Source organism: Arachis hypogaea, chromosome 12 (genome assembly GCF_003086295.3).
Source record: "Arachis hypogaea cultivar Tifrunner chromosome 12, arahy.Tifrunner.gnm2.J5K5, whole genome shotgun sequence".
Lineage (NCBI taxonomy): Eukaryota > Viridiplantae > Streptophyta > Magnoliopsida > Fabales > Fabaceae > Arachis > Arachis hypogaea.
The window spans coordinates 37,110,927-37,183,015 of record NC_092047.1 but is presented as its reverse complement, the minus strand read 5'-3'; the positions used below and the strand labels follow the sequence as shown (position 1 = coordinate 37,183,015).

The following is a 72,089-nucleotide window of genomic DNA, read 5'->3' as shown; positions in this document are numbered from 1 at the left end:
ATTAGAGGCACTAGAATGACATAAAAGATGAAGTATGTGATGTGGTTAGAGAGTTCTTTACAAACAAATCTTTACCTGATGAAATTAGTGAAACAACGGTAGTCCTTGTTCCCAAGGTAAAACAACCAGAAAGCCTGAACCACTTTAGACCTATCAGCTATTGTAACTTCATCTATAAGATTATTTCAAAGATTCTAGTAATGAGGCTGAGAAAGATTCTAGACAAAGTGGTGTCTCCAACTCAGAGTGCCTTTGTAGGAGAGAGGTTAATTCAGGATAATATAGTGATAGTTTAAGAAGCACTACATAGCCTTAGAAGGAAAGGAAGGAGGGGATCAGAAAACCTAGCTATCAAGTTGGACATGAATAAAGCATATGATAAAGTGGAATGGAATTTCTTAGAAAAAGTGTTAATAGCTTTCAGGTTCACTGAGGATTGGGTGTAGCTAGTAACGAAGTGCGTCAGAAGTGCGAGCTACAAGTTCAAGGTGAATGGGGAGTTGTCACAGAAGGTGATACCCCAAAGAGGTCTGGGGCAAGAGGATCCTTTATCTCCTTATTTGTTTATAATAGCAGTCGAGGTTTTTACGATTCATATGAATGAGGCTCACACAAATGGGGTTATATCTGGTTTCAAAGTCACACCCACTGCCCCTACCGTCACTCACCTCCTATTTGCAGATGACTGTATTATTTTAGTTGAGGCAAAGGAAGAGGAGATATACCAAATCATTTTGATTCTAAATGAATACATTGAAGCATCAGGTCAACGCATTAATCTTGAGAAATCAGGTATAATTTTTGGAGAGGAGGTGTCGATACAAGTAAGAGTGAATATTGAAGAAATACTTGGTATAGCTGCGTGGGATAATCCGGGGAAGTATCTTGGCTTACCAACTCAATGAGGGAGATCCAAGAATAGTAGAGCATTAGAATGGATAGAGGAATGGGTAATGAGTAAGTTGGAAGGATGAAAAGAGAAGTTATTAAACCAAGCAAGGAAGGAGGTATTGATTAAAATAGTAGTTTAAGCAATTCCAACATACATGATGAATGCGGTTAAATTTTCTAAGAATTTTTGTTAGAGATTAAGCACTAAAGTGGCAAAGTTTTGGTGGGCGACACCGGGCAAAGAACACGGAATACATTGGAAGAGTTAGGATAAGATAACTATGAGTAAAAAAGATGGAGGTTTGGATTTCAAAGATTTCCATGTTCAGAATTTAGCTCACTTAGCCAAGCAAGCATAGAGGATTATAGAGAACCCGGAGTCTCCGTGGGTTAAATTTATGAAAGAAATATACTTCCCAGATTGCTCTTTTTGGGAGGCCCAAAGGAACGCAAAAGCATCCTGGATGTGGAGTAGTATTTTAGAGGGGAAGGACTTTCTGAGGAGGAACGGTAGATAGAATATTGGGAATGGGAGGAAAGTAAAGGTGTGGGAAGATAACTGGATTATAGGTTCCAAGAAAATTCAGGATGAACAACACAGGAAGGTGCAATTTGTTAGTGAACTGATTGAACCAAGGGAGGGGTGAGATTCTAGGAAGATCAAATCTATCTTCAAGTCAGAGTTAAAAGATAAGATTATTAAAACTCCTATTAGCTTATTAGATAGGGAGGACTGATTGGTGTGGCCATATACTTTAGATGGATCCCACTCTATTAAGTCAGGCTATTATGTGGCAAAGAAGGAACAAATGAAATTAAAGGGGTGGAGAAGCGTCCACAAGCAGTGACATAAAGGAGTTATGGGCAGAAATTTGGAAAGTTAAAGCTCTTCAGAAAATAAAAACATTTGTGTGAAAAGCTGCACATAATATTTATTCTAGTGAATGAAAACCTGTTCAAGAGGAGAATTGCTAAGAGTCCTTTGTGTCAAATTTGTAACTCAGAAATTGAAAGCACAGAGCATGCTATTCTGTTGTGTCGCTGGACGAGAGTTGCCTGGTTTGGCGCCCAATGCCAGAAATGCCCAATTACGTATACAGTTTCATCATATGGAAGGTGGGTTCTAGAATGTATAAAGGAAATCAGACGAAGCATAAAAATAGGGCAAGATGTTTCGATTAGCAGGATAGCCTATCTTATCTGGGAAATATGGAAGACTAGAAACTAACAAGTGTTTTAGAAAATAGGGATCAATCCAGCCAGCACAATTCACAGAGCAAAAATGGCAGAGATACATTTCATAGAAGCAACACAGGATAGGCAGATAGAGAATTAACAACTAGTAAAAAGAAGAGGTAAAACTATTACTTGGAGACCTCCTCCAGAGCCTTGGGTAAAGGCTAATGTTGATGTATCCTTTAAAACAACAATGGGGACAAGAGCCACTGTAGTGACAATCAGAGATAGCAATGGAAATCTTGTAATTGGGGCAACAACAAAAATTATGGCATGTTCTAGTTTAGCAGCAAAAGCTTTAGCAATCAGGCATGCCATTTTTCTATCAAAAAACATGGAGATGAAGAAGGTATTAATAGAATCAGATAATGTAATGCTAGTGAAGATGTTAAAATAAAAAAGCAGAATAGGTGAAATTGATCCTAATAAGGCAGATAAAAATGCAGCAGGCACTGTAAAATCTATGAATCTTCAATAAATTTTATATTTATATAGACAAATATTTCATGTCTAACTATATATAATATAGTTGTCATATTTTGTTAGTTATGTTGTATCTATGTTCCTAATTGTATAGCTAAAATATTAGGAAAACTAAACATAGTAGTGGCTGCACGTATATCCTTGAGTGTGTGTACTTAGCTGCACCTCAACGCTGCATTTAGAAATGACAAACACTCTAGCATTCAGTTTTGAAATATGAACAAAAACAAGAGTATGCAATAGAAGATAAAGCTTTGACCTTCAAAGATGAATACATATTATACAAGAAATCAAAGAAAGACTTGATTTCTCTTCTCCCCTCATTTCTTAAATTCTTGACTTTAAATGCTTGAACAACAAGCTCATCAACCTGTCAAATGAAAACAAAGGAAAAAAGTTTAGTTTATGTTACATGTCAGAATGTCCAAGAAAGAGCAACAAATGTAGGAATTCATGTGTTGGATAAAATGCTGTGAATCATGTAACAATTAAAATTTATTCACTAACAAAAAAGCTGTCTGGATACAAAATAATGCACTAATGACTTGTTGCAAATGACTTCTACAAGAAATTTAGGTCTCAACTAGCATTTTCAAATTGAGATATCTATCATAGTGGCTAATGAATAAAAAGAGAGTAAGAAGCTACAATGCAATATTTATTAAGGACATTCCATAGGGAGGAGATTTGGAATAAACGACCAAAATTGATCACAAGCTAAACTGTCTAATGACATCATTAAGACTAAGACAGAGGCCTCCACAAGTAACAATTGCAGCCTTTACTTCTTTTGGTTTATAATATATCTTTTCCTGCAGCCTAGCTCGATGAACCCTAAAATGAGTTCAATATTTCTCAGCATATATGCTAATCTTATAAAACAAGATGAATTACAACAAGACTTAAAAAGATATTGAAACCAAAAAACAGATGTAAGCAACTATTTAGTAAAAGAAATTTATCCAAATCTAGTGAAAGCAACACAAAGCCCCAATCATGATGAATAAAAATAGTAAAAAAATTGGCAACAAGGCAGTATTTATTTTAAGTATGAATATAGAGTGTAAAAAGCCAATTACTCTTTTTTAAAATTAAAAGACAAAAATTATATATGTATTCCATAGTGATAGCATGATTGCTTCCTTACCAAAATTTTAATTCAAATAAAAACTTAGCCTGACAAAGAACATGAAAAACATAATACCTTCTTCTTTTTACTTTTGGTTTGAGCTGGTTGATTAATTTTAACAATTTCTTCTACAATTTCAAAACATTATAGACTTAAATACAATAGCATCAACACATAATGAACAATAATATCTTGAGAGTTATAAAATAATGAAGAAGTTTACCAGTTTGATGCTCATTAAAACTGGAGGAAAAATAATCGGAAGTAAAATTATACCCAGAAGATGCTCCTCCATTTAAACAACTTGACTTAGAAAATGAGCAGCAGTTACTCCCTTTAGAGCAACACTGGTGCAACAATACATGCATTTTCACAAACACATAGAGAGCAACAACAATAACGAGGAAAGATGAATACCTTGAGTTCTTTGGATCCTAAGCTGAAATAAGCACAATCAGCCATACCAAGCCATCATTTTTGAAGTTAGTTCTCCATCCCTGCAATGATCAAGAAAAATAATTAAATTAAATTAAAAACAAATAATGTCCTCCTTAAATTAGATAAGGCCGTTTCAGAAGACAATACACATTTAGAAACAATACACATTAAGAAGCTAAAACCCCCAAATTAAAAACCCTAAAATCGGAACCCTAAACCTCCCAAATTCATAGACAATGATTACCTGATGAGTGCACAGACGACAATGATGAGCAGCGATGGTGAGCACACAGACGAAGATGGTAAGTGGTGACGCTGAGCGCACGAGATGATGATGGTGAGAAGTGATGGTGAGCGGTGAGCGAAGGTGAAGAAGATGAGGAGTAGAGACGGTGAGTGGTGAGCGAATGTGAAGACGAAGGAGAACGGCGATGGTGAGTGAAGGTGAAGAAGAAGGGTGAAAGCGGCGAAGAAGAAGGTAAACTCTAATCTCTTAACGAAGGAGAAGGGCGCGGGTTTCTGAAAAGAAAAAAAATGAAGTGTTATAGTGCGCTTACATTAGGAAACATTTTTTAAGCATACCCAAAATATAAAGAATAGATGGTAGTTTCGAATGGCTTTAAAATAAAGTACTTTTATTCAATTTTCAACCTATTTTGATATATCTTTTTAAAAAAGTATTTTTATTAAAAAAGTAAATTATTTGCTTTTTCTAAAAGCTAAAGTACATCAAGGTTTTGAAAATCGGATTGGTCATCGAACTATTCTAGTTACTAGTTCACTGGTCCAACTGGTTCAACCGTAGTTTAATAAAAAAAACTATTTATAATAAAATAATAAATAAAATATAAATAAACACATTTTTAACAAGATTTTAAGTATAATTTTTTTAAATATTTAATAAAAATTAACAAGGTTAAGCAATTAAATAAATCAACAAAACCAGCACAATTTAAACAAGGATCAACCAATGAACTAAAAAATTAACTAATCATTTAATGATTCAATCAATCAACAAAAAAATAGAATACAATATAGCACATAAACACAGGAACAAAGCTAATCATTCAATGATTCAAATTTGAAAAACAATGAAGAACAGAAAAAACGAAGACCAAAATCCCAAAAAAATCAATATAAACATTTTTAACAAAATTTTCAACATAATTCTAAATTAAAAGATTACAAGGTTAACCAATGAACTAAACCAACTAAATCAATACAATTTTAACAAAAATTAACCAGTGAACTAAAAAAATCAACTAATCATTCAATGAATAATCAATCAAAAACAAGAAAATAGAGTACAATACAGCACAAGAACGTAGCTAATCATTCATTGATTCAAATTTAAAATCAATGAAGAATAGAGAACAGAGAAAAACGACGACCAAAATCCAAAAAAAAATCAATATGAATAGAAAGCTTTCTTCTTTTAAGATAGTGCAAAACGACGTCGTTTCAACAAAATCGACAAGGTCACGGTTTGGTTCGACCAGCTGGTTCAACAGCTTCTCAGCGGTTTTGTAATTCATGGTTTTAATTGTTTAACCAAATTGTAAAGGGAGTCAGTTCACAGTCAGACCGGTCCGACTAGCCTATCCATTACTTCATGATATACATTACTTTAAAAAAAAAGCAAAAGCAAAAGACATTTTTAATACTTGAAAACTTTTTTTAAAAAGCCTATCCAAATGTGAAATAGCTTTTATCCATTAAAAAAAGATCTTTTTAAAAAGATAAAAAATAAGCACCTTTTTCAAAAGTCAATCCAAACTGACCCTAAGTTACTCTTCAAAAGCGTTCTTTTTTGTTAGAAAAGTATATCCATAAATATTAAGATAAGGCTATTCTTTTTAAAGGGGTAACATAGAGAAAAGCGTAGCCTATTCATTTTAAATGTATCTTAAAAAAAGTGTTGTTGAATGGGTGATTTTCTTGTAGTTGCTTTTTTCAGGGGTTGGTCGGATTTCAAGTCGAGTCCACAAAATAAAAAAAATGTACTAGCTTATTTAAAAAAAAAAAGCATCTGTTTAGCCTGGGAGTCGGCCAGCTTAATTCGCTATTTTTTCTGGTTAATCAAGCCAAGTCATTTAGGTTTGCACAGTTTGATTTTAGAGTCAAATACGCACGACTTTGGGACTTTAATTATTCTCTCGTTTAAAATAACTTTGGGACTTTACATTAGCGTGGTTGACAAATTTGCTTTAAACTTTTCATGAATTTCCATGGATTTATGTAGAGGTTAGGGATTAGTAGCAACATAAAATAAGGACAGAATAAGGACTAACGTTTTACCTCACAAATTAGTAGGAACATGAAATAAGCGAGGAAAGTCTATCAGTTGTTAAGCAGTCACTAATTTTTCACTAAATAAGCTTTTGATTAGTGACTCAATTGAAACCAATTGCTTCTAAAAATTTTTCAATTAGCTTTGGCTTTGTTATAACTCTAAGACGGATTTCCAACGAGATTAGCGAGTAATTTGCTACAAAATAGGTAGGATAAAGCTTTTCTTTGCGACAAGATTGCAGTTGCCAAGTCGCTAACTAAATTAAAATTGCAAAAACTTAGTGACAAATGTATTACGCTCACTAATTAGTGACTTAAAATGAGCGAACAAAGTGTGTCAGTTGTTAAAGGGTCGCAAATTTCTCGATACTGAGGTCCTAGGCACTCAACATCCATATTTCCACTTTAGCGACTAATTAGCAAGGAATGTTTTCCTAGATAAATGAATTATCCATTGCAATGAGTTAGTAATGACTATTTTCCGTCGCTAACCTAATTTGAATTTTACAATATTATGTGACAAATTGGCGATAAACTAGTTGCTTGCTAAAAATAAAAACATTGGTGACAAATTAGATAGGAAATTGTCCATAACAAAATGCATTTCAAGTCTTTGTGACAGATTATCTAGGAATATTGTTCCTCACAAATTAGCCTTTTTACGCAAATTTTATTTAGCGATGAACTAGTGTGTGAATTGTTTCTCGCTAATTGTGTATCAAACACATGCGACGAAATAGTGATGACAATATCCCTTACTACTTTATTTTTATTCGATTGAACCCCTAGGTGACTGATTTGCTAGACTATTGTCACTCGCTAACTAATTTAAGACAAATTAGCAAGAAAATTTTCCTTGCTCTTTTTTTTAGCTACAAAACTCAATTTGTGAGAAACAAACTTACTCGTGAATCTCTCGCTAATAAGTTGCTTGTTTTAAGTTCGGATATTTTGTGACCATTCATTAATTTTGTCGTTAGTGTGCCAGTAATTTCTCGCTAGTTAGTGACAGATTAGTGACAAAAAATATATCTCGCAAAAGTTCGTCGCTAAAGGTAGAAGTCGTTGAACAGAAACGACGAAAGCTTAGCCACGAAAGGGTAGAAGTCGTTGAAGAGCAAGTCCGAGCATTTTGGAAGCCGGATTCATAAAGGAGGTAAAATACCCATTATGGCTTGCTAATGTGGTACTCGTGAAGAAACAAAACAGAAAGTGGAGGATGTACGTTGATTACATCGACCTCAACAAAGCTTGTCCTAAGGACCCATATCCGCTTTCCAGCATCGACGCTCTGGTAGATTTGGCCTCAAGCTACGAATACTTGTCCTTTATGGATGCATATTCGGGATACAATCAAACCCCGATGTACAAGACAGATCAAGAGAAGACATCTTTTATAACTCCTAGGACAAACTACTGCTATGTGGTAATTCACTTTGCGTTGATAAATGTTGGAGCCACTTATCAAAAATTTATGAATAAAGTGTTCTCGTCCTACCTCAGAAAATTGATGCAAGTCTATGTAGACGATATGCTTCTAAAGTTCAAGGAAGAAACTAGTCTGATGTTTGACCTCACAGAAGTATTCACGATAAGGTAGCACGGGATGTGATTAAATCCCGTAAAGTGTACCTTTGCAGTGGAAGCTGGCAAGTTCTTGGGATTCATGCTTACTCATGAAAAGCCCAACTTGCTTAAAAGAGGTCCAACAACTAAACGGCAGGCTAGCAACCTTGCCTAGATTCTTGGCCGGGTCAGCCTTGAAATCTCTATCTATGTTCACCATCCTCAAGAAAGGACACCAGTTTTAGTGGACTCAAGAATGCGAGCAAGCCTTCCAAGATTATAAAAATTCTTGAGCTAACCACAAATTCTAACCTACCCTGAAGACGGAGAAAAACTCGTACTGTACTTAGCCATTGCAGACATAGCCTTATCCCTTATCCGAGAGGATACGGAGGGGCAATGACCTGTTTACTTTACGAGCATTAGGGGTGAACGCGGATCGGATCGGATCGGATATGGCCAAAATTTCGATCCGATCCGCACTAAAATCATCGGATCGGATCAGATCCAGTATCCGCAGTTTTTAAGGTTGGATTCGATCGGCACATTTGCAGATCAGATCGGATCGGATATCGGATATATCCGCAAAACACAAAAATATTTTAAAAGCTTATTTTTATTAAAAACATATCAATAAAATTTATTTTTTTTATTCTTTTAAATATATTTACTCTTAAAATAATATTAAACATACTTTTCTTAAATAATAAATTAAAATAATACATCATATATGATAATTATTAGTTGAAATAAAATATAAAAAGAATATTTATTTATTTATTTCTTTATTTTTGCGGATACGCGGATATGTAGATATGTGGATACCATCACAAAATCCGCAATCCAATCCAATTAGTGTGCAGATCTGATCCGATCCGATCCGAAAGCCTTGCGGATCGGATCCACATCTGCAATTTTTGGATCGGATTTGGATCAACACTGCGGATATGCAGATCGGATCCGATCCACCCCTAACGAGCAAGGCGTTACAGGGGGAAGAACTGAATTACCAAAAAATTGAAAAATTTGCCTATGCCCTCATCCTAGCCTCCAGAAGACTCCGACCTTACTTCTAAGCCGACATTATCAACATTTGAACTAACCAGCCTATGAAGCATATCCTCCAAAAAATGGACGTCATAGGCCGAATGCTACAATGGGCTGTTCAATTGTCCGAGTTCGACCTTAAATGTGAAATTTGGATAGCAATCAAATCTCAGTATCTAGCCGACTTCTTGGCCAAATACACACGTGAACTGTAAACCCACATAATTAATGAATAATTAGTCAATAAATTAATTATTAATAAAAAATTTTATTAAATTAAATTTTATTAAAATTTCAACAACAATTTTAAAGAATTTAGCCTAAGATTGGGCCAAACGGGCCAAACCAAGTAAACCAGGACCTGTATTAAGACCCAAGGCCCAACCCAATGACTCTTTAATGAAGGCAACAACCTTCCCTTCTACCAGTTAAACATAACACACGCTGAAGGGAAGGGGAGCTCGAAAACCCTTGCCCCAAATTCAATCAAAGTTTCATTTTATCGTAACTTTTAATTCGGAGCTCCAATCGCCGCACAGTTAGCGGCTATGCGACCACAGCATCGAGATCTACAAAGCCCAGCCCTTGATTAGATATGAATCCACTTTTCAGTTTCAGTTCTCTCCTCCCCAAATTTCAAAATTTAATGTGTAATTATGTTAAATTTTGCTTAATTTTGGTGTTTAGGTTCTAATTAACTTGCGAGTATTGTCAGGTTTAGCTCCCTTGAGCTATGGGTAAGGTAAGCACCCTCAAACCCTTGGTATATATGTTGAAATAGTGAACTATATATTCATTATGGTGATAAATGTGATGTTAGATTGAAATTGGTTATTGATTGGAGTCAAAGTGAGAATTTGGAAGCTTAAGATCAAGTTTTTGGAGTTTGGGTTTTTTGGTGAGAGGCCGAAGTTAAGGAGCTTGTGGTACGGTGAATGCTTGAGGTGTTCCGGGATTAACAAGAAATTGGCCAAGGTATGGTTTTGGTTTCTTGTAACTAAAATATAATGGGTTGTGAAAACTTAGGCTAGATGACCTAGGATAGGTTGAACCATGTATTGTTGTATATTGTGTTGAATTGAATGTGGAATGGTTGAGTTGATTATTATTTGGCATCAGAAAGTTGATGGTGTTGATTATATATATACATTTATGCATTGTTGATATGGATTATGTTGTTGTTGGAAATGAATTATTTTGTGGCAGTGATTATATTTGTGAAATTGGTGAAATTGGTGTGATATGGAGTAGAATTGGTGTATTGGGGAATGTTGGGACTTAATTTGATGTGGTTTGGTAACTTTTAAAAAGGGTTAGAATTGTTATGTTGTGAAAATTGAGGTTTAGAATTCTTGTGAAAATTTTGTGAAAGGTTAACTTTTGTCCGAACTTTGGCGAGCCAAAAATCGGCTTCCGAACTTCCAATTTTTGCCAAACCTGTCTTGAAAAAAATTTGGATCCGAGAAGTTTATGTCATTCAAAGAATGGATGAAAATGTTTTAAAACAAAGAAGTTATGCGTGTCGAAAGTTTAGTGTGTAAAATTAAAATTCTACAGCACTTAGCCATTTTTTTGCCACCCTACAGAATTTGTGTACATGACCACCTGCATGCGACGCGGCCATTCCTTTTGGGTTTGGTGTCTCGCATAAGTGAGCAGGGTATGCGTACGTGAGAACTGGGATTTTGAGGGGTTGCGTACGCGACCACCTGCACGGGACGCGGCCATTCCTTTTGAGTTTAGTGCCTCGCGATAAATCGAGTTTGTGATTGAGTTAGTGCCTGGGGCAGGACCAATATCGATTCGCCATACAGAATGTCTCCTTTGGAGTTATATGAACTTAAATCTCAACTTGAAGAACTAATGAGCAAGAACTTTATTCGCCCACGTGTTTCACTGTGGGGGGCATCGGTATTACTGGTGAAAAAGAAGGATGGAAGTATGCGTCTATATGTGGACTATAGGCAACTGAACAAGGTCACGGTAAAGAACAAATATCCAATGCCGAGAATCGATGATCTAATGGATCAGTTACAAGGAGCCGGGGTTTTCTCTAAGATTGACTTGCGATCCAGTTATAACCAGATAAAGGTGAGAGATAAAGACATCCCTAAGACTGCTTTCAGAACTCTTTATGGTCATTACGAGTACACTGTAATGTCTTTTGGCTTAACGAACGCTCTTGCTATGTTCATGGACTACATGAACAGAATTTTTCGTCCGTTTTTGGATAAATTTGTTGTCTTCTTCATTGATGACATACTGATTTATTCTAAGACTGATGAAGAGCATGCTGAACACTTTAGAATTATGTTGCAAATACCTGAAGGAAAGGAAACTTTATGCTAAACTGTCCAAGTGTGAGTTCTGAAAAAATGAGGTGAAGTTTCTGGGCCATGTAGTAAGCAAACAAGGGATAGCAGTAGATCCTTCTAAGGTAGAAGCAGTAATGGATTTGGGGCGACCGACATCAGTGACTAAAATAAGGAGTTTCTTGGGTTTGCTGGTTATTATCGAAGGTTCATCAAAGGTTTCTCACAAATATCTTTGCCGATGACAAAGTTAACCCGCAAAGATGTGCCGTTCGTTTGGACGCCTGAGTGCCAAGAAAGCTTTGAAGCTTTGAAGCAAAAGTTTACTACAGCTCTTGTGCTCGTGTTACCTGAACCGAATGAATCATTTGAAGTGTATTGCGACGCTTCATTGAATGGTCTAGGGTGTGTGCTGATGCAACATCAGAATATCGTGGTGTATGCCTCACGACAATTAAGACCTCATGAAGTTAATTATCTGATGCATGACCTGGAGCTTGCTGCGGTTGTGTTTGTGCTGAAGGTGTGGAAGCACTACCTTTATGAGGTTATGTTCCAAGTTTTCTCTGATCATAAGAGTTTGAAATATCTCTTTGATCAGAAAGAGCTTAATATACGAAAGAGGAGGTGGATAGAGTTACTGAAGGACTACGACTTTTAGCTGAGTTACCATCCGGGAAAAGTGAACGTAGTGGTGGATTCCTTAGGTAAAAAACCATTGTGTGTTGTATTTATGATGCTTAAAGAAGAGCAAATGTTGAAGAAATTTGAAAATCTGAGCTTAGGAGTTAAAGAAGTAACTAGGGGTGTATGTCTGAATCAATTACAAATCTCGAGTACCTTTAAGGATAAAATTGAGAAAGCACAACAAAATGATTAAGTGTTACAAGAGGCATTACCAACAATTGAAACAGGGAAGCAATGGAGAGTCTCATGGGATAGAGACGGAATTTGAAGGTACAAGGGGAGAATTTGTGTACCAAATATTGGGAATTTGCAGCAAGACATCCTGAAAGAAGCCCATCAAAGTAAGTTCTCGATTCATCCCGTAAGCACAAAGATGTATCACGATCTAAAGTCGATATTTTGGTGGCCTGGTATGAAAAACGACTTAGCGACACTGGTTTCAAAATGATTAAGTTGTCAAAAGGTAAAGATTGAACACCAGAGACTATCGGGAACCCTTCAACTTTTAGAAGTTCCGCAATGGAAGTGGAAAAGCATAGCAATGGACTTCGTATCTAGTTTGCCGAGGACAAGAACTAGATTTGATGCAGTATTGGTAATTGTGGACCGACTGACTAAATCTGTGCACTTTTTGCCTATTCGAATGTAATGTACCTTAGAGGAGCTAGCATGTTTATACATAAAGGAGATTATGAGACTGTATGGTGTGCCTACCACCATAATTTCTGATCTAGATCCCCGTTTCACTTTAAGATTCTAGGGGGCGTTTCAGAGAGCCTTTGGAACTCAGTTGAGCTTAAGTACAACTTACCATCCTTAAACAGATGGTCAATTTGAGAGGACAATACAAACCCTGGAAGATATGTTGAGGACTTGTGTACTGGACCAACCGGCGGGTTGGGATCAGTATATACCGCTAGTGGAGTTTGCTTATAACAATAGCAACCTTGTGAGCATTGGAATGGATCCGTATGAGGCTCTATATGGTAGAAAATGTCAATCTCTGCTATGCTAGTATGAGGCCGGGGAATCAAGCTTGTTAGGGCCTGAATTCATAGCTGAAATCACTAAATAGATCAAGAAAATCCAAAACAGGATGGTCACTGCCCAGAGTCGTCAGAAGAGCTAGGCCGATCAGAGACGGAAACCCTTAGAGCTAGGCCGCACATGCCTTCATTAAAATAGCACGTGACTCGCAATTTTGGTGGTTTGGAGGCCCATTTCTGAAGTCATTTAGCTCATAATGAAGGGAGAATGAAGAGGAAACCATAGCATAATATTAGGGTAGCTTAGGAGTAGTGGTAGGAAGCTATAGTATAGTTTTTCTTTATGTTTTTCATCATCTCTATTAGGATTTATACTAGGGTTTTACATTCAAGTGCCATTTCCATTTTTGATCTTGGATTTTTCTAGCTTCCATTGTAAGTATCTCTTTGTTACTACTCTTTATAGCTACTTTGTTCTTACTCTTGCCTATATTTCAAGTTATAGTTCAATTTTACTTCTCTTTTGCAATTTTAATTTCTTGTTGATGAATTTGATGATTAATGATTGCTACATGCTTTCTTGAGTTGTTATTGTTGATTGAGATCATTTGTTGCTTTTGGTTTCAAGCATTTTCTCATTTTTCCCATGTTTAGAGTTTTTGCCCACCAAGTATTTGACAAAATGTCAATTATGATTTTGGGCGCCCTCTCTATCTCTTGGCTTGGGAAAAGTGAGCAATTGGGTTCCTAGAGTTGGAATGTCCAACATTTAGTGTCAATTCTTAGATTGTTAATTGTTCTTGTTCCTACTAACGCTAATTTGTTGCTAAGGCAATTAGCAAGCAATTTAGGATTTGTGGGTTAAGAACACTTATGCTCATTTAACTTACTCTCCGATGTGAGGGTTGATCAAGTAGGATTAATCCATTCTAATTGTCATAGTTGTGGTTCCAACAAGGAAATGACCCTTAGCTCATTCCAAGCCAAGATACCTTTTATGCTTTAAATCTTACATACACACTTACACAAATTCCTTTCATACCTTACTTGTCTATATTGCATAGTTAGTTCATTAATTCCTTTATTAGTTCGTTTATCATAATTTTGCATGTACTTTTATTGCTTTATATGTTTATTCCTTCATTGAAAATCCCATGAGCTTCACAACCGAAATTGTACACTCATTGGTCTCAAGTGTCCTTTGGAGATAACCCGGGAATTGAAAACTCCCGGAATTGAGCTGGTTTTGGATAGTGACATCTTTGAATTCAAACTTTGACTATGAGCATTACTTGTTGGTTTAGTCTATTGGTGCACGAAAATTACTTCACACTATGTAATTCCGCACAACTAACCAGCAAGTGCACTGGGTCGTCCAAGTAATACCTTACGTGAGTAAGGGTCGATCCCACGGAGATTGTTGGTTTGAAGCAAGCTATGGTTATCTTGCAACTCTTAGTGAGGATATTAATTTGTGGTTATCAATTGACTTGCAAATTAACAAGAGAGCATGAATTAAAGGTTACTTGTTATGTAGTAAATGAGAATATGTTGGAATTTTGGAGATGCTTTGTCTTTTGAATCTTTGCTTTCTCCCTATCTTCTTCTTCACGCACGCACGTCCCTCCTATGGCAAGCTGTGTGTTGGCGGATCACCGTTGTCAATAGCTACCATCCTTCCTCTCAGTGAAAATGGTCTAGGTGCGCTGTCACCGCACGGCTAATCAACTGTAGGTTCTCGATCATACCGAAATAGGATTTACTATCCTTTTTCGTTTGTCACTACGCCCAGCACTCGCGAGTTTAAAGCTCGTCACAGTCATCCAATCCCAGAATCCTACTCGGAATATCACAGACAAGGTTTAGACTTTCCAGATTCTCAAGGATGCTGCCAATGGATTCTAGCTTATACCACGGAGATTCAGATTAAGGAATCTAAGAGATACTCATTCAATCTGATGTAGAACAGAGGTGGTTGTCAGATACACGTTCATGGATTGAGGAAGGTGATGAGTGTCACGGATCATCACCTTCTCTATAATTAAGCACAAATGAATATCTTAGATAGGAACACACATGTTTGAATGGAAAATAGAAATAGTTGCATTAATTCATCAAAACACAGCTGAGCTCCTCACCCCCAACAATGGAGTTTAGAGACTCATGCCATCAGAGATGACAAAGTTCAGATCTAAAAATGTCATGAGATACAAAATAAATCTCTAAAAGTTGTTTAAATACTAAACTAGTAACCTAGGTTTAGAGAAAATGAGTAAACTATGATAGATAGTGCAGAAATCCACTTCTGGGGCCCACTTGGTATGTGCTGGGGCTGAGACTAAAGCTTCTCACGTTCCTGGGCTGTTTTGGGTGTTCAACGCCAGGCTGTAACCTGTTTCTGGCGTTGAACTCCAACTTGTAACATGTTTCTGGCACTGGACGCCAGACTGCAACATGGAACTGGCGTTGAACGCCAGTTTATGCCATCTATCCTTGAGAAAAGCATGGACTATTATATATTGCTAGAAAGCCCTGAATGTCTACTTTCCAACGCAATTGGAAGCGCGTCAATTGGACTCTGGTAGTTCCAGAAATTCTATTCCGAGTGCAGAGAGGTCAGGATCCAACAGCATCAGCAGTCCTTTTTCAGCCTGAATCAGATTTTTGCTCAGCTCCCTCAATTTCAGCCAGAAAATACCTAAAATTACAAAAAAATACACAAACTCATAGTAAAGTCCAGAAATATGAATTTTGCCTAGAAACTAATGAAAATAAACTAAAAACTAACTAAAACATACTAAAAACTATATGAAATTAACCCCAAAAAGCGTATAAAATATCCGCTCATCACAACACCAAACTTGAATTGTTGCTTGTCCCCAAGCAACTAGACAAATAAAATAGAATACAAATGAGTCAAGAAACAATAATATCTCAGATTTTTTGAGTGAAGCTCAGATTCTAATTAAATGAGCGGGGCTAGTAGCTTTTTGCTTCTGAACAGTTTTGGCATCTCACTTTATCCATTGAAGCTCAGAATGATTGGCATCTATAGGAACTTAGAATTCAGATAGTGTTGTTGATTCTCCTAGTTCAGTATGTTGATTCTTGAACACAACTACTTTTATGAGTCTTGGCCGTGGCCCTAAGCATTTTGTTTTCCAGTATTACCACCGGATACATAAATGCCACAGACACATAATTGGGTGAACCTTTTCAGATTGTGACTCAGCTTTGCTAAAGTCCCCAATTAGAGGTGTCCAGGGTTCTTAAGAACACTCTTCTTTTTGCTTTGGACCTTGACTTTAACCGCTCAGTCTCAAGTTTTCACTTGACACCTTCACGCCACAAGCACATGGTTAGGGACAGCTTGGTTTAGCCGCTTAGACCAGGATTTGATTCCCTTAGGCCCTCCTATCCACTGATGCTCAAAGCCTTGGATCCTTTTTATTACCCTTGGTTTTAAGGGTTATTGGCTTTTTCTGCTTGCTTTGCTTCTTTTTTTTTTTGCAAGCTTTGTATTCACTGCTTTTTCTTGCTTCAAGAATCATTTTTATGATTTTTCAGATTACCAATAACATGTCTCATGTTTATCATTCTTTCAAGAGCCAACATATTTAACATTCAAGAACATCAAATTCCAAAGACATATGCACTGATCAAGCATTCATTCAGAAGGCAGAAAGCATTGCCACCACATGTAATTAATCAGAATTTCTTGTATTAAAAACTCGAAAAATATTGCCTCCTTATCCTAAAGGAAATCTTCTATTTTATTCATGTTTAATGATGATGAGAAAAATAAATTATGGCTTAATTGGAGATAAAATAACTACTAATTACTACTATAACTACTAAGGTAGAATTCAAATAAGAACAATTATCACAGAGTTAAGGCTAAAATTAGGGCTCAACAACCTTGAGTTTGGGATGTGGATGTTCCTCTAGTCTGTGGAGTGCTTGGTCCCTCAAGAGACAACTTCTAACGCTTCAGTTCCTTTAAGTCACGCCCTTGCTCTTCTTGTTCCCTGAGCAGTTTGCAGATCATACTGTTTTGATTTTGCTGTTCTTCCTTTATTTGGTCTATAGATTCTTGCAACTTGGTAACAGATGCTTCAAGCTGTTCCCAATATTCAAATTGAGGGACTTCTGGGAGGAATTCTTGCGCCCTCCTCTTGGTGGGGTCATCCTGCATTTGTTGTTTTTCCATTGTGATTTTAGTGATTGGTTGCTCCACTGAGATATACTCTGTTATTCCCATCTTTACTCCAGCATCTTTGCAGAGCATAGAGATTAAGCTTGGATAAGCCAACCTGGCATCCTTGGAATTCTTGTTAGCAAGTATGTAAAATTCAAATGGGATCAGTTGATGAACTTCTACTTCTTTTCCCAACATAATGCAATGGATCATCACTGCTCTTTTAACAGTGACTTCAGAACGGTTGCTTGTGGGCAATATAGAACGCCCAATGAAGTCCAGCCAACCTCTGGCGACTGGTTTGAGATCTTTTCTCTTGAGTTAATTTGGGACATCCTTGCTGCTGGTGGTCCACCTGGCTCCAGGGATGCATATATCCTCTAGAATCTTATCCATGCCCTTGTTTGTTCTCATCATTCTCCTATTGAAGGAGTCTGGGTCATCTTTCAGCTGAGGTAGCTTAAAGATCTCCCTGATTTTGTCAGGGTGGATGTGAACAATCTTTCCTTTGACCATAGTTTGATAGTCATAGAGGGCAGTTCCAGATATTCTCTGCCTGTCTGTTTGCCACAGATTAGCGTAGAACTCCTGAACCATATTCCTTCCCACTTTTGTTTCAGGATTAGCTAGGAATTCCCAGTTCCTGTTTCGAATCTGCTCTTGGATCTCCAGATATTCAACTTCTTTCAGATCGAACTTGACTTCCGGGATCACTGATCTTAGACCCATTATTTTGTAGTAATGGTCTGAATGTTCTTTGGTTAAGAACTTCCCTTGATTCCAAAGTGGTTTTGGAATACTCTCTTTCTTTCCTCTTGGAGTGGGTTATTTTCCTTTGAGAGCCATGATCTTAGTGGGTATAATTTAGTGATCACGGATAAACACACCAAACTTAGAGGTTTGCTTGTCCTCAAGCAAAAGAAGAGAAAGGAGAGGGATAAAAGGAGAGCTAGTGTCGAATGGTGGATGAGAGGAGGGAGGCCGAATGTGGATTTAAAAGGGAGGGGGGTGGGTTTTTCGAAAATTTAAAAAAAAAGATAAGATAGAAGATATGATTTATAAAGAATAAGTATGATCTGAAAAGATGTGATTTAAAATTGAAAAGATATGAAAGATATTTGAAAAAGATAAATTTGGATTTTGAAAAAGATAATGTGGAGATTTGAAAAAGATATTGATGTGTTGAAAAGATTTTAGAGGGAAAAGAGATAGATTTGTTTTGGAAAATTTAAAAAAGAGTTGGATTAGATTGAAAAAGAATTTGTGTTTATGGATTAAGATACATTTGATATTTTTAAAGTAGGGTTTTTAGAAATTAGGATTTTTAGAAATTAGGGTTTGTAACATGTTTATGCAAGAAATCATGAATTGAAACATGAAAATTTAAAATTAAAATAAAAAATGTGAAAAAAAATGAATTTACCTCCTCCCCATCATCCTGGCGTTAAACGCCCAAACACTGCATGTTTTGGGCGTTTAACGCCCAATTACTGCTTCTCCTGGGCGTTTAACGCCCAGCTGCTGCTTCTTTCTGGCGTTGAATGCCAAGAACTCCTTTATCACTGGGCGTTTTTCTAAACGCCCAGGACGCTATAAATCTGGCATTAAATGCCCAGATAGCTATCCTTACTGGCGTTCAACGCCCAGTGGATGCTTCTTTTGGGCGTTGAACGCCCAATTGTGCCTCTTACTGGCGTTTTCTTGCCAGTGACCTCTTTTTCTCTGTTTTGTGTGCTGAATCTTTCTGTAACCCTGTAAACTTATGCAATTGATTCTTTACCTTAGTATCAATGAACTTTATATAAACAAATAAAATCAATAATAAGGCAAAATGCTAGAGGAAGTGATGCCAATGGCTGGGTTGCCTCCCAGCAAGCACTTCTTTATTGTCTTTAGCTGGACCTTGCTGAGCTTTTTAATCTAGCCTCAGCCTTGAGCATTCTTGCTCAACATTACCTTCAAGATAATGCTTGATTCTCTGTCCATTAACAATGAACTTCCTATCAGAGTCAATGTCTTGAAGCTCTACATAACCATATGGTGATACACTTGTAATCACATATGGTCCCCGCCACCGGGACTTCAGTTTCCCGGGGAATAGCCTGAGCCTAGAGTTAAACAATAGAACCTTTTGTCCTGGTTCAAAGATTCTAGAAGATAGCTTTCTGTCATGCCATCTTTTTTATTTCTCTTTATAAAGCTTGGCATTTTCGAAAGTAGTGAATCTGAATTCCTCTAGCTCATTCAGCTGGAGCAATCTTTTTTCTCCAGCTAGTTTGGCATCAAAGTTTAGGAATCTGGTTGCCCAGTAGGCCTTATGTTCCAGTTCCACGGGCAGGTGACAAGCCTTACCATACACAAGTTGGTACGGAGAGGTCCCTATAGGAGTCGTGAATGCTGTTCTGTAAGCCCACAGAGCATCATCCAAACTTTGTGCCCAATCCTTTCTACGGGTACTTATAGTCCGTTCCAGGATTCTTTTTAGTTCTCTGTTAGAACCTTCAGCTTGCCCATTTGTCTGTAGATGATATGGAGTCGCCACCCTGTGGCGAATCCCATACCGGACCATGGCGGAGTAAAGCTGTTTGTTGCAGAAGTGAGTGCCCCCATCACTGATTAGTACCCTAGGGACACCAAATCTGCTGAATATATGTTTCTGGAGGAACTTCAGTACTGTTTTAGTATCATTGGTGGGTGTGGCAATGGCCTCTACTCATTTTGATACATAGTCAACTGCCACTAGAATATAAGTGTTTGAGTATGATGGTGGGAAAGGCCCCATGAAATCAATTCCCTATACATCAAACAACTCAATCTCCAAGATTCCTTGTTGAGGCATGGCGTAACTATGAGGCAAATTACCAGCTCTCTGGCAACAGTCACAGTTACGTACAAACTCTCAGGAATCTCTGTAGAGTGTAGGCCAGTAGAAACCACATTGGAGGACCTTGGTGGCTGTTCGCTCACTGGTGCACGAAATTGTGATCATCAACAATGGCGCCAAAGACTTGGAGAGGAGAGGACTTGTCCAAAGGAGAGGACTTGTCCGCCACCTTGTAAAGTTCTTGGGATATAACCTCATGAACTTCCAATTCCTCTCCAATTATGATGCTATGTATCATGATAGCCCGGTCTATAGTAGCTTCGGACCGGTTGCTAGTGGAAATGATTGAGCGTTGGATGAACTCCAACCATCCCCTAGCCACGGGCTTGAGGTCATGCCTTTTTAGTTGAACCGGCTTCCCTCTTGAATCTCTCTTCCATTGAGCGCCCTCTTCACATATGTCCATGAGGACTTGGTCCAACCTTTGATCAAAGTTGACCCTTCTTGTGTATGGGTGTGCATCTTCTTGCATCATAGGCAAGTTGAATGCCAACCTTACATTTTCCGAACTAAAATCTAAGTAATTCCCCCGAACCATTGTAAGCCAATTCTTAGGGTCTGGGTTCACACTTTGATCATGGTTCTTGGTGATCCATGCATTGGCATAGAACTCTTGAACCATTAAGATTCCGATTTGTTGAATGGGGTTGGTGAGAACTTCCCAACCTCTTCTTCGGATCTCATGTCGGACCTCCGGATATTCGCCCTTTTTGAGCTTAAAAGGGACCTCGGGGATCACCTTCTTCTTGGCCACAACTTCATAGAAGTGGTCTTGATGCACCCTTGAGAGGAATCTCTCCATCTCTCATGACTCGGAGGTGGAAGCTTTTGCCTTCCCTTTCCTCTTTCTAGGGGTTTCTCCGGTCTTTGGTGCCATAAATGGTTATAGAAAGACAAAAAGCTTTAGCTTTTACCACAACAAACTTAGAAGGTTGCTCGTCCTCGAGTAAAAGAAGAAAGAAGAGAGTAGAAGAAGAAGAAATAGAGGAGATGGAGTGGGCTTTGTGTTTCAGCCAAGGGGGAGAAGTGGTGTTTAGGTTGTGTGAAAATGAAGGAGTGAAGATGGGTTTATATAGGAGTGGAGAGGGGTGTGTATGGTTCGGCCATTATGGGTGGGTTTGGGAGGGAAAGTGGTTTGAATTTGGATGGAGAGGTAGGTGGGGTTTTATGAAGGATGGATGTGAGTGGTGAAGAGAATGGTAGGATTTGATAGGTTTGGGGTTTTTGGGGAAGAGGTATTGAGGTGATTGGTGAATGAGTGAAGAAAAGAGAGAGAGGTGGGGTAGGTGGGGATCCTGTGGGTTCCACAGATCCTGAGGTGTCAAGAATTTCTCATCCCTACACCATGTGGCGTGTAAAATGCCCCTTGCTGCCAATCCTGGTGTTAAACGCTAGGCTACTGCCCATTTCTGGCGTTTAACGCCAGCTTCTTGCCCATTCCTGGCGTTAAACGCCAGTCTGGTGCCCATTTCTGGCGTTAAACGCCCAGAATGGTGCCAGATTGGGCGTTTAACGCCCATTCTGCTACCCTTACTGGCGTTTGAACGCTAGTAACTGTCTCTTCCAGGGTGTTCTATTTTTCATTCTATTTTTCACTTTGTTTTTGCTTTTTTAATTGTTTTTGTGACTTCACATGATCATCAACCTACAGAAAACATAAAATAACAATAGAAAATAGAAAATTATCATAGAATAGTAACGATTGGGTTGCCTCCCAACAAGCGCTTCTTTAATGTCAATAGCTTGACAGTGGGCTCTCATGGAGCCTCACAGATGTTCAGAGCAGTGTTGGAACCTCCCAACACCAAACTTAGAGTTTGAATGTGGGGGTTCAACACCAAACTTAAAGTTTGGTTGTGGCCTCCCAACACCAAACTTAGAGTTTGACTGTGGGGGCTCTGTTTGACTCTGTAATGAGAGAAGCTCTTCATGCTTCCTCTCCATGGTTATAGAGGGATATCCTTGAGCTTTAAACACAAGGGAGTCTTCATTCACCTGAATGATCAATTCTCCTCTGTCAACATCAATCACAGCCTTTGCTGTGGCTAGGAAGGGTCTGCCAAGGATGATGGATTCATCCATACACTTCCCAGTTTCTAGGATTATGAAATCAGTAGGGATGTAATGGTCTTCAACCTTTACCAAGACATCCTCTACAAGTCCATAAGCCTGTTTCTTTGAATTGTCTGCCATCTCCAGTGAGATTCTTGCAGTTTGTACCTTAATGATCCCTAGCTTCTCCATTACAGAGAGAGGCATGAGGTTTATGCTTGACCCTAAGTCACACAGAGCCTTCTCAAAGGTCATGGTGCCTATGGTACAAGGGATTGAGAACTTTCCAGGGTCCTGTCTCTTTTGAGGTAATCTCTGCCTAGTCAAGTCATCCAGTTCTTTGATGAGCAATGAAGGTTCATCCTCCCAAGTCTCATTACCAAACAACTTGGCATTTAGCTTCATGATTGCTCCAAGGTACTTAGCAACTTGCTCTTCAGTAACATCTTCATCCTCTTCAGAGGAAGAATACTCATCAGAGCTCATGAATGGCAAAAGTAAATTCAATGGAATCTCTATGGTCTCAGTGTGAGCCTCAGATCCCCATGGTTCCTCATTAAGGAACTCTATGGAGGTTAGTGGGCGTCCATTGAGGTCTTCCTCAGTGGAGATCACTGCCTCTTCCTCCTCTCCAGGTTCGGCCATGTGAGACATGTTTATGGCCTTGCACTCTCTCTTTGGATTCTCTTCTGTATTGCTTGGGAGAGTACTAGGAGGTAGTTCAGTAATTTTCTTACTCAGCTGACCCACTTGTGCCTCCAAATTTCTAATGGAGGACCTTGTTTCAGTCATGAAACTTTGAGTGGTTTTGATTAGATCAGAGACAATGGTTGTTAAGTCAAAGGGGCTCTGCTTAGAATTCTCTGTCTGTTGTTGAGAAGATGATGGAAAAGGCTTGCCATTACTAAACCTGTTTCTTCCACCATTGTTGTTGTTGAAACCTTGTTGAGGTCTCTATTGATCCTTCCATGAGAGATTTAGATGATTTCTCCATGAAGGATTATAGGTGTTTCCATAGGGTTCTCCCATGTAATTTACCTCTTCCATTGCTGGGTTCTCAGGATCATAAGCTTCTTCTTCAGAGGAAGCTTCCTTAGTACTGCCTGTTGCTGCTTGCATTCCAGACAGATTCAGAGAAATCATATCGACTTTCTGAGTCAATATTTTATTCTGAGCCAATATGGCATTCAGAGTATCAATTTCAAGAACTCCTTTCTTCTGATTTGTCCCATTATTCACAGGATTCCTTTCAGAAGTGTACATGAATTGGTTATTTGCAACTATTTCAATGAGTTCCTGAGCTTCTGCAGGCGTCTTCTTCAGATGAAGAGATCCTCCAGCAGAGCTATCCAATGACATCTTGGATAGTTCAGACAAACCATCATAGAAGATTCCTATGATGCTCCATTCTGAAAGCATGTCAGAAGGGCACCTTCTGATCAATTGCTTGTATCTCTCCCAAGCTTCATAGAGGGACTCACCATCCTTCTGTCTAAAGGTTTGGACTTCCACTCTAAGCTTACTCAATTTTTGAGGTGGAAAGAACTTTGCTAAGAAGGCATTGACTAGCTTTTCCCAAGAATTCAGGCTTTCCTTAGGTTGTGAATCCAACCATGTTCTAGCTCTGTCTCTTACAGCAAAAGGAAAGAGCATAAGTCTGTAGACTTCAGGGTCAACCCCATTGGTCTTGATAGTGTGACATATTTACAAGAACTCAGCTAAGAACTAAAGAGGATCTTCCAATGGAAGTCCATGAAACTTGCAATTCTGTTACATTAGAGAAACTAATTGAGGCTTAAGCTCAAAGTTGTTTGCTCCAATGGCAGGGATAGAGTCGCTTCTCCCATAGAAATCAGGAGTAGGTGCAGTAAAGTCACCAAGCACCTTCCTTGCATTGTTGGCATTGTTGTTTTCAGCTGCCATGGTTTCTTCTTCTTTGAAGAGTTCTGTTAGGCCCTCTAAAGAGAATTATTCTTTAGCTTCTCTTAGCTTTCTCTTCAAGGTCCTTTCAGGTTCAGGATCAGCTTGAACAAGTATGCCTTTATCTTTGTTCCTGCTCATATGAAAGAGAAGAGAAGAAGAAAGTAGAAAATCCTCTATGTCACAGTATAGAGATTCCTTGAGGTGTCAGAGGAAAAGAAGAATAGAAGGAGGCGGTAGATGGAGGAGAATTCGAACATATAAAGAATGAGGGAGTTCGAATTATTCCTTAAGGAGGAGCGTTAGTCCTTTAAATAGAAGGATGTGAGAAGAGGGGAAGAATTTTCGAAATTAAAGTGAAAGATTTTGAAAGAATTTTGAAAAATTGATTGAGATTTTCGAAAACTAAGATTGGGAAAGAAATAAAGTGATTTTTTGAAAAATATTTTGAAATTAGAAAAAGATATGATTGAAAAAAAATTAATTTTGAAAAAGATGTGATTGAAAAGATATGTTTGAAAAGATATGATTGAAAATCAATTTAGAAAATAAAATTTTAAAATTAAAGTTGATTACTTGACTATCAAGAAATTAAAAGATATGATTTTAAAATTTAAAGTTTGATCCTTTCTTAATAGGCAAGTAACAACTTGAAAATTTTGAAGTAAATCTTTAATTGAAGCAAGGATTTTTGAAAATAGTAAAAATAAATATAAAATGGAAAGAAATTGATTTTGAAAGAGATATGATTGAAAAGATATGATTTGAAAAAGATTTGATTTTGAAAAATTATGAAAACTTGAAAAAAATGTGAATTAAAAACAAAATCTTCCCTCTAGTGTCATCCTAGCGTTAAACGCCCAGAATGGTGCCCATTCTGGCATTTAACGCCCAAAACTCTACCTTTTTGGGCGTTAAACGCCCAGCCAGGTACCCTGGCTGGCGTTTAAATGCCAGTTTTCCTTCTTCACTGGGCGTTTTGAACGCCCAGCTTTTTCTGTTTGATTCCTCTGCTGAATGTTCTGAATCTTCAATTTTCTGTATTATTGACTTCAAAAGACATAGTTTTAAAAATATTTTTTGAATTTTTGATGATGAGAAAAAAATGCAACTAAGATCAGATAAACAATGCATGCAAGACACCAAACTTAAAAATTTGTATACTAAGGACTATAACAACATAAAAATACATATGAAAAACAACAAAACACACTAAATAAGAGAATTTAAAGATCAGAGCAAGGAAATCATCAAGAACAACTTGAAGATTAATGAAGAACATATTGCATGTTTTCGAAAAATGCAAGAAGAATGAAATTGACACCAAACTTAAAAATTGATACTAGACTCAAACAAGAAACATAAAATATTTTTTATTTTTATGGTTTTATAAATTTTTTTTGTGATTTTCGAAACTTATATAGAAAAGAAAATAAAGAGAATCAAAACTTTTAATGAGAATTCCAGGAATCATGCAATGTTAGTCTAAAGCTTCAGTCTAAAAAGATTAGACATGTTTGGCCAAGCTTCAGTAGGACATTACATTCAATAGCTAAATTGCTGAGAATAAATCAGCTTTTGTGATAGTGGGAACATCACCTTGAAACTCTAGAATTCATTCTTAAAAATTTTGAAGAAAAGATACCTAATCTAAGCAACAAGATGAACCGTCAGTTGTCCAAACTCGAACAATCCCCGGCAACGGCGCCAAAAACTTGGTGCACGAAATTGTGATCATCAACAATGGCGCCAAAGACTTGGAGCTCTCAAACGTGAATCACACTTAGTCCCAATTCCGCACAACTAACCAGCAAGTGCACTGGGTCGTCCAAGTAATAAACCTTACGTGAGTAAGGGTCGATCCCACGGAGATTGTCGGCTTGAAGCAAGCTATGGTCATCTTGTAAATCTCAGTCAGGCGGATTCAAATGGTTATGGAGTTTAAGGTAATGAAAATAAACATAAAATAAAGATAGAGGTACTTATGTAATTCATTGGTGGATTTCAGATAAGCGTATGAAGATGCTTTGTTCCCCTTGAACCTCTGCTTTCCTATTGCCTTCTTCCAATCATTCATACTCCTTTCCATGGCAAGCTTTATGTTGGACATCACTGTTGTCAATGGATACATCCCGTCCTCTCAGTGAAAATGGTCCTGATGCTCTGTCACAACATCGGCTAATCAGTTGTCGGTTCTCGATCATGTCGGAATAGGATCCATTGATCCTTTTACGTCTGTCACATGCCCCACAATCGCGAGTTTGAAGCTCGTCACAGTCATCCCTTCCCAGATCCTACTCAGAATACCACAGACAAGGTTTAGACGTTCTGGATCTTAGGAATGGCCGCCAATAATTCTAGCCTATACCACGAAGGTTCCAATCTTAGATTAGAAACCCAAGAGATACGCATTCAAGCCATTGCTAGTAGAACAGAGGTGGTTGTCAGGCACATGTTCATAGGTGATAATGATGATGAGTGTCACGGATCATCACATTCATCAAGTTGAAGAACGAATGAATATCTTGGAGAAGAAATAGACTTGAGTTGAATAGAAAAATAATAGTACTTTGTATTAATTCATGAAGAATAGCAGAGCTCCACACCTTAATCTATGGTGTGTAGAAACTCCACCGTTGAGAATACATAAGAACAAGGTCTAGGCATGGCCATGAGGCCAGCCCCAAACGTGAAAAGTATGAGTAAAAGATCGATAGTATGAAAAGTGTGAAAATACAATAGCAAAAGGTCCTATTTATAGAGAACTAGTAACCTAGGGTTTACAGAAATCAGTAATTAATGCAGAAATCTTCTTCCGGGCCCATTTGGTGTGTGCTTGGGTTGAGAATTGAAGCTTCCATGTGTAGAGACTTTTCTTAGAGTTAAACGCCAGCTTTTGTGCCAGTTTGGGCGTTTAACTCCAGCTTTTGTGCCAGTTTTGGAGTTAAACGCCAGAATTCTTGAGCTAACTTGGAACGCCTATTTGGGCCATCAAATCTTGAGCAAAGTATAGACTATTATATATTTCTGGAAAGCCCAGGATGTCTACCTTCCAACGCAATTAAGAGCGCACCAATTGGGCTTCTGTAGCTCCAGAAAATCCACTTTGAGTGCAGGGAGGTCAGAATCCAACAGCATCTGCAGTCCTTTTTCAGCCTCTGAATCAGATTTTTGCTCAGGTCCCTCAATTTCAGCCAGAAAATACCTGAAATCACAGAAAAATACACAAACTCATAGTAAAGTCCAGAAGAGTGATTTTTATTTAAAAACTAATAAAAATATAATAAAAACTAATTAAAATATACTAAAAACATACTAAAAACAATGCCAAAAAGCGTATAAATTATCCGCTCATCACTCACCTCCGAAATGGCCTCCATATTATGATCCATGGCAATGCCATAGGATCCTCTGTGCTTCTTCTCTAGGCACACACCTACAGATTATTCCGTCTGCACATCTCTTAAAGAGATAGGGTTCATCTCACAAGTAGTACTTTGCATCAGAAATTAATTTTTTCTTTTGTTGCCTGCTGTACGCCTTGGGTATGAACCTTGCAGATTTATAGTTTGCAATGTCTGAAAACCATGGTGTTTCCTGAATGGCGAACAAATGCTCATCCGGAAAGGTTTCAGAGATTTCAATAGAGGGAAAGGGCGCCCCTTCTACTGGCTCTATTCGGGACAGATGATCAGCCACTTAGTTTTCTGTCCCTTTTCTGTCACTTATTTCTATATCAAACTCTTGCAGAAGCAATACCCATCTTATAAGCCTGGGTTTTGAATCCTGCTTTGTAAGTAGATATTTAAGAGCAGCATGGTCAGTGTACACAATCACTTTTGATCCTACTAAGTATGATCTAAACTTGTCAATGGCATAGACCACTGCAAGCAATTCCTTTTCTGTGGTTGTGTAATTTTTCTAGGCATCATTTAAAACACGGCTAGCATAATAAATGACATGCAGAAGTTTGTCATGGCTCTGCCCCAGTACTGCACCAATGGCGTGATCACTAGCATCACACATTAATTCGAATGGCAATGTCCAGTCTGGTGCAGAGATAACTGGTGCTGTGACCAGCTTAGCTTTCAGAGTTTTAAACGCCTGCAGGCACTCTATGTCAAACACAAATGGCGTGTCAGCAGCTAGCAGATTGCTCAGAGGTTTTGCAATTTTTGAAAAATCCTTTATAAACCTCCTGTAGAATCCTGCATGCCCCAGAAAGCTTCTGATTGCCTTAACATTGGCAGGTGGTGGTAATTTTTCAATTACCTCTATTTTAGCTTGATCCACCTCTATTCCCTTGTTTGAAATTTTATGCCCAAGGACAATCCCTTCAGTCACCATAAAGTGACATTTTTCCCAGTTTAAAACCAAGTTGGTCTCTTGGCATCTTTTCAAAACCAGTGTCAGGTGATCAAGACAGGAGCTGAATGAGTCTCCATATACTGAGAAGTCATCCATGAAGACTTCCAGAAATTTTTCCACCATATCAGAGAAAATAGAGAGCATGCATCTCTGAAAGGTTGCTGATGAGACGCAGAAGCTGGTGAATTAAAAATTATTAAAATGGTTACGTTGCAAATATAGTTCTTAACTCACCGAAAATCTGCCTATCAATTTATAAGTATGTCACAGAGAGTTTTGAATTAAAAATTACTGGGAGTTTTAAGTCCCAGGTCGTCTCCCAATGAGTTGCAGAAAAGTGTGCTATCTTATTAATCAGATGTTCGAAGAAGTTGAGTTGGGTAAATTGGAATTTAAATTGAGGAAATTTAATTAATATGAATAAAAGCCTTGACTGGGACTTGATTAGTTGGAATCTCTATTATTAATGGAATGATTTTAAGATTGATTTATAATTAATGGTTGCTCTGTTTGGTTATCCTTTACTATGTAAAGGAAAGTCAAACAAGTTGGAATGCTAGATCTGTTCACAAGTTGCAATCCACTTAGTTCAAAGGGATTGGCGTTGGTGACAGGATAACAATCCAACAATTAACCCAATTACAAATTTTCTTTCAATCCTTCCAACTCAAGAGTTCCTTTTTAATCAACTCCCCATCAAGTAAAGAAACTACTCACACATTGTAAATAATAAATCCATAGCACATGAAAGGGAATTAAAAGAAGACATGATTATTGGAATTGAAATTGAATTAAAAAGAAATAATCCTTGCATTAGTTAATCATAAAAGTATTCAAATAACAAAATTGAACAAAACAAAGAACATGGAAGAATAAAACCAAGTTGAGACAACGAACTAGAATGACGAAGTCTTGATGAGGAAATAACTCTTCTCAATGTTCCAATGCTAAGACCAATTGAAAATTAAAAATCTAAAACCTAGAGAGAAAAACCTAAAAGAGTAAAACTGGATCTAAAGCTGTCTCTGAATGAATGTGTTATTTGTTTCTGCATGTTCTCTGACTCTAGTCTGCTGTTCCGGGCCGATAACTGGGTCGAAATAGGGTCCAAAATCGCCCCCAACGAATTCTGCAGATCGCACATGTCACGCAATCGCGTCATCCATGCGGACGCGTCATTCGCGCTTTTCCTCGCCACGCGTTTGCGTCGTCCACGCTACCGCGTCGCTTGGATTTTCCAATCCGCGCGGCCGCGTGAACCATGTGGCCGTGTTACTGCGATTTGCTCTCCTTCGCACGGTCGCGTGAGCCATGCGACTGCGTTATTTCTCGCTGGTTATCTCCTCAAATTCTTGTGTTCCTTCCATTTTTGCTAGCTTCCTTTCCAATCTCCAACTCATTCATGCCCTATAAAGTCTGAAACACTTAACACACAGATTACGGCATCGAATGGAATAAAGGAGAATTAAAATTGGATAATTAAAGTCTCTAGGAAGCAGTTTTCAAACAGGTAATAAATTTCGGGAAGAAATCTAATATGCATGCTAATTTAATGAATAAGTGGGTAAGGATCATGATAAAACCACATAATTAAACACAATATAAACCATAAAATAGTGGTTTATCAACCTCCCCACACTTAAACATTAGCATGTCCTCATGCTTAATTGAAGGAGATAAGGAAATAAGTATGAACATGTAGAAACTCATGAAATACAATGCAAACCTATATATATATATATATATATAAATAAATGCAACTATATGATTCTTGTCCACTTGATCAAAAGTAAATAATCTCTTCAAAACAATTACAAATCAAGTTCTACTAATTTTATCATTACACAATAAAATGGATAAAAGTGCAAGAAGATAGCTCATGAAAGCAGGGAATATGAAAAATCAAGCATTGAACCCTCACTGATAATGTATGTACGCTCTAATCTCTAGTGTATAGGGTGATCACTCTATCCTTCTCTAATCATGTTTTCTAACTTTTGTTCTTCTCATAACCAATCAACAACAGTTAATATACCAATGCAAATATCATGAGGTCTTTTCAAGGTTGTAATGGGGCTAAGGTAAAGGTAAGGATGTATATATATATAAGGCTAAGTGAGCTAACAAAGTGAATCTTTGATTAGTCTAAGATCTCACCTAACATATACATACTCTATACAAGTTTAAAATCATACCTAGCTACCCATAATTCCCACTTTTGTATGATTCCCATACTCATGTACCAAATTTTTTTCTTTTTGATTTATCACATGTGCATTGATTAACATTAACATTGGGATAATTTTTGTCCCCTTATTTATTTTATATAATTTTTATTATTTATTTATTCATTTATTTTTATAAAAGCAAACATAACGTATCAATGCACATAGATTCTTCATCATTTTCTAATTTGGTTTTTCTTTTCATGAGTAGGTTCCCAAATTCCCAATATTCAAATAAATTAAATACATTTCCTTATTACCCAATGTTCCCACACTTTAGTTGATACACAATTTCTATCTTAAGCTAACCAAAGATTCACTTGGGATTTTTAATTTGTTTTTCTACTTAAGGCTAGTAATGTGGTTATAGAACAAGAGGGGATTAAAAGCTCAAGGGGCTAACAAAGGTGATGTAAAAGGTAGGCTTATTTGGGATAAGTGAGTTAATAACAAATAATGGCCTCAATCATGTGCAAGCATGTGAATATAATAAATATTGGACATATAGGATAAAACGAAATATAGATTACAATCATAGAGAAGTAAACACACAAGAATGAAATAATTATGGTTAAATAATGTAACCATTCATAAAGGCTCAAATCTTTCACAGGTTGTGTGTTCTTTAACTCAAATATCATGTTCCAAATACAACTCAAGCAAATTTATCATAAGAATTTTGAAAAATTAGTGAAATTCTGTTCCAAAGATAGATTTTAAAAGAAACTTATTGTCTTTTTAGTCAAGTAGAACATGCATGCAACTATCCTAACCTATGCAATTTAATCTATTCTATAAAGGAAAGAAAATCTAACTAAAATATCCTGATTATTGGTGCTAGCGAAGAGAAATTACCTCCGGAAGTCAGGTACTGACCGACCTCCCCACACTTAAGGCTTTGCACCGTCCTCGGTGCCCTCTGTCAGGAACAGGGGTGGGCTAGTAGCAGTATCTCCATCATCAGGACCGTCATGGCTCCCTGTGCTAGTAAAGGAAGTGGAATCCGGGGTATCTGAGTCTCTGAAGTGTCCCTGGAGTAGCTCCTTGAGGTGTTTGAATCGGCGCTTGTTACGGCGCTCTCTCATCTTTGCTTTCTGTTCTTGCCGATCCAACCGTTCGATTATCTGCCGGAGCAATTTCTCAGTTGTAGATGCTTGTGGTGTTGAAGAAGGATTATCTTCAACTGGAGCAGTAGGAAGGCTTGTAGTGGCTGCTGAGAGTCTGAGGTATTTCCCGTTAGGGACATACTGATCATCCCGTGGAAGCATGGCTTTGATGTCCCCAACTCTGTAGGAGACTCCGGCTGCTGAGACAAGATCTGAGACCAAGGCGGGGAAAGGTAAGTTGCCCGCAATTTGTACGTGTTCCATAGCATTCCGGATATGTCTTGAGAGATTCAGAGGTTGGTTTGTAAGGATGCACCATAGTAGAACAGCCATGTCCGCAGTGAAGGAGGACTCATGAGTGCTCGGAAAGACGTAATGGGACATGATCTGTGCCCATACGCGAGCCTCCAAGGTAAGTGCTGAAGCCAAGATTCCCTTAGGGCGGGTACGGTGGTAACCGTAGATCCAACGGCTGCCAGGTAAGGCGATGACTCCGAGAACGGAGTCCCAGTCGAATTGGTATCTCTGGCGCTAAAGGGCGGCTTCTTGAAAAGCGTCCATTCCTGCTGGAATAGGGGGAAGACTCAGAGCTTGCTGAATGGCCTTTTCTGTGATGGGGACTTGCTTCTGCCGGACATAAACAGACTGCAGGGTCGGCATGTAGAAGTTAGAGTAGAACTCAACTACCCAAGAAAGATTGACCTTCCTTGGCTGTTTCCGTAGGAAACCCCATTGTCTTCGCTCGATTTGCGACTCAACAAAGGTGGCAATATTGGACGGGAGGATAAGAAGATATTCATTGTTATAATTCCTTTCTGCCAGGATAGGGAACATCTGCTCACAATAGCGATTGGGAAATCGCGCAGCATCCTTTGCTGGAAAGGCTTTCTCCTTTTCGTCAACCTTTATTATCCTCTTAACTCGTTTTGTTGAGGGCTTGACTGCGGTAGAAGAAGGCTCTACCACTAATTCTCTTTTAGTTCCTCTTCTTGCTGGTGGTTTGGAAGTTGCTTTCTCCTTTCCTTTCTTGGTGGCCATCCTGAAAGAAGGGAAGAGAAAGAAAATTAAATTTAAAGAGATATACAGCAAGGAAGGAAACGGAAAAGAGGGTGATGGATGCACATTAAGATATGCTGACATTATCACATGCTCGCGAGTACGTGTGAGAAGCCAACAATGGAAAATAGCTATTGCATATAAAGACAAATGAATGCAAGGTGTTTATTGGCATGCTGGCAAAGGGCATGAGTAGCATAGACCAAGCAATACTTTGTAACAAACCATCACGTTTGTATTGACAATTAAATTTAATTAATATAATAATAAGGAGAATTTGTGAAAAGCAAGCATTGAATAGTATAGCAATCATAGAAAAGTGCATAATGCCACATGAGCTTTTTCACAAACACATAGCATGCGTGGTGAATAGGGTATAGAAAATATGAAGATGAACATGCAAGCAATCCCTTAAATAGGAGAAAAATAATTGTCAAACAATTTGCAATAATCCACAAGCATATAATGAGGGATGATGACTCAAAAGGTTTCTAACACCATGTAAAGAAAAGAAAAGAAGAAGAAGAAAAATAATAAAAAAAATTGAAAAGAAAAAGAAAAGAAAAAGAAAATAATAATATATATACATAATATAATAAGAATGATAGAAAAGAGAAGAAGGAAAAAGAAGGTAAAACCTTGTTAATGGTGGTGAGAGAGATAGAGAGTGAAAGGTGAGATAGAAAGGGGAAGGGGGAAGGAAGAAAGAAGGAGGGAAAAGGAAAATTAGGATTTGGAAGAGAGAAAGATAAGATAATTTGGCAATTTAGGTTGAGCTGTGCAGCGCATGCGACGCGGCCGCGTGGGGCACGCGTTCGCGTGGGTGCGCGTCAGGTAAGGGGACGCGATCGCGTCGGTCGCGCGGTCGCGTGACCCGTGTTACGCTGCTGGCGCGAGTGCAGCCTCACTCCAGCACAACTCTCTGTTCAATTTATTGTAATTGCCAAAATTGGGTGACGCGATCGCGTGGGTCACGCGATCACATGAGTGTGCGTTATAAAATGGGTGACGCGGTCGCGTCGGCGATGCGATCGCGTGATAAGGATTGTGCTTCCAGCACCAATCCAACATCACTCTCGCACAGAATGTTACTGTGCACCCTATTACGTCGAAAACTCAGAGCACGCGGCCGCGTGGGGCACGCGGTTGCGTGGGAGGCCACGATTCTCATGCGACACGAACGCGTCAGGGATGCAGTCGCGTGGGTTGATTTGTGCCATTGGCACGCCTCCAGCCATGCTCCAGCCGGACTCTCTGTTCATTCATTTTTTTCTCCACCCCCTCTGCGACGTGGACGCGTCACTGATGCGATCGCGTCGCATGGCGAAAACCCCCTTTTTTTTAAAAAAAAAAGAAATATAAAGACATGTAAATGAAAGAGCACGAAAGCACTAATAAAGAGAAGATTTATTAAAGAAGAAAAACTAAAAGTGAAGAAAAGAACGATCATACCGCGGTGGGTTGTCTCCTACCAAGCACTTTGCTTTAACGTCCGTAAGTTGGACGCTCCACTAGCTCAATCTGCTAATATGTGGGGATCTTTCAGGCGGAAGATCTCAAGCTCCTTATTTTTCTGCACCTTCTCACCATGGTACAGCTTCAGGCGTTGTCCATTAACCTTAATAAGTTCAGAGCTTGAAGGATGGCTTAGGTGATAAACTCCGTACGGTTCAGCCTTCTCTACTCTGTATGGACCTTCCCATTTTGATCTCAACTTACCGGGCATGAGCCTTAGTCGAGATTTGTAAAGGAGGACAAAATCTCTAGGTTGGAACTCTTTCTTCTTGATGTTTTGATCATGCACAGCTTTCATCATTTCCTTGTAAATTCTGGAGTTCTCATAAGCTTCTAGGCGAAGGTTCTCTAGTTCCTACAGTTGCAACTTCCTTTCAGCTCCGGCGTTCTCAATTCCCATGTTGCACTCCTTAACTACCCAAAAAGCTCTGTGTTCTATTTCAACTGGGAGATGACAAGCTTTTCCATAAACCAAGCGGAAGGGACTCATCCCAATGGGTGTCTTGTATGCTGTTCTATATGCCCACAGTGCATCTTGTAGCCTGGTGCTCCAGTCTTTTCTATGAGGCTTTACTATCTTTTGCAAGATATGCTTAATTTCTCTGTTTGACACCTCGGCTTGCCCATTAGTTTGGGGATGGTAAGCTGTTGCAACTTTATGGATTATCCCATGCTTCTTCATCAATCCTGTTAGTCTCCTGTTACAAAAATGGGTGCCTTGATCGCTCACGATCGCTCGTGGTGATCCAAAGCGACATATAATATGGTTTCTCACAAAGGAAACAACGGTGTTAGCATCATCAGTGCGGGTAGGAATTGCTTCCACCCATTTGGAAACATAATCCACAGCTAACAATATATAAAAATATCCATTAGAATTTGGAAATGGACCCATGAAATTAATACCCCAAACATCAAAAATTTCACAAAAGAGCATATATTGTTGAGGCATCTCATCCCTCCTGGATATATTACCAAATTTCTGGCATGGGGGGCAAGATTTACAAAACTCAGCAGCGTCTCTAAAAAGAGTAGGCCACCAGAATCCGCAGTCTAAGATCTTTCTAGCTGTTCTTTGAGGGCCAAAATGTCCTCCACTCTCAGATGAGTGACAGGCCTCTAAAATGGACTGGAATTCTGATTGAGGCACACAACGTCTAATTATCTGGTCAGCGCCACATCTCCATAAATATGGGTCATCCCATATATAATATTTAGACTCGCTTTTCAGCTTGTCTCTTTGATGTTTAGAAAAATGTGGAGGAAATGTGCGGCTAACTAAATAATTAGCAACAGGTGCATACCAAGGGATTACCTCAGATACTGCTTGCAGGTTGTCAAAAGGAAAATTATCATCTATAGGAGTAGAATCATCCTTAATATGTTCAAGGCGACTCAAGTGGTCTGCTACTAAATTCTGATTACCACTCCTATCCTTTATTTCTAAATCAAATTCTTGTAACAGCAGTATCCAACGTATAAGTCTTGGTTTGGATTCCTTTTTAGCTAATAGATACTTTAGAGCTGCATGGTCTGAATACACTACTACTCTAGTACCAAGTAAATAAGCTCGGAATTTATCCAGAGCAAAAACAATAGCAAGAAGCTCTTTCTCAGTAGTAGTATAATTGGACTGGGCAGTGTCTAAAGTCTTAGACGCATAGGCAATAACAAAAGGATCCTTAACTTCACGCTGAGCCAACGCTGCTCCTACTGCATGGTTGGAAGCATCGCACATGATTTCAAATGGCTGACTCCAGTCCGGTCCTCTCACAATTGGGGCTTGAGTTAGAGCAGTCTTCAGCTTATCAAATGCTTGTTTGCAATCCTCACTGAACTCGAACTCAATATCCTTCTGCAGTAATCTGGATAAGGGATGTGCCACCTTACTAAAGTCTTTAATAAATCTCCTGTAGAAACCTGCATGGCCAAGGAACGAACGGACTTCCCTCATAGAAGAGGGGTAAGGTAAAATAGAAATAACATTCACCTTTGCTGGGTCTACAGAAATGCCATTATTAGATACCACATGTCCTAATACAATCCCTTGTTTTACCATAAAGTGGCATTTTTTGAAATTCAATACAAGGTTTGTATTAACACATCTATCTAATACTCTAGATAATCCATCTATGCAAAGGCTAAAAGAATCACCATAAACGCTAAAATCATCCATAAAAACTTCCATACAGTCCTCAATAAGATCAGAGAAAAGACTCATCATACACCTTTGGAAGGTAGCTGGTGTATTGCACAAGCCAAAGGGCATTCTCTTATAAGCATAGGTCCCAAAAGGACATGTAAAAGTAGTCTTTTCCTGATCCTCAGGAGCTATATGAATCTGGAAATAACCTGTGTAACCATCCAAAAAGCAATAATGTGATTTACCTGACAGGTGATCCAGCATTTGATCAATGAATGGAAGTGGGTAGTGATCCTTACGGGTAGCTTGGTTGAGACGCCTGTAATCAATGCAGACTCTCCAAGCATTCTGAACTCTAGTTGCTATGAGCTCTCCATGCTCACTCTTCACTGTAGTGACTCCAGATTTCTTGGGCACCACTTGTACTGGGCTTACCCATTCACTGTCTGAAATGGGATATATGATACCTGCTTCCGATAGTCTGGTCACTTCCTTTTTGACAACTTCCAAGATGGTGGGATTCAATCTTCTTTGGGGTTGACGGACAGGTCTTGCTCCCTCTTCTAAAAATATTCTGTGCTCACATACTTGAGGGTTGATTCCCACTATGTCTGCCAAACTCCACCCAATTGCCTTCTTATGCTTCCTCAGTACATCAAGTAACTGCTCTTCTTGTTGAGAAGTCAATTCCCTTGCAATAATAACTGGAAGCTTCTGCTCATCCTCAAGATAAGCATATTTGAGATGTGGAGGGAGAGGTTTCAATTCTAACTTTTGATCATGGGCGTGCTCTGGATTATCTGGGGCTTGTGAAAATGGCGAAGTGCTCCCATTGTCAGTTAAGAGGGTCCCCACACTTGGACCTTGTCTAGTGTGCCTCTCTTCAAACTCTTCCTTTTGAACTTCAGCCACACTTTTGTCAATGACTCCATTCAGATTGAAGATTACTATGCGGCCATCTATTTCAAAGGAGTTTGTTCCTGAAATAGCATCCAACTTGAATTTTGATGTCTTCAGGAATGGTCTTCCAAGTAGGATTGATGATGGCTTATCTGAATCATTGTGGGGCATCTCCAAGATATAAAAATCAGTGGGAAATGTGAGCCCTTTAATGTTCACCAAAACATCTTCAGCAACTCCAGCCACTGTAATAATGCTTTTATCTGCTAACACAAAACGAGCTGCCGACCTTTTTAAGGAGGGAGCCTCAAAACATCATATATAGACAAAGGTATTATACTGACACATGCTCCTAAATCACACATGCAATCATAAATTACTACACCACCAATAGTACAACTAACTATGCAAGGACCTGGATCACTACATTTTTCAGGTAATCCTCCCATTAAAGCAGATATAGAACTACCTAAAGGAATAGTTTCTAATTCATTAATTTTGTCTTTATGGATACATAACTCTTTTAGAAACTTTGCATATTTAGGTACCTGCTGAATAACATCAAAAAGGGGAACAATTACCTCAACCTTTTTGAATATCTCTACCATTTTAGGATCGGGTTCCAGCTTCTTCCTGGGCTTCCTTGCAAGTTGTGGAAATGGAATGGGAGTGGTGTTTTCTGTGGTGCATGCGCTTTTTGGTGCTTCTTCCTGTGGTTGAGCTATCTCTTCTTCAGCTATGTCCTATATATCCTCTTTCTCTTCAACATCTTCGATTTCTACCACCTCTTCAGCTGAGGCGTATTCTGGTGAGCTTGGTTCCTCCTGATTCCTCTCCTGCAGTGTGGTTCCGGACCTCAGAGTGATGGCATTAATGCCTCCCTTTGGGTTGGGTAATGGTTGAGAGGGGATTCCAGTGGTGCTTGAAGGTTGGTTATTGGAATTTTGTGCTGATCCAAACTGTGTCATAAAAGCTTGTATAGTAGAGGTGAGACCATTCAGACTGGCATTAATACTATTCATGATGTTACTTTCCATGGTCTGTTGTCTTTTCTCAAAAGATTGTAGTAGATCTTCATTAGAAGATAAAGAAGAATGAGTAAATTGAGAGGTTTGCTGCTGATTGTTCTGTGGTCCTTGGTTTTGCCTCAGGTGAGGTGCTCTGTAAGGTTGATTTTACTGCCTGTTGTTGTTATTATTCCACCTCTGATTTCGCTGATTATCTCTGCCTCCCCTGTTATTGTTGTCCCTCCAATTCTGGTTTGAATTGTCCTGCCATCCATGGTTATTATTTCCACCTTGATTGTACCCTTGGTTGGGGTGGTCATAGAAGTTGTGAGTGGATGCCACCATGTTGTCTTCTTGTTGGAGCTATGGGCATTCATCAGTATAATGGCTATAATCAGCACAGATTCCGCAAATTCTTTGTGGGACTAGTTGTTGGTTTTGCTGTGGTGGAGGAGGTTGAGCTTGCTGAGCTTGTTGATTCAACTGCATTTGCTTCAGCAAGTTGGTTATTTCACAGATGCTTTGAGTTAGAGCAGCAGTCTCTCTGCTAGAAGATACTTCTGCAACAGCTTTTGAACGGCCTTGCTTTTGTTTGTGGTTCCTAGTGGATTCAGCTAAATCACTGATCAATTGCCAAGCTTCATCAGTGGTCTTGTACTTCTTCATAGACCCATTGCTGGCACTTTCCAGTGTGGTCTTATCTTGGGGCCTCATACCCTGTGTAATATAGCTGAGTAGCACGATCTTGTCAATCATGTGGTGGGGGCATGCTTCCAGAAGATTATTGAAGCGCTCCCAGTATTCAAAGAGAATCTCATTGTCATCCTGAACAATTGTGGAGATATCCTTCCTTAGCTTATCAGTAACTTCAGATGGAAAGAATTTCTCCAGAAACTCCTTTCTGAGTGTATCCCAGTTGGATACATTTGCTAGAGGTTGAGTGTAGTACCACTCTCTTGCTTTTCCCTCCAGAGAAAATGAAAAAGCTTTCAGCAGAATTGAAGTTTCATCAGTGCCATCACGCCTGACAGTAGAACAGGCTTCCTGGAAATCTCTCAAGTGCTTGATAGGCTCTTGAGCAGGTAGGCCATGAAACTTGGGCATCAAATTTAGCAGTGCGGGCTTTATTTCAAAATCTGTAGCTACCGCTGGATGATGCGCTTGAAACGGTTGCATTGTAAAATCAAGGGCTCCTTCCTCTTGGATGGTAACTCTCCTAGCTGCCATGTTTTCTGCACGTAAAACAACCGAATCAGTAGAACGGGGGCTGGTTTCTTCCTCAGATTCACTTTCAGATCCGCCCTCATAGCGGGCTAACCGACGCTGTTCTCGCCTTATTCGTGAAATTGTCCTTTCAATTTCAGGATCAAATATTAGCAAGCGCGGATCAGGAAGTGAACGCGTCATTTGACGGAAGAAACATGCAGCTCATAGTAGCAAAATAAAATAAAATGCAAATAAATAAATTCTAATTAATAAAATTAGCACTCTATTGCAACTCCCCGGCAACGGCGCCAAAATTGATGAGAGGTAGAAGCTGGTGAATAAAAAATTATTAAAATGGTTACGTTGCAAGTATAGTTCTTAACTCACCGAAAATCTGCCTATCAATTTAGAAGTATGTCACAGAGAGTTTTGAATTAAAAATTACTGGGAGTTTTAAGTCCCAGGTCGTCTCCCAACAAGTTGCAGAAAAGTGTGCTATCTTATTAATCAGAATTTCGAAGAAGTTGACTTGGGTAAATTGGAATTTAAATTGAGGAAATTTAATTAATATGAATAAAAGCCTTGACTGGGAGTTGATTAGTTGGAATCTCTATTATTGATGGAATGATTTTAAGATTGATTTATAATTAATGTTTGCTCTGTTTGGTTATCCTTTACTATGTAAAGGAAAGTCAAACAAGTTGGAATGCTAGATCTGTTCACAAGTTGCAATCCACTTAGTTCAATGGGATTGGCGTTGGTGACAGGATAACAATCCAACAATTAACCCAATTACAAATTTTCTTTCAATCCTTCCAACTCAAGAGTTCCTTTTTAATCAACTCCCCATCAAGTAAAGAAACTACTCACACATTGTAAATAATAAATCCATAGCACATGAAAGGGAATTAAAAGAAGACATGATTATTGGAATTAAAATTGAATTAAAAAGAAATAATCCTTGCATTAATTAATCATAAAAGTATTCAAATAACAAAATTGAACAAAACAAAGAACATGGAAGAATAAAACCAAGTTGAGACAACGAACTAGAATGACGAAGTCTTGATGAGGAAATAACTCTTCTCAATGTTCCAATGCTAAGACCAATTGAAAATTAAAATTCTAAAACCTAGAGAGAAAAACCTAAAAGAGTAAAACTGGATCTAAAACTGTCTCTGAATGAATGTGTTATTTGTTTCTGCATGTTCTCTGACTCTAGTCTGCTGTTCCGGGCCGAAAACTGGGTCGAAATAGGGTCCAAAATCGTCCCCAACGAATTTTGCAGATTATGCAGATCGCACATGTCACGCGATCGCGTCATCCATGCGGACACGTCATTCGCGCTTTTCCTCGCCACGCGTTCGCGTCGTTCACACTACCGCATCGCTTGGATTTTCCAATCCGCGCGGCCGCGTGAACCGTGCGGCCGCGTCACTGCGATTTGCTCACCTTCGCGCGGTCGCGTGAGCCATGCGACCGCATCACTTCTCGCTGGTTATCTCCTTAAATTCTTGTGTTCCTTCCATTTTTGCTAGCTTCCTTTCCAATCTCCAACTCATTCATGCCCTATAAAGTCTGAAACACTTAACACACAGATTACGGCATCGAATGGAATAAAGGAGAATTAAAATTGGATAATTAAAGTCTCTAGGAAGCAGTTTCCAAACAGGTAATAAATTCCAGGAAGAAATCTAATATGCATGCTAATTTAATGAATAAGTGGGTAAGGATCATGATAAAACCACATAATTAAACACAATATAAACCATAAAATAGTGGTTTATCAGTTGCAGGCACATTACACAGCCCAGAAGGCATCCTTCTGTAAGAAAATACTCCAGATGGACATGTGAATGCTGTTTTCTCTTGATCCTGGGGATCTACTGCAATTTGGTTGTAGCCTGAATAGCCATCCAGAAAGCAGTAATAATTATGACTTGCTAGCCTTTCTAGCATTTGGTCTATGAATGGTAAAGGAAAATGATCCTTTCTGGTGGCTGTATTGAGCCTTCTGTAATCAATACACATGCGCCACCCTGTAACTGTTCTTGTAGGAACCAGTTCATTTTTTTCATTATGAACCACTGTCATGCCTCCCTTTTTAGGGACAACTTGAACAGGACTCACCCAGGGGCTATCAGAAATAGGATAAATAATCCCATCCTCTAGTAATTTAGTGACCTCTTTCTGCACCACTTCCTTCATGGCTGGATTTAGCCGCCTCTGTGGTTGAACCACTGGCTTAGCATCATCCTCCAGTAGGATTTTGTGCATGCATCTAGCTGGGCTTATGCCCCTAAGGTCACTTATGGACCACCCAAGAGCTGTCTTGTGTGTCCTTAGCACTTGGATTAGTGCTTCCTCTTCCTGTGGATTTAAAGCAGAGCTTATGATCACTGAAAAAGTATCACCTTCTCCCAGAAATGCATATTTCAGGGATGGTGGTAATGGTTTGAGCTCGGGTTTAGGAGGTTTTTCCTCTCCCTGAGGAAATTTCAGAGGCTCTTTCAATTCCTCTGAATCCTCTAGATCAGGCGGAACATTTTTAAAAATGTTTTCCAGCTCTGATTCGAGACTCTCAGCCATGTTGATCTCCTCCACCAGAGAGTCAATAAGATCAACTTTCATGCAGTCTTTTGGTGTGTCTGGATGCTGCATGGCATTGACAGCATTCAACTTAAACTCATATTCATTGACTCTCGGGGTTATTTCCCCCTGTTAGACGTCAATGAGAGTTCGTCCGGTTGCTAGGAAAGGTCTTCCTAGAATGAGAGTAGCACTCTTGTGCTCCTCCATTTCCAGCACAACAAAGTCAGTGGGAAAGGCGAATGGCCCAACCCTGACAATCATGTCCTCAATCACGCCTGATGGGTATTTAATGGAGCCATCAGCAAGTTGGAGACATATTCGGGTTGGTTTAACTTCTTCAGTTAAACCAAGCTTTCTGATAGTGGATGCAGGTATTAGGTTGATGTTTGCCCCAAGATCACATAATGCTGTCTTGGTGCAATTACCCTCTAATATGCAAGGTATCAAAAAGCTTCCGGGATCTTTAAGCTTTTCAGGGAAGTTTTTCAGAATGACTGCACTGCATTCTTCAGTGAGGAGAACTTTTTCAGTTTCTCTCCAATCCTTCTTATGACTTAAGATCTCTTTCATGAACTTGGCATAAGAAGGTATTTGCTCAAGTGCTTCTGCAAACGGAATCTTTATTTCAAGAGTCCTGAGATAATCTGCAAAGCAAGCAAATTGCTTATCCTGCTCCTCTTGGCGGAGTTTTTGAGGATAAGGTATCTTGGCTTTATACTCCTCAACTTTGGTTGCTGCAGGTTTATTTCCTACAGAAGTGGTTGAAGAAGCCTTTTTAGAGGGGTTGTCATCAGCACTTGTGTGTGTCTGATCCCTTACTGGCATATGAGTGCCAGGGTTAGAAGCTGGAGTGACGTTAGACGCCAACTCCTCATCTGCTCTTGGCGTCTGAACGCCAGAACTGTGCTTCCTTTGGGCGTTCAACGCCAGTTCCTTGCTTGTTTCTGGCGTTGAACGCCAGTCCTGAGCATGGTTTAGGCGTTCAGCGCCAGTCTTCCACCCAATCTCTGGCATTTTAGCACCAGAATTATTTCTCTCCGGGCTCTTACTGTCCTCAGATGGATTTTGGGTAGTTTGCTCATTTCTTGGCTTCCTGCTACCTTGAGGTGGGGTATTTAATGTCTTCCCACTTCTTAATTGAACTGCTTGGCATTCTTCTGTTATTTGTTTTGACAGCTGCTGCTTTGTTTGCTTTAATTGTACTTTCATATTTATATTAGCCATCCTTGTCTCTTGTAGTCTATCCTTGAATTCGGTTAACTGCTTTGTTAGAAAATCCAATTGCTGATTGAATTTAGCAGCTTGTTCTACAGGACTGAGTTCAACAGTTACTGTTTTAGCCTCTTCTTTCATGGAAGGGTCACTGCTTAGGTACAGATGCTGATTTCTGGCAACTGTATCAATGAGCTCTTGAGCTTCTTCAATTGTCTTTCTCATGTGGATAGATCCACCAGCTGAGTAATCTAGAGAAAGCTGAGCCCTTTCTGTAAGCCCATAATAGAAGATGTCTAACTGAACCCACTCTGAAAACATTTCAGAGGGGCATTTTCTTAGCATCTCTCTGTATCTCTCCCAGGCATCATAAAGAGATTCATTATCTCCTTGTTTAAAGCCTTGGATGTCCAGCCTTAGTTGTGTAATCCGTTTTGGAGGAAAGTATTGATTCAGGAATTTTTCTGTCAGCTGTTTCCATGTCTTTATGCTAGCCTTAGGTTGGTTATTTAACCACCTCTTAGCTTGGCCTTTTACAGCAAATGGGAACAGTAATAATCTGTACACATCCTGATCTACTTCCTTATCATGTACTGTGTCAGCAATTTGTAAAAACTGTGCCAGAAACTCTGTAGGTTCTTCCTGTGGAAGACCAGAATACTGGCAACTTTGCTGCACCATGATAATGAGCTGAGGATTCAACTCAAAGCTACTAACTCCAATGGAGGGTATACTGATACTACTCCCATATGAAGCAGTAGTGGGGTTAGCATATGACCCCAGAGTCCCTCTGGACTGTTCATTTCCACTTAGATCCATGATGGAGAAAGGGAGATGATGTAAAATAAAAAATATATTTTTATTTATTTATTTATTTATTTATTTCGAAAATAAAATAAATTAAAATAAAATAAATAAAAATAGGTGAAGATTTTTGAAAAATGGAGAAAGAGAAAAAAAATAGTTGGGAAGTTTTGAAAAAGATAAGATTGAAAGGATTTGATTGGAAAAGATATGATTTGAAAAAAGATTTTAAATTTTGAAAAAAAAATCTGAATTTTAAAAGTAAATTTCGAAAATTTGCTTTAAAATAGAGAGAAAAGATATTTTTGAATTTAAAGAGGAAAGAGAAAAACAATAAGATATCACAAGATTTAAAATTTTTAGATCTAATGCTCCTTGTTTTCGAAAATTTTGGAGGGAAAACACCAAGGAACACCAAACTTAAAAATTTTAAGATCAAGACACAAGGAAAACTCAAGAACACTTTGAAGACTCACAAGAACACAAGAACATGAAGAAAGAATACCAAACTTAAAATTTTTAGAAAACCAAACTAAAATTTTCGAAAATTATAGAAAGATTAACAAGAAAACACCAAACTTAAAGTTTGGCACAAGATCAAGAAAAATTATTTTTGAAAAAGATTTTTAATAGAACCGGTGCCCAATCATCAAGAACATAAACCAATGCTCTAGCCAATTGAGCTGTAAATGTAACAATTGTTTTGAAGAAGTATTTTTTTTTTAATAACTAAGAATGAAATATATTTTTTTTTGAAACGAATATAAAAGACTCTGACCCAAAAGACAAAATTTACTTAATCTAAGCAACAAGATTCACCGTCATTTGTTCAAACTCGAACAATCCCCGGCAACGGCGCCAAAAACTTGGTGCACGAAAATTACTTCACACTATGTAATTCCGCACAACTAACCAGCAAGTGCACTGGGTCATCCAAGTAATACCTTACGTGAGTAAGGGTCGATCCCATGGAGATTGTTGGTTTGAAGAAAGCTATGGTTATCTTGCAACTCTTAGTCAGGATATTAATTTGTGGTTATCAATTGACTTGCAAATGAACAAGAGAGCATGAATTAAAGGTTACTTGTTATGTGATGCGCATAAACTAGTTATGCCACGATTTAGGAAATTGCACGATCGGCAAAATTCCTTCCGGCAAGTGCACCGGTTATCGTCAAGTAAAAACTCACAATAGAGTGAGGTTGAATCCCACAAGGATTGGTTGAATGAGCAATTCGGATTAGAAGTGTGTTTAGTTGAGCGGAATCAAGAATTAGATGAGAATTGCGGAATGTAAAATTGGCGGGAAATGTAAATAGCAAGAAATTGAAATGGCGGAATCTTAAATTGCATGAATTAAAGAGCAGAAGCTAAATTGCTGAAATTAAAAGGGAATGGGGGTGATTGCATGAATTGAGTTGCAGAATGTAAAGAGAAAGTGGAAATCAGAAATGGGGAATTCATTGGGTTATAGGAGATATTGAGTTCTCCGAATCAAAACATGTTTATCTCTTCCTCAACCAATGCGTTCATTGAATTTTGCTTGGCAATCTTATATGATTGGATCCCAATCCCTTGGCTCACCAATTCTCTCTAAAAACAAACAAATTCCCAATCCCTTGGTTTAAATGTTCATAAGAAGAGATGATGCTCGATCACTGATTATACCACACCGTTTCATGAACCACAATTTGGTAGGATTACATGTCACAATATCCATCCAAACCCCAATCCAATTCACTGTGAGAAAGCTTCTCTAGCATGAATCCTCCATTCCTTTCCCAAGGTTCCGAAGGATTCCAATTATGGGTAGTTTCTTTCCCAAGACAACTACCCAATGGAATTAGATCGAGAAGCTTTCTAACAAAATTCAAGAGAAAAGATTGAAGAAGAAGATAAAACTATTCTTGATTCATTGAATTACAATAGAGCTCCCTAACCCAATGAAAGGGGGTTTAGTGAGTCATAGCTCTGAATTCAATTACAAAGGTATGAAAACTAGCCCAATGAAAGGTTAAAGTCCTTCCTCACTTAAATTCTCTCCTATTTATACACTTTCTATATTGAGCTTCTGTTGTGTTTCTTGGGCTTTGAGGCCTCTCCCTGCTTTCCTTTTGCTTTGGGTTTATGATCCATAATCTTGATGAGGCTGCTGATCCACATTCTGTAACATTCATTGAGCCAACTTAGTGATAATCAAGTAATGACACATGACTCAACAAATTGAAATTCCAGACTCATCAATCCTTCAGGCCCAATCCCATAAACCATGATATTCAATTGGGTTTCATACCAGAGTAAGTTTAAGTCAATGTTTGTGCTCAAAAGCTAACTTAAACTGCAATATTTTTGGCCCAGAAACCTTTTCCAATAGTGGCGTTTAAGTTGCAGTTTAAGCTTAAACTGCAGCTTAAACGCCAGACACTTCCAGTGATGCCTTTTGTGGAAGCACGTTTAAGCTTCAGTTTAACCTTAAACTGAAGCTTAAACGTGGAAATGGAAGAAGGCAGCCCTGGAGGGTAACATAGTCGAACACGTTTAAGCTTCAGTTTAAGGTTAAACTGAAGCTTAAACGTGGAGATAGGAAAGGCAGCCCTGGAGGTCGAACACGTTTAAGCTCCAGTTTAAGGTTAAACTGGAGCTTAAACGTGGAAGAGGAGAAAGGTAGCCCTGGAGGTCGAACACGTTTAAGCTCCAGTTTAAGGTTAAACTGGAGCTTAAACATGGAAGAGGAGAAAGGTAGCCCTGGAGGTGTCGAACACGTTTAAGCTCCAATTCAAGGTTAAACTGGAGCTTAAACGTGGAAATGGAGAAAGGTAGCCCTGGAGGTCGAATACGTTTAAGCTCCAGTTTAAGGTTAAACTGGAGCTTAAATCTGGAAATGGAGAAAGCAACCCTGGAGGAGAAAACTTGGTCGAACACGTTTAAGCTCCAGTTTAAGGTCAAACTGGAGCTTAAACGTGGAAATGGCTCCCTGGTGCATTTCCCATTTCTGGCGTTTAACTTCCAGTTTAAGGTTAAACTGGAGGTTAAACGCCACTTTCACCCTTTCCTCAGCTTTCATGATTTTGGCGTTTAAGCTCCAGTTTAAGCTTAAACTGGAGCTTAAACTCCACATGAGATATTCAAGTTTCCTTTATTGATTTTTGTTGCTTCCTTGCCTAGCCTCTTCTTTCCTGAAATCATCCAAACAACTGCATCAAAGTCTTGCAAATTTTCATGAGAATCTTCCATTCATAGCATTCAAGTAATATAACTAAAAACTCATGGAATTTGCATCAAAATCATACTGTTTGGATGGTTCATTGCTTTGTTATTCATTTAACCATTCTTGGTTACTTTAAGCTCAAGAAAGTGCATAAAACAACTAAAACTAACAGAAAAATGCTAGTGAAATTAGCCTAAGATGCCTTGGCATCACAACACCAAACTTAATACTTGCTTGTCCCTAAGCAAGTCCTGAGTTATTTGAGAAGAAAGTATGAAACAGAAAGCAATTAAATTGGCTACATTAGTAAGCACTTGAAGTTCATCAGAAGGGTTTTATGCAGAAAGTTGCAGTATCACTTTTTCATTCTTATCAGGTAAGATTATCACTTTTTCATTGCATCCATCGAACACTGCTATGGCCTCTTGTTACTCTTATGTCATTGGCACTTTTCTCTTCTTTGTTTTTCTTTTCTTTTTCTTAGAGCTCCTTTGCTCCTTGTTTGCTTAGTGTCATGTGTTGCACAAGCCTTTGGCATTTTCTTTTTCTTATCACTGCACTACACATATCCACTCCAGGCATTTTCGTTCACATTTCTTCTTGAGACATTGGTGCCCAGCACCTCTTTGTGTGACTAAATGTTTTGTATTTAGGTTGCTCTTGATAATGGACTTTTGGTTGATAATCCCGGGTTAGTTAACCCAAGTTACCGAGTGTTGAAACACTCCTCAGAACCTATTCATCCAAGCATATCCTAAATACATAAACACCACAGGCATTTGTCTCAGAAGTTCAAACCATTGGTGCCTAGCTTATTTTCTCAATTTTTTTGCTTTTTTGGTTGCCCTTTTTCAGTGGCTTTTTCTTCTTCTTTTTCTTTTTTTTCATGGCCAAAGACATTTATTCATCAAGATCCATAGACAGTTTTTAATTTCTACACAAAAAATGATAATTCTACACTCTATTTCCAGTGATCTGACTTAAACAATCAAGCATGCATACCACCACTTAATTCTACTTGATTTGTCACTAATTGAGCCAAGTTACTTTTGTTCAAACTTTTCTTTTATTTTTGTAAACAGAACAAGCATGGCAAGCACTTGCTTAAGAAGGTGAAGTTATATCCAAACATCTAGGCATTCACTTTATTCAAAGCAATAAACAGACAAACATACTAGAGACTTTCATTCCAGAAAGATTCAACAATTACAGTTTAAATCAGAACAAGCATGCTTTTGTTTGCCCTTTTTAAAGAATTGTCAAGGAACAATACCACCTTGTGAAATTCCTTGTTTTCTCTTTGTTGCCAGGAAACAATTTGATTTCTCCTTCTTCTCCTAGTTGTTGTTTCATGCTCTTTCTAAGATCCTTGTTTCCTTTCCTGCAAGAGTGATGAAGTTGCTTGCTTCTCAAGCACTTGAGTGGTTAGCTCAACTATGTATGGGTAAGTGTCTGAGTCTTAAGTTGGTGTGTGAACACCAAACTTAGTCTTCTACTTACTCCTCTGCTCTTTGAGTTCTTGAATACTCTTTGGAATGAAGTTGCTACTAAGGATTTTAAGCATTTCTGTGATTGCTTAGAATGGTTGTTCCTTTCATATAATTCAAAGGTTGTTGTGTTCAGTTAATCTGTGTGGTGGAACACCAAACTTGGAGTCACACATTCCCCTTTGAATTATTGATCCACGAATTCATTGTTTGGTGTGAAACACCAAACTTAATTCCTTGCAATGCACAGAAACTACTTCACCTTTTTATTGAAACAAATAAAAGAAACAGCAAGGTAGTATTACCTCAGGTTGGGTTGCCTCCCAACAAGCGCTTTTTTAACGTCATTAGCTTGACGGTCAGCTGCCTCAGTTGAGGTGATATTTAACTTTGTCCTTCTCCTCCACATCTCCCAAGTAATGTTTGAGTCTTTGACCATTCACAGTGAAGGTTCGTTGTGACTTTTCTTCCATGATTTCTATTTGTCCATATTGGGAGACCTTGGTGACAAGGAATGGTCCAGACCACCTTGATTTTAGCTTCCCTGGAAATAGCTTCAGCCTAGAATTGTAGAGCAATACTTTTTGTCCCTCCTCAAATTTCCTTGGGGCTATGTTGCTGTCATGCTTCTTCTTTGCTCTTTCTTTGTAAATTTTGGCATTCTCATAAGCTTCAGCTCTGAATTCTTCCAACTCTTGAATTTGCAACATCCTTCTTTCTCCAGCAGCTTTGCTGTCCAAGTTCAAGAGTTTCAAGGCCCAGAATGCCTTGTGCTCCAACTCCAGTGGCAAATGGCAAGCTTTTCCATATACTAGTTGGTAAGGAGACATTCCAATTGGTGTCTTGAAAGCTGTCCTATATGCCCAAAGAGCATCATCTAGCTTAATCGACCAGTCCTTCCTTGAAGTTCCCACAGTCTTTTCCAGGATTCTTTTGAGTTCCCTATTAGATATTTCGGCTTGCCCACTCGTCTGTGGATGGTATGGTGTGGCTACCTTGTGTTTGACTCCATATTTTAGAAGCAATGCCTCTAATGGTTTGTTGCAAAAGTGGCTTCCTCCATCACTGATGATTGTTCTTGGAACCCCAAAACGGCAAAAAATGTGTTTTCTGAGGAAGTTCATGACTACCTTATTATCATTGGTTGGAGTTGCTATTGCTTCAACCCATTTGGAGACATAGTCTACTGCCACAAGGATGTAATTATTTGAGTATGAGGTGGGAAAGGGTCCCATGAAATCTATCCCCCATACATCAAACAATTCAAGTTCCAGAATGAATTGTTGTGGCATTTCATTTCTTCTTGGCAGGTTCCCCGCTTTCTGGCATACATGGCAGTGCTTCACTAGTTCCTTTGCATCTTTGAAGATAGTGGGCCAATAAAAACCACACTGCAACACCTTAGCTGCTGTTCTTTCTCCTGCAAAATGTCCTCCATAAGTGGAGCCATGGCAGTCCCATAAGACTTCCCTTCCTTCTTCCTCTGATATGCATCTTCTGAGTATGCCATCCGAACATTTTTTGAACAAGTATGGTTCGTCCCAGATGAAGTATTTGGCATCATTTACCAATTTCTTCCTTTGATGCTTATTAAATTCCAACGGCAAACTTCCAGTGGCCTTGAAGTTCGCTATGTCTGCAAACCAGGGTGCTTTGTGAATTACCATGAGTTGTTCATCAGGAAAGCACTCATTTATATGTGTGCTTTGTGCGCTTCCTTCTTCACATGGTATCCTTGATAAATGGTCTGCCACCTTGTTCTCTACACCCTTCTTGTCTTTGATTTCAATGTCAAATTCCTGCAACAAAAGAACCCATCTAATAAGTCTTGGTTTGGATTCTTGTTTAGCAAGTAAGTATTTTAAAGCTGAATGATCAGTGAAGACAATGACTTTAGATCCAATGAGATAGGATCTAAATTTGTCAAATGCAAAGACTATTGCCAAGAGTTCTTTTTCAGTGGTTGTGTAATTCCTTTGGTTATCATTCAAGACCTTACTGGCATAATAAATCACATGTACCAAATTGTCTTTCCTTTGTCCTAACACTGCCCCAACAGCAAGGTTTGATGCATCACACATCAGTTCAAAAGGTAAGTTCCAATCAGGTGGGGCAATGATAGGTGCAGAGGAAAGTTTTTGCTTCAAAAGTTCATAGGCTATCATGCAATTTTTATCAAATACAAAGGGTGTATCAGAGACAAGCAAGTTACTCAAAGGTTTGGCTATTTTAGAAAAGTCTCTAATAAACCTTCTGTAAAAGCCAGCGTGTCCCAAAAAACTCCTAATTGCCTTGACATTACTTGGTGGAGGTAATTTTTCAATGAGTTCCACCTTAGCTCTGTCCACCTCAATGCCTCTATTCAAGATTTTGTGGCCAAGGACTATTCCTTCTGTGACCATGAAATGACACTTTTCCCAGTTTAATACTAGGTTGGTCTCTTGGCATCTCTTAAGCACCAAGGCAAGGTGGTGTAGGCAGCTAGGAAAAGAATCTCCAAACACAGAAAAATCATCCATGAAAACCTCAATAAATTTTTCAATCATGTCTGAAAAGATGGACAGCATGCATCTTTGGAAAGTGGCAGGTGCATTGCACAATCCAAAGGGCATGCGTCTATAAGCAAAAACTCCATATGGACAAACAAATGATGTTTTCTCTTGATCTCTAGGATCAACTACTATCTGATTATAGCCTGAGTATCCATCCAGAAAGCAATAGTAAGCATGTCCTGCAAGCCTTTCAAGCATCTGATCCATGAATGGGAGTGGGAAATGATCTTTTCTGGTGGCTTCATTGAGCTTCCTGTAGTCTATGCACATCCTCCACCCAGTGACAGTTCTTGTGGGTATGAGTTCGTTCCTTTCATTTGGCACCACAGTTATGCCACCTTTCTTGGGCACTACATGGATGGGACTAACCCATGGGCTATCAGAAATGGGGTAGATTACCCCTGCCTGCCATAACTTCATGACCTCCTTTTGTACCACTTCTTTCATGACAGGATTCAATCTTCTCTGAGCTTGAATGTAGGGTCTAGCATCCTCTTCTAACAAGATTTTATGCATGCATATGGATGAACTTATCCCCTTCAAATCAGCTAGGGTCCATCCAATGGCGTCTTGATGAGTTTGTAGCGCATTGATCAATTTTTCTTCCTGTTCTTGGCTCAGGGCAGCGCTAATGATAACAGGATAGCTCTCATTACTACCCAAGTATGCATACTTGAGATTAGAGGGCAATGCTTTGAGCTCAGGTTTTGGTGCTTCCTTCTCTTCTTTCACTCTATCTGGCATGCTTGGCATGGTTGTTTCAGCAGCCTTGATGTCACTATCTTCAATATCCTTGGTGAATTCCTCCTCTGCCACTTCCTTTGCTGTTTCCTCAAAGGTTTCTTGTACTGCAATGTCCACTACATCCACCCTCATGCATTCCTTTAGTGATTCTGATGGATAGCTCATTGCCTTGAATACGTTAAACACCAATTGCTCATCATGCAGTCTAAGAGTGAGCTCAGCCTTTTGGACATCTATGATGGCCCCTGCAGTAGCCAGGAAGGGTCTTCCCAGAATTATTGAAGCTTCGACTTCTTCCTCCATATCTAATACCACAAAATCGGCAGGGAATATGAAATCTCCCACTTTTACCAACAAATCTTCAACTATCCCATGAGGGAATTTAAAGGTTCGATCTGCCAATTGGAGGGCCATTCTTGTTGGTTTGGCTTCCTCAATCTCCATTCTTCTCATCATTGTTAGAGACATCAAATTGATACTGGCCCCTAAGTCACACAAGGCCTTTTCCACCATGACTTCTCCTATGATGCAGGGGATTTGAAAACTGCCTGGATCCTTCAGTTTCTGAGGCAATTTGTGTTGAATGATGGCACTGCATTCTTCAGTCAACAACACAGTTTCCTCATTTCTCCAGCTTCTCTTTTTGGTCATTAATTCCTTTAAGAATTTTGCATAGAGTGGCATTTGCTCTATTGCCTCAGCAAACGGAATGTTGATTTGAAGCTTCTTGAAAATCTCCAAAAATCTGGAGAATTGGCCATCCTTTTCACCTTTCATCAAACGTTGAGGATATGGTGCTTTGGGTGTATACGGCTTCAGGACCTCTTTTTCTTTTTCTCTTGTTGCAGACGGTGTAAAGGATTGTCCCTGTTCCTTGTCTCTCACATTTTCCTTTGCTTCATCCTCTGTGGGTTCACTTGAGATCTCCTTTAGCTTTTTTCCACTTCTGAGGGTTATGGCTTTACATTCTTCCCTTGCAATAGCCTTGGCAGCATGAGAAACACTTGGCCCAGGGATTTGCTTATACAAATACCCAATTTGATTTTCTAACTTCTGGATGGCAGCTCCTTGGTTTTGCAAGTTGGAAATTACTTCTTCCTTAAAAGCTTTCAATTCGGTTATGTCTTGACCCATGGTTGCAAGCATTCCTTCTATCCTGTTTAATTGATCTTGAAATTGTTGGTTCGGATTAGGTTGGGTAGGTCGATTATTTTGGCCTTGATATGCTGGTTGGGAGTAAGTGTTTTGTGTGGCTTGGTATGCTCTTTGGTTGGGGTTTTGGTATGTGGACTTGTTATGTTGGTTTTGCTGGTTCCCCCACCCAAAGTTTGGGTGGTTTTTCCAGCCTGGGTTGTAAGTGTTGGAATGTGGATCATATGGTTGCCTTTGTTGATTTCCTACATAATTGGCCTCTTCCCAATCACCTCCTTCAGTGCTTTCTTCCTCTTGATCTTGTGTGTGTATCGCAGCCACTTGCTTTGTTTCTAATTTCCTGGTGAGCTCTGCTAGTTGCTTGGCAAACACCTTGTTTTGGGCTAAGATTGTATCAACATGGTTCAGCTCCATGACTCCCTTAGTGTTGTGTCTCTCTGATGCATAGTAGTACTCATTCTCAGCCACTGTCTCAATCACTTCAATGGCTTCTTCCACAGTCTTTTTCCTGTTCAATGAACCTCCTGATGAATGGTCTACAGCCTTCCTTGATTCATAAGAGAGTCCATCATAGAAAATATGCAATTGCACCCAGTCATGGAACATGTCTGGTGGGCATTTCCTTGTCAAATCCTTGAATCTCTCCCATGCCTCGTAGAGAGTTTCACCATCTTGTTGTCTAAAAGTCTGAACCTCAGATCGAAGCCTATTGACCTTTTGTGGGGGGTAGAAACGTGCCAGAAACTTGCTTTCCACCTCGTCCCATGTTGTTAGGCTCCCCCTTGGGAATGATTCCAGCCACTTAGCTGCCTTGTCCCTAAGTGAAAATGGGAACAAAAGCAGTTTATAGGCATCTTCCTGGACTCCATTGGACTTCACAGTGTCGCAAATTCTCAGGAATTTTGTGAGATGTTGGTTTGGGTCTTCATTAGCACTCCCACCAAATGAACAATGATTCTCCACAAGTGATATTAGCTGTGGTTTGAGCTCAAAATTGTTGGCCTGAATGGGTGGTTTCTGAATGCTGCTACCACAATTCCCAGAGGTTGGGTTTATGTATGAACTAAGAACCCTCCTCTCAGGAATGGCATTGTTTCCATCAGCTCTCTCATGGTTGTGAACTTCTCTATCCATGTTGAGATCTAGAGCTTCCTCAAAATTGTCCTCAGATTCTCCTTCAGATTCTTCTTCTCCCAGTACTCTCTTCCCTCTTGCTTCCCTTCTAAGTCTATGAAGGGTCCTCTCTGGTTCGGTATATGGAGGAGTTGATGTCTCTCCTCTCCTACCTGTCATACAAGAACACAGCACAAGCAACAAACAAGTGAAATACTCTTGGTTAATGGAAGAGTATGGTTAGAGCAGTTGAGGAATTAATTCAAACAGTTAGTGAGTCAGTGAGTTAGTTGCTTGAATTTAAAGGCATAAAGAAAGAAAGCATGTAACAGAGTGCAGAAATTAAAATTCAACAAGTAACTTGTACTGAATTAATCAAAACAAAAAAAATGCTCAATCTAGTTAACTTCCAATTTGAGAATTGTCAATCGAAAACCAATCCCCGGCAACGGCGCCATAAACTTGATGCGCATAAACTAGTTATGCCACGATTTAGGAAATTGCACGATCGGCAAAATTCCTTCCGGCAAGTGCACCGGTTATCGTCAAGTAAAAACTCACAATAGAGTGAGGTCGAATCCCACAAGGATTGGTTGAATGAGCAATTCGGATTAGAAGTGTGTTTAGTTGAGCGGAATCAAGAATTAGATGAGAATTGCGGAATGTAAAATTGGCGGGAAACGTAAATAGCAAGAAATTGAAATGGCGGAATCTTAAATTGCATGAATTAAAGAGCAGAAGCTAAATTGCTGAAATTAAAAGGGAATGGGGGTGATTGCATGAATTAAGTTGCAGAATGTAAAGAGAAAGTGGAAATCAGAAATGGGGAATTCATTGGGTTATAGGAGATATTGAGTTCTCCGAATCAAAACATGTTTATCTCTTCCTCAACCAATGCGTTCATTGAATTTTGCTTGGCAATCTTATATGATTGGATCCCAATCCCTTGGCTCACCAATTCTCTCTAAAAACAAACAAATTCCCAATCCCTTGGTTTAAATGTTCATAAGAAGAGATGATGCTCGATCACTGATTATACCACACCGTTTCATGAACCACAATTTGGTAGGATTACATGTCACAATATCCATCCAAACCCCAATCCAATTCACTGTGAGAAAGCTTCTCTAGCATGAATCCTCCATTCCTTTCCCAAGGTTCCGAAGGATTCCAATTATGGGTAGTTTCTTTCCCAAGACAACTACCCAATGGAATTAGATCGAGAAGCTTTCTAACAAAATTCAAGAGAAAAGATTGAAGAAGAAGATAAAACTATTCTTGATTCATTGAATTACAATAGAGCTCCCTAACCCAATGAAAGGGGGTTTAGTGAGTCATAGCTCTGAATTCAATTACAAAGGTATGAAAACTAGCCCAATGAAAGGTTAAAGTCCTTCCTCACTTAAATTCTCTCCTATTTATACACTTTCTATATTGAGCTTCTGTTGTGTTTCTTGGGCTTTGAGGCCTCTCCCTGCTTTCCTTTTGCTTTGGGTTTATGATCCATAATCTTGATGAGGCTGCTGATCCACATTCTGTAACATTCATTGAGCCAACTTAGTGATAATCAAGTAATGACACATGACTCAACAAATTGAAATTCCAGACTCATCAATCCTTCAGGCCCAATCCCATAAACCATGATATTCAATTGGGTTTCATACCAGAGTAAGTTTAAGTCAATGTTTGTGCTCAAAAGCTAACTTAAACTGCAATATTTTTGGCCCAGAAACCTTTTCCAATAGTGGCGTTTAAGTTGCAGTTTAAGCTTAAACTGCAGCTTAAACGCCAGACACTTCCAGTGATGCCTTTTGTGGAAGCACGTTTAAGCTTCAGTTTAACCTTAAACTGAAGCTTAAACGTGGAAATGGAAGAAGGCAGCCCTGGAGGGTAACATAGTCGAACACGTTTAAGCTTCAGTTTAAGGTTAAACTGAAGCTTAAACGTGGAGATAGGAAAGGCAGCCCTGGAGGTCGAACACGTTTAAGCTCCAGTTTAAGGTTAAACTGGAGCTTAAACGTGGAAGAGGAGAAAGGTAGCCCTGGAGGTCGAACACGTTTAAGCTCCAGTTTAAGGTTAAACTGGAGCTTAAACGTGGAAGAGGAGAAAGGTAGCCCTGGAGGTGTCGAACACGTTTAAGCTCCAGTTCAAGGTTAAACTGGAGCTTAAACGTGGAAATGGAGAAAGGTAGCCCTGGAGGTCGAACACGTTTAAGCTCCAGTTTAAGGTTAAACTGGAGCTTAAACGTGGAAATGGAGAAAGCAACCCTGGAGGAGAAAACTTGGTCGAACACGTTTAAGCTCCAGTTTAAGGTCAAACTGGAGCTTAAACGTGGAAATGGCTCCCTGGTGCATTTCCCATTTCTGGCGTTTAACTTCCAGTTTAAGGTTAAACTGGAGGTTAAACGCCACTTTCACCCTTTCCTCAGCTTTCATGATTTTGGCGTTTAAGCTCCAGTTTAAGCTTAAACTGGAGCTTAAACTCCACATGAGATATTCAAGTTTCCTTTATTGATTTTTGTTGCTTCCTTGCCTAGCCTCTTCTTTCCTGAAATCATCCAAACAACTGCATCAAAGTCTTGCAAATTTTCATGAGAATCTTCCATTCATAGCATTCAAGTAATATAACTAAAAACTCATGGAATTTGCATCAAAATCATACTGTTTGGATGGTTCATTGCTTTGTTATTCATTTAACCATTCTTGGTTACTTTAAGCTCAAGAAAGTGCATAAAACAACTAAAACTAACAGAAAAATGCTAGTGAAATTAGCCTAAGATGCCTTGGCATCATTATGCAGTAAATGAGAATATGTTGGAGTTTTGGAGATGCTTTGTCTTTTGAATCTCTGCTTTCTCCCTATCTTCTTCTTCACGCACGCACGTCCCTCCTATGACAAGCTGTGTGTTGGTGGATCACCGTTGTCAATAGCTACCATCCTTCCTCTCAGTGAAAATGGTCCAGGTGCGCTGTCACCGCACGGCTAATCAACTGTAGGTTCTCGATCATACTGGAATAGGATTTACTATCCTTTTTCGTTTGTCACTACGCCCAGCACTCGCGAGTTTGAAGCTTGTCACAGTCATCAAATCCTAGAATCCTACTCGGAATACCACAGACAAGGTTTAGACGTTCCGGATTCTCAAGAATTCTGCCAATGGATTCTAGCTTATACCACGGAGATTCTGATTAAGGAATCTAAGAGATACTCATTCAATCTGATGTAGAACGGAGGTGGTTGTCAGACACACGTTCATGGATTGAGGAAGGTGATGAGTGTCACGGATCATCACCTTCTCTATAATTATGCGCAAATGAATATCTTAGATTGGAACACGCATGTTTGAATGGAAAACAGAAATAGTTGCATTAATTCATCAAAACACAGCAGAGCTCCTCACCCCCAACAATGGAGTTTAGAGACTCATGCCATCAGAGATGACAAAGTTCAGATCTAAAAATGTCATGAGATACAAAATAAATCTCTAAAAGTTGTTTAAATACTAAACTAGTAACCTAGGTTTACAGAAAATGAGTAAATTATGATAGATAGTGCAGAAATCCACTTCTGGGGCCCACTTGGTGTGTGCTGGGGCTGAGACTAAAACTTCTCACGTGCCTGGACTGTTTTGGGCGTTCAATGCCAGGCTGTAACCTGTTTCTGGCGTTGAACTCCAACTTGTAACGTGTTTCTGGCGCTGGACGCCAGACTGCAACATGGAACTGGCATTGAACGCCAGTTTACGTCGTCTATCCTTGAGAAAAGTATGGATTATTATATATTGCTGGAAAGCCCTGGATGTCTACTTTCTAACGCAATTAGAAGCGCGTCAATTGGACTCCTGTAGCTCCAGAAATTCCATTCCGAGTGCAGAGAGGTCAGGATCCAACAGCATCAGCAGTCCTTTTTCAGCCTGAATCAGATTTTTGCTCAGCTCCCTCAATTTCAGCCAAAAAATACCTGAAATTACAGAAAAACACACAAACTCATAGTAAAGTCCAGAAATATGAATTTTGCCTAGAAACTAATGAAAATAAACTAAAAACTAACTAAAACATACTAAAAACTATATGAAATTAACCCCAAAAAGCGTATAAAATATCTGCTCATCATCTATGCTTGCAACGAGACTTTATTTTGGAGAAAATCTAAACCAACGGTAGCGCAAACATCAAGTTTTTGGCGCCGTTACCGCGGAGCCACTTTAAATTGCAATGAGTGCTATAATTTTGGTTGTTGTAAATATGTGAATTGTGTGAATACTTGGTTTTTGTTTGCTACTTGGCACTAATTTGTAGATAGCATTTCCATTTAGCTAGTTCTAGTCTTAATAGTTGTCAATTGTTAAGTTGGGTTTCGTTTATTTGTCTATTCTTGTTTTGCTTTTCATAATTGCATGCTTTTATTACTTCCTCAGTTGAATGACATGGTTGCTTCTAGACCCGAGCTTGGCCCCTTTTGATCCAGAAATAGAAAGAACTTTAACTCATATTAGGCAAGCTCGGCACCGGCTAGCATTTGTGAATAGTGAATCAGGATTGCTTGAAGAGAACACCAATTCACAATCACCATCAATCCATGACCATCATTCTTCAATTAACGAGGAAACGTTATATTCATCTATGGGGAGTGCTGAAATCTCTTTGAGTGACTCAGGTGACGATACCATGGCGGATCCACCTCATAGAATCACCTTAAGGGAAGCCAGATCTCCTGATATTAACTTGCAACCAATACAAATCCGGTATCCGTCTTTGGATCCAAATTTTGAGCTCAAGATCGGCACAATAAATTTGCTCCCCAAATACAATGGACTACCCGGAGAAGACCCTCTTAAGCATTTTGAGGACTTTCAAGTTGCATGCTCCACTGCGAGAAGACATGGTGCGGATGAAGTGGCAGTTATGGTGTTCGCTTTCCCTTTCTCTTTGGAGGGAAAAGCAAAAGAATGGTTTTATACTCAACCGGGAGAGGTGATTTCTGATTGGGACTTACTGCGTAAGGAATTTCTAGAAAAGTTCTATCCACCACAGAAGACAGATAAGCTGTGAAAGGAAATCTCTTGCACTGTGCAAAGAGATGGGGAGACTCTTTAGGAGTACTAGGAGAGAATCAAGAAATTCTTGGAAGCTTGCCCTCACCACCGTATTGATGAGTTGGTGCTTATTAGTTATTTTTGTCAAGGGATGAACCCCCAAGATAAGCTTCTTCTAGATGCCTCTAGTGGAGGATCCCTCACCAAAAACAAGACCGCCACGGAAGCTTGGGAAATCATAGCAGACTTGGCAGACTCCACTCAACACTCAAGGGCAAGAAATCCACAACCAAAAGCTTTAAGTGAAGTTTCTCCTTCCAGAGATGCCATTTTGACTAAGACCCTCGGTGAGATGACAATTTTGTTGAGACAAATCACCCAAGGGCAACAAATTCCTCAAGCTTTGCTATCTTCTCCACCTCAACCTCTAAGAATCGTAGGACCACCAAGATCATGCGGTATTTGTGCTTGTAACAACCATTACACTGATGAGTACCCTCAACTCCAAGAGGACACTACATTAGCGGTAGCCAATCCATACCCACAAAGGTCCAACTATAATCAACATGGAGAAAATAAAAACCAAGGATGGAGGGATAATTCTAATCAAAGGTGGAACCAATCCCCTCAAGCTCAACCATACCCAAACGCGCAAGCCTACTACCATCAACCTATCCAAGGTCAACAACCCTACCAACAATCGACCAACAACCACCACAATCTCAACCTCAAGGGAGGTATCATCATCCACATAGTAGACCTAACCCTCCTCAAGGCAATCAAGGCCCTCCTCCTAATCAACCTTACAGGAATGACACCCTTCAAACTTTTATGCAAGAGCAACGGGAGTTTCACAAGAAACAAGAGACATAATTGGCTACCATTGCCGAGGCTCTCTCTCGTTTGACTCTTTCTCCTCCGACTACACAAAATGCCCAACAAGCCTCAACTTCTAGTGGTTTACCTTCTCAACCCCAACCAAATCCAAAAGGAAGCATCAATGCTATCACCCTTAGGAGTGGCACCAAGTTGGATGAAATTGGTGTTGTACCTACAAGTTTGGGTGAGGAAACCCACAATGAAGAGGTGGGAGATGATGTAGAAGTAATGGAGGATGAGGAGAAAAATGTTGTGAAAGGAGAGGAGAAACCACTCAAGGCCAAGGACCCAGAAAGGAAGAATCCACTTGAAGAGCCTATGCCAATTCCATTTCCAACTTTGGCTAAGAAGGCTAAGAAGCAAGAAAAACTTGACCCCAACATGGTGGAAATTTTTAAGAATGTTAAAGTCACCGTCCCTCTCTTTCAAGCTATTCAACAAGTGCCCAAGTATGCCAAGTTCCTCAAAGACGTTTGCACACACAAGGACAAAATTGGCGAATTCAACAAAAGGCCGGTAGATGATTCTATCTCTTCTCTAATTCCTGAAAAATGCAATGATCCCGGCCCATATTTGGTTACTTGTTTGATTGGTGGGATAAAGTTCACGGATTGTATGTGCAATTTGGGGGCGTGCGTAATCATTATGCCACTCCCCATTTATGAGAGATTGAACTTGTCACCCTTAAAGAGGTCCGTGGCGAGATTCGTGTTGGCTGATAAGAGCATTGTATCAGTTGTGGGGATTGCGGAAAATGTCCTAGTTGACATCCAAGATTTACTCTTCCTAGTAGATTTTCACATCTTGGAGACCCCTCCCATTAACTCAGACAAACCATCATCCATTCTACTCGGAAGGCCGTTTTTGAAGAAATCCCGGTTCAAGCTAGATGCACATTCAGGAGTCTATTCTTTTGAGGCCGATGGCAAGGTAGTAAAGTTCACCTTGGAGGAAACCAAGCAACCCATTCTCAAAGCTTACTCTATCTTTGGGTGCGATATAATTGAAGATTAAGTAATTGAGGTTGGCAAGGAACAAAAAGAAGAGAATGTTGCCAAGACGTCTAGCTCAAAAGATCACACTCAACCCAAGAATGCCAAGGAGTTGAAGATTTTCCTCCTTGGAGAGGTCCCAATTTGATCAATGAAGCCATGCAAAGTCCAACTTAGGACTTTAAGCCAAAGTGCTTGGTGGGAGACACCCCACCGTGGTAACATTGTTCCAACTTTATCTTTTGTTTATAGCTTTTTGAATTAAATACTTTCTTGTGATATAATGATTAGCTTAGATTTGATTTGATATTTTCTTGAGTTGAATACGTTCAATTGCTTGTGGATCATAAATTTGTGAATGTTTGTATGATTTGGGGTTGATATGTTGATGTACTAAGGGATGCTACCTTAGTTTTGAAAAGAAAAATTTTTGTGAAACAGGGCATCTGTGCGTACGCACCTTGTTGTGCGTGCGCACACAACTGCAATTTTTCCATCTATGGGCGTGCACGAGTATGTGCGTCCGCACACTCCTTGCAGTGTCCTCTGGTCGCAGCATCAGCACAGTCTATGCGTGGGCGCTGCCCTGTTTTCTATGTCCTGTGTGTGCACATTACCCTGTGCGTATGCACGCATTTCCCTGTTCCGCTATCTGTGCGGCCGCACAGACGTGTGCGTCCGCACACCAATTGGCAGCCCTCTGGTGGGAGCGTTGGCATGAGTTGTGCGCGTGAACACCCCCTATATTTGCTTCTGTGCGTGCGCACGGACTTGTGTGCGCACGCACACATGATTCTGAGCCTCAAGCAATTCCTATTAAAAAAAAACCCTTGTGCGCGCGCTCATAACTGTGCGTCTGCACACTTCAAAACACACTCTCTGTTCGCAGCTATCGCACGCTGTGTGCGTTCGTACCCTTCTATTTTCTGCCTATTGTGCGTCTGCACAGGTCCGTGTGCGTACACACACGACTTGTTCTGGGCTATAACAGGGCACGCTCCCCTGTTGAGTAGCAACTCCCTTCTTTTCTTCTTCTCTTCACTGCTGTTGCTCCCTGCCTCGGCCCAGCTTTTAGGCAACGCTGCCGCTGGCCGCCGCCACCGGCCACCGCGGCCATCTCTCTCTCTCTCTCACACACTCTCTCTCTTTCTTACTTCTCTCTTTGTTTCTCTCTTTTCTTTCTCTTTTCTCTCTTTCCCACCGGTGAGTTTTTCTCCTCCGGTGTTTTTCCGGCGAATCAACTGCCGCAAGTTCACAGTGGCTATAAGAAGTGTCATTGTTTCTTTCCCAATTCTTGTTTTCTCAACTATCAATTTTCAGGTTCTTGTTTTCTTTTTGTGTTGATTTTTGAAATTGTGCTTATTTTCTTTCAATGCTTCTTAGATTAGGTTTATTGCTTTTCTTTGTCTCTTTTTATTGCAAGTGTTGTATTTGATTGTTGGGTTGATTATCATTGAATTGGAGCATCAATTGTGATAAGTTTGCATATTGCATACCACATGTTTAATGAAATGCCTTAATGAATATTTTGTCTGATTCATATGACATAGCCATCATATGTATTCAATTTATCTCTTATTAGGCATATTGTATGAATTGTGCAACTTTAATTATGACTTGTGATAACAATCAAGTTGAATTTACCAATGCATTTCTTTGTTTCTATGCTTGAAGTTCCAACACCCAACTCTTTCATGACTTATGAACTATGTTGATAAGTGATTTTGATGTAAATGTATTGTGCTTAGTGGAATTCCAAATGTCATTGTTCATCGTGGAATTTTGATTAAGTGATCACTTTACAAGCATTCAACTTTTGACGATGTCTTGATCAAACATTTTTTGGCTTTAAATCAAGAATATTGCACATGTGATTACCACTTGTTGAGAATGAACAATTAACAAGTTACTTTGAGCGAATGGTTATTGTTGTTGTACAACCTCTTTTGTAATGACCTTTCATGCCGACAACCCCAATGACCACTCCACTCAAAGAATTCCAATGAATCATTTGGTGCTTGTTTAAGTTTGCTTGCATCTTCATTATTTAGTCTCGCAACTTAAACACTTAATTGTGAAGCATTGAGCTTTGATTGTTTTATTCCTGTGATTGTCGTTTTATCCTGCCGATGTGTGTGTTCTAACCGCACGCAGTCTTGGAATACACACATTGTTTTCTTTTAAATCACACTAAGTGGAAGGCTTCCAATTAAGAATTTAAATTGACTTCAGTTTATTGGTACTTCCTCAATAATATTGCTTTATTTGTTGCCAGATAATCTTGAAATCTTTTGTCTTTTATACTTCTTTTAGGATGCGAAAGAAAGGTAAGGCACCGGTTATACCACCGGTTGTGCAACCTACAACTCGCCCTCCTAATATTTTGTTGGATCGCCGAGGTGCGACACCAAGTACCTTGGTTAACCGAAGAGCCGACTTCTAATACAAAGCAATTGAGAAAAGAACAATTCATTGGGAGCGGACATTGAAGGTTTCAAGCAAGTACAAGGCGAGTATTCATGAAAAGATTGCCTCACTTCATTGGGGATTTCTTGAGCAAGAACCCATTGAAGTTAATGAATTCATGGTGTAGGAATTCTATGCGAACTACCAAGCTTGGGAAGCGGAGTTGGTATTCCTCCGCGGGAAGATGTTGGACACTTCCAACAAAGCTCTAGAGGCTATTCTGAACATTCCTGATGAGCGGATATTTTATACGCTTTTTGGGGTTAATTTCATATAGTTTTTAGTATGTTTTAGTTAGTTTTTAGTTTATTTTCATTAGTTTTTAGGAAAAATTCATATTTCTGGACTTTACTATGAGTTGTGTGTTTTTCTGTAATTTCAGGTATTTTTCTGCCTAAAATTGAGGGAGATGAGCAAAAATCTGATTCAGGCTGAAAAAGGACTGCTGATGTTGTTGGATTCTGACCTCCCTGCACTCAAAGTGGATTTTCTGGAGCTACAGAACTCGAAATGGCGTGCTTCCAATTGCGATGAAAAGTAGACATCCAGGGCTTTTCAGCAATATATAATAGTCTATACTTTGCTCAAGGATAGACGATGTAAACTGGCGTTCAACGCCAGTTCTCTGCCCAATTCTGGCGTCCAGCGCCAGAAAAGGATTAAAAGTTGGAGTTCAACGCTAGAAATGGATCCAAACCTGGCGTTGAACGCCCAAAATGGCCTTATGCACGTGAATTGCTTAAGTCTCAGCCCCAGCACACACCAAGTGGGCTCCAGAAGTGGATCTCTGCACCATCTGTCATAGTCTACTCACTTTTTGTAAACCTAGGCTGCTAGTTTAGTATTTAAACAACTTTTAGAGACTTATTTTGTATCTCATGATATTTCAGATCAAAACTTTGTATTCTTTGACGGCATGAGTCTCTAAACTCTATTGTTGGGGGTGAGGAGCTCTGCTGTGTCTCGATGAATTAATGCAAGTATTTCTGTTTTCTATTCAAACATGCGTGTTCCTATCTAAGATATCCATTCGCGCTTAACTATGGAGAAGGTGATGATCAGTGACACTCATCACCTTCCTCAATCCATGAATGTGTGTCTGACAACCACCTCCGTTCTACATCAGATTGAATGAATATCTCTTAGATTCCTTAATCAGGATCTCCGTGGTATAAGCTAGATTGATGGCGGCATTCATGAGAATACGGAAAGTCTAAACCTTGTCTGTGGTATTCCGAGTAGGATTCAAGGATTGAATGACTGTGACGAGCTTCAAACTCGCGAGTGCTGGGCGTAGTGACAGACGCAAAAGGAGGGTGAATCCTATTCCAGCATGATCGGGAACCTCAGATGATTAGCCGTGCTGTGACAGAGCATTTGGACCATTTTCACAAGAGGAGGGGATGTAACCATTGACAACGGTGATGCCCCAACACACAGCTTGCCATAGAAGGATGTGCGTGCGTGAATCAGAGAACAGAGGAAAGCAGAGATTCAGAAGACAAAGCATCTCCAAAACTCCAACATATTCTCTATTACTGCATAACAAGTACTTTTAACCCATGCTCTCTTGTTCATTCGCAATTCAACTGATAAATATAATTGACTTCCTGACTAAGAATTGCAAGATAATCATAGATTGCTTCAAACCAACAATCTCCGTGGGATTCGACCCTTACTCACGTAAGGTATTACTTGGACGACCCAGTGCACTTGCTGGTTAGTGGTACGAGTTGTGAAAAGTGTGATTCACAATTCGTGCACCAAGTATTTGGCGCCGTTGCCGGGGATTGTTCGTGTTTGAACAACTGAAGGTTTATTTTGTTTCTTAGATTAGGAAAGTTTTTTTTTTGGTTTAGAGTCTCTTATTATTGTCGTGTCAAAATTTTAGAATCCTTATTTTCTTTTTAAAATCTTTGTCAAAAATAATTTTTCTATTAAATCCTGTGCCAAACTTTAAGTTTGGTATTTTCTTGTTGGTTTTTCTGTGTTTTTCGAAAATTTTAAGTTTGGTGTTCTTGTGAGTCTTCAAAGTGTTCTTGAGTTTTCCTTGTATCTTGATCTTAAAATTTTTAAGTTTGGTGTTCCTTGGTGTTTTTCCTCCAAAAAGTTTCGAAAACAAGGAGCATTAGATCTAAAAATTTTAAATCTTGTGCTATCTTATTGTTTTTCTCTCTCTTCTTAAAATTCAAAGATATCTTTTCTCTCTATTTTAAAGCATCTTTTTCGAAATCTATTTCTAAATTTTAGATTTTTATTTCAAAATTTAAAACCTTTTTCAAAAATCATCATATCCTTTTCAAAATCTCCTAACCACTTTCTCTCTCCTCACTTTTTCGAAAATCTTTCACTCATTTTTATCTATTTTATTTTGATTTATTTTGATTTCGAAATAAATAAATAAATAAATAAATAAAAATAATTTTTATATCATCTCCCTTTCTCCATCATGGACCTAAGCGGAAATGAACAGTCCAGGAGGACTCTGGGGTCATATTCTAACCCTTCTACTGCTTCATATGGGAGCAGTATCTGCATACCCTCCATTGGAGTCAGTAGCTTTGAGTTGAATCCTCAGCTCATTATCATGGTGCAGCAAAGTTGCCAGTATTCTGGTCTTCCACAGGAAGAACCTACAGAGTTTCTGGCACAGTTTTTACAAATTGCTGACACAGTACATGATAAGGAAATAGATCAGGATGTCTACAGACTATTACTGTTTCCATTTGCTGTGAAAGATCAAGCTAAGAGGTGGTTAAATAACCAACCTAAGGCCAGCATAAGGACATGGAAACAGCTGACAGAAAAATTCCTGAATCAATACTTTCCCCCAAAACGGATGACACAGCTAAGGCTGGACATCCAAGGCTTCAAACAAGGAGATAATGAATCTCTTTATGATGCCTGGGAGAGATACAGAGAGATGCTACGAAAATGCCCCTCCGAAATATTTTCAGAGTGGGTTCAGTTAGACATCTTCTATTATGGGCTTGCAGAAGGAGCTCAGATGTCTTTGGATTACTCAGCTGGTGGATCTATCCACATGAGAAAGACAATTGAAGAAGCTCAAGAGCTCATTGATACAGTTGCCAGAAATCAGCATCTGTACCTAAGCAGTGACCCTTCCATGAAAGAAGAGGTTAAAACAGCAACTGCTGAACTCAGTCCTGTAAAACAAGCTGCTGAATTCAATCAGCAATTGGACTTTCTAACAAAGCAGTTAGCCGAATTCAAAGATAGACTACAAGAGACAAGGATGGCTAATATACATATGGACGAACAGTTTAAGCAAACAAAGCAGTAGCTGTCAAGGCAAATAACAGAAAAATGCCAAGCAGTTCAACTAAGAAGTGGGAAAACATTAAATACCTCACCTCAAGGTAGCAAAAAGCTAAGAAACGAGCAAACCACCCAAAATTCACCTGAGGACAGTAAGAGCCCAGGGAAAAGTAACTCTGGAATTAAAACGCCAGAAATTTGGTGGAAAGCTGGCGCTGAACGCCCAGACCATGCTCAGGAATGGCGTTCAACGCCAGAAACTAGGCAGGACTGGCGTTCAACGCCAGAAATAGGCAAGAATCTGGTGTTGAACGCCCAAAATGGGCAAGACCTGGCACTGAACGCCCAAAGTGGGCAGAGTTCTGGCATTCAGACGCCAGGAACAGACAATGAGTTGGCATCTCACGTCACTCCAGCTTCTAACTCTGGCACTCAATTGCCAGTGAGGGATCAGACACACACACGTGCTGATGACAACCCCTCTAAAAAGGCTTCTTCAACCACTTCTGTAGGCAATAAACCTACAGCAACTAAGGTTGAAGAATATAAAGCCAAGATACCTTATCCTCAAAAACTCCGGAAAGAGGAACAGGATAAGCAATTTGCTCGCTTTGCAGATTACCTCAGGACTCTTGAAATAAAGATTCCATTTGCAGAAGCACTTGAGCAAATACCTTCTTATGCCAAGTTCATGAAAGAGATCTTGAGTCATAAAAAGGATTGGAGAGAAACAGAAAGAGTTCTCCTCACTGAAGAATGCAGTGCAGTCATTCTGAAAAGCTTTCCTGAGAAGCTCAAAGACCCTGGGAGTTTTTTGATACCATGCATATTAGAAGGTCAATGCACCAAGACAGCTTTATGCGATCTTGGGGCAAGCATCAACCTAATACCTGCATCCACTATCAGAAAGCTTGGCCTAACTGAAGAAGTTAAACCAACCAGGATATGTCTCCAACTTGCTGATGGCTCCACTAAATACCCATCAGGCGTGATTGAAGACATGATTGTCAGAGTTGGGCCATTCGCCTTTCCCACTGACTTTGTTGTGTTGGAAATGGAGGAGCACAAGAGTGCTACTCTCATTCTAGGAAGACCCTTCCTAGCAACTGGACGATCCCTCATTGACGTCCAACAGGGGGAAATAACCCTGAGTGTCAATAATGATGAGTTTAAGTTGAACGCTGTCAAAGCCATGCAGCATCCTGACACATCAAAAGACTGCATGAAAGTTGATCTTATTGACTCTTTGGTAGAAGAGATCAACATGGCTGAGAGTCTCGAATCAGAGTTGGAAAACATCTTTAAAGATGTTCAGCCTGATTTAGAGGATTCAGAGGACATGAAAGAGCCTCTGAAATTTCTTCTGGAAGAGGAAAAACCTCCTAAACCCGAGCTCAAGCCATTACCACCATCCTTGAAATATGCGTTTCTGGGAGAAGGTGACACTTTTCCAGTGATCATAAGCTCTGCTTTAAATTCACAGGAAGAGGAGGCACTTATTCAAGTGCTAAGGACACACAAGACAGCTCTTGGGTGGTCCATAGGTGACCTTAAGGGCATAAGCCCAGCTAGATGCATGCACAAAATCTTATTGGAGGATAATGCTAAACCAGTGGTTCAACCACAGAGGCGGCTAAATCCAGCCATGAAAGAAGTGGTGCAGAAAGAGGTCACCAAATTACTAGAGGCTGGGATCATTTATCCTATTTCTGATAGCCCTTGGGTGAGCCCTGTCCAAGTCATCCCAAAAAAGGGAGGCATGACAGTGATTCATAATGAAAAAAATGAACTGGTTCCTACAAGAACAGTTATAGGGTGGCGCATGTGTATTGACTACAGAAGGCTCAATACAGCCACCAGAAAGGATCATTTTCCTTTACCATTCATAGACCAGATGCTAGAAAGACTAGCAGGTCATGATTATTATTGCTTTTTGGATGGCTACTCAGGCTATAACCAGATTGCAGTAGATCCCCAAGATCAAGAGAAAACAGCATTCACATGTCCATCTGGAGTGTTTGCTTATAGAAGGATGCCATTTGGGCTATGTAATGCACCTGCAACCTTCCAGAGATGCATGCTCTCTATTTTCTCTGATATGGTGGAAAAATTTCTGGAAGTCTTCATGGATGACTTCTCAGTATATGGAGACTCATTCAGCTCTTGTCTTGATCACCTGAAACTTGTTCTGAAAAGATGCCAAGAGACCAACCTAGTTTTAAACTGGGAAAAATGTCACTTCATGGTGACTGAAGGGATTGTTCTTGGGCATAAAATTTCAAACAAGGGAATAGAGGTGGATCAAGCAAAAATAGAGGTAATTGAAAAATTACCACCACCTGCCAATGTTAAGGCAATCAGAAGCTTTCTGGGGCACGCAGGATTCTATAGGAGGTTTATAAAGGATTTTTCAAAAATCGTAAAACCTCTAAGCAATCTGCTAGCTGCTAACACGCCATTTGTGTTTGACACAGAGTGCCTGCAGGCGTTCGAAACGCTGAAAGCTAAGCTGGTCACAGTACCAGTCATTTCTGCACCAGACTGGACGTTACCATTTGAGCTAATGTGTGATGCCAGTGATCACGCCATTGGTACAGTATTGGGACAGAGGCATGACAAGCTTCTGCATGTCATTTATTATGCTAGTCACGTTTTAAATGATGCCCAGAAAAATTACACAACCACAGAAAAAGAATTACTTGCAGTGGTTTACGCCGTTGACAAGTTCAGATCATACTTAGTAGGATCAAAAGTGATTGTGTATACTGATCATGCTACTCTTAAATATCTACTCACAAAGCAGTATTCAAAACCCAGGCTCATCAGATGGGTGTTGCTTCTGCAAGAGTTTGATATAGAAATAAGAGACAGAAAAGGGACAGAGAACCAAGTGGCTGATCATCTGTCTCGGATAGAGCCAGTAGAAGGGACGCCCCTCCCCTCTCTTGAGATCTCTGAGACTTTTCCGGATGAGCATTTATTTGCCATTCAGGAAATACCATGGTTTGCCGATATTGCAAACTATAAAGCTGCAAGGTTCATACCCAAGGAGTACAACAGGATACAAAAGAAGAAATTAATTACTGATGCAAAGTACTACTTGTGGGATGAACCCTATCTCTTTAAGAGATGTGCAGACGGAATAATCCGTAGGTGTGTGCCTAGAGAAGAAGCACAGAGGATCCTATGGCATTGCCATGGATCACAATATGGAGGCCATTTCGGAGGTGAGCGAACAGCCACCAAGGTCCTCCAATGTGGCTTCTATTGGCCCACACTCTATAAAGATTCCCAAGAGTTTGTATGTAACTGTGACAGTTACCAAAGAGCTGGCAATCTGCCTCATGGTTACGCCATGCCTCAACAAGGAATCTTGGAGATTGAGTTGTTTGACGTATGGGGAATTGACTTCATGGGACCTTTCCCACCATCATACTCAAACACTTATATTCTGGTGGCAGTTGATTATGTATCAAAATGGGTTGAGGCCATTGCCACACCCACCAATGATACTAAAATGGTGCTGAAGTTCCTCCAGAAACATATCTTTAGCAGGTTCGGTGTCCCTAGAGTACTAATCAGTGATGGGGGCACCCACTTCTGCAATAAACAGCTTTACTCTGCCATGGTTCGGTATGGGATTCACCACAAGGTGGCTACTCCATATCATCCACAAACTAATGGGCAAGCTGAAGTCTCTAACAGAGAATTAAAGAGAAACCTGGAACGGACAGTAAATACCCATAGAAAGGATTGGGCACGGAGCTTGGATGATGCTCTGTGGGCTTACAGAACAGCATTCAAGACCCCTATAGGGACCTCTCCATACCAACTCGTGTATGGTAAGGCATGTCACCTGCCCGTGGAACTGGAACATAAGGCCTACTGGGCAACCAGATTCCTAAACTTTGATGCCAAATTAGCAGGAGAAAAACGATTGCTCCAGCTAAATGAGCTAGAGGAATTCAGATTCACAGCTTTCGAAAATGCCAAGCTTTATAAAGAGAAATAAAAAAAAGTGGCATGACAGAAAGCTGTCATCTAGAATCTTTGAACCAGGACAGAAGGTTCTGTTGTTTAACTCTAGACTCAGGCTATTCCTCGGGAAACTGAAATCCCGGTGGAGAGGACCATACGTGATTACAAGTGTATCACCATATGGTTATGTGGAGCTTCAAGATATTGATTCTGATAAGAAGTTCATTGTCAATGGATAGAGAATTAAGCACTATCTTGAAGGCAACATTGAGCAAGAGTGCTCAAGGCTGAAGCTAGATTAAAAGCTCAGCAAGGTCCAGCTAAAGACAATAAAGAAGCGCTTGTTGGGAGGCAACCCAGCCATGGGGCAATAATCCTCTAAGCATTTTGCCCTATTTTTATTTTTATTTTTATTTGTTTATATACAGTTCACTGACACTAAGGTGAGGAATCATTTGTATAAGTCCACAGAGTTACGGAAGGACTCGGCACACAAAACAGAGAAAAAGAGCTCACTGGCAAGAAAACGCCAGTAAAAGTGTATTTTGGGCGTTCAACGCCCAAAATGGGCATCCACTGGGCGTTGAACGCCAGTAATGGTAGCAATCTGGGTGTTCAACGCCAGAAATGGGCACCCACTGGGCGTTGAACGCCAGTAATGGCAGCAGCTGGGCGTTGAACGCCCAGGAGAGCAGCATTTGGGCGTTGAACGCCCAAAACAGGCAGTGTTTGGGCGTTCAAACGCCAGGATGGCAGGGAGGAGACAAAACTCATTTTTCTTCAAATTTTTTCATTCTAAATCTTGATTTTCATACTTCAATACATGATTTCTTACATAAACATGTTAAGAACCCTGATTTCTAAAATCCCTAATTTCTAAAAATCCTACCTTAAAAATATCAAATGTATTTTAATCCATAAGCACCAGGCCTCTTTGCAAATTCAATCC

The 72,089-nt window shown here is 39.5% G+C and overlaps 1 protein-coding gene and 3 non-coding genes across 4 annotated transcripts in view; 3 read left to right on the top strand and 1 right to left on the bottom strand.

Moving 5' to 3' along the window:
- The window catches only part of LOC112729968 (uncharacterized), a 2,095-nt gene extending 1,190 nt beyond the window's left edge, over window positions 1-905 (top strand). Inside the window, exon 2 of the mRNA XM_025780096.1 lies at window positions 447-905. Within this exon, the coding sequence (XP_025635881.1) occupies window positions 447-905 (459 nt within the window). The remainder of the gene's footprint in view (window positions 1-446) is intronic.
- A 22,709-nt stretch (window positions 906-23,614) lies between these two features.
- LOC112731953 (small nucleolar RNA R71) lies at window positions 23,615-23,722 on the top strand. Its single transcript, XR_003167700.1, has one exon. It is a non-coding gene; the product is annotated as a small nucleolar RNA R71 (small nucleolar RNA).
- A 30,280-nt stretch (window positions 23,723-54,002) lies between these two features.
- On the top strand, window positions 54,003-54,106 carry LOC112731119 (small nucleolar RNA R71). Its single transcript, XR_003166911.1, has one exon. It is a non-coding gene; the product is annotated as a small nucleolar RNA R71 (small nucleolar RNA).
- A 5,447-nt stretch (window positions 54,107-59,553) lies between these two features.
- On the bottom strand, window positions 59,554-59,660 carry LOC112731022 (small nucleolar RNA R71). The gene has a single exon (XR_003166818.1). It is a non-coding gene; the product is annotated as a small nucleolar RNA R71 (small nucleolar RNA).
- Window positions 59,661-72,089: the final 12,429 nt, after the last annotated feature.